Consider the following 72,089-nt stretch of genomic DNA (forward strand, 5'->3'; position numbering starts at 1 on the left):
AACAGGTGACCCTACCACCTGATCACCACTTCTGACCGGTGTTACAGCAACAGGTGACCCTACCACCTGATCATCACTTCTGACTGGTGTTACAACAACAGGTGACCCTACCACCTGATCACCACTTCTGGTCGGTGTTACAGCAACAGGTGACCCTACCACCTGATCACCACTTCTGACCGGTGTTACAGCAACAGGTGACACTACCACCTGATCACCACTTCTGACCGGTGTTACAGCAACAAGTGACACTACCACCTGATCACCACTTCTGGTCGGTGTTACAGCAACAGGTGACCCTACCACCTGATCACCACTTCTGACCGGTGTTACAGCAACAGGTGATCCTACCACCTGATCACTTCTGGCCGGTGTTACAGCAACAGCTGGCCCTACCACCTGATCACTTCTGGCCGGTGTTACAGCAACAGCTGGCCCTACCACGTGATCACTTCTGGCCGGTGTTACAGCAACAGCTGGCCCAACCACGTGATCACCACTTCTGGCCGGTGTTACAGCAACACCACCTGATCACCACTTCTGGCCGGTGTTACAGCAACAGGTGACCCTACCACGTGATCACCATTTCTGGACGTGACCATGCGTATCTAAATATAGACCTGTACCCACAGACCGGGAACCAGTTTGGCAAGGGGCTGGGTGAAACCAATGGCTGAAAAACATCCGGCAACATTTCATTGGATTTTTCTTTCCCTTTTGCCTTTGTTTTCACCACGACAGTTTTTAGTACGATGCTGTTTGAAGGGCCGTGACCTAACTGACAAGACTGGGGCTACAGGGCAGGAAGGTGGTCACCAGTAAGTTCGGACAGGGCAGGACGGTGGTCACCAGTCAGTTCGGACACCATCCTCTTAGGACTGCATTATTTGTGTTCAGTGAAATCAGTCAGACTACAAAGGTACTAACAAAATAGTTGTAACACTTCAGATTCCCTTCACACTGATTTCATTTCATACACCAAGGTTCAGCAGTGGGTGGGTCAATGCTGTCAGGCCATCGTCAGTCCAGGGAGTAGATCTGTACAGTGTGGATTTTCAGTCCCCTTGACACACAGTAAAAACAATTAGTGATCAGAATGGCGGTATCAAACATCGTTGTTTGTATTTTTCCATAATACCTTTCCCCCCAAGCTGTCCTCCAGTATCAGTGAACTTTCAAACCTCACCCGCCTTGAGATATACGTTTCATTTGTAGAAGTTTCCTTCTGAACTATTGGTGTTGTTCGGAGTTTTGTATCTACTGGGAATGATCAAATGTCTATAGAAGCATGTGTTCCTCTTGGGTTGAAGGACAAGCTCACAATGAAGGAGCTCTGCTGACTGGGGAGTGAAGTGGTGGAAGAAATAAATCATGAAAAGAAAGCAGTTCTGACGGTTTTGTCATTTGCTTTGTTTTTTCCCGTTTTGTTTTTTGTTTCTTTTTGTTTTTGTGGGTTTTTTTGTTTGTTTTGTTTTTGTTTTTTTATACAAAAACACACACACAAAAAAAAACTTCCATTGGTTCACTGTCTTGAAAAATAAGCGCACATCAATCATCTTTCCCTTTTTGGAGCACCACACTTAGTGAAAACAACACACTCACTGAAGCAATGGAAACTCATACGCAATGCCTAGCATTCTCTTTATCTCGAAGAAACCACTATCCCCCACTACCAATTTTTTTTCTCTCTTATTTAACGTGCATACCACAGGTTCTTGACGCCACACTGATTAAAACAACTTATATTAGTTCACTCACTGAAACAATGGAAGCTCCTACACAATACCTAACATTTTCTTTCTCTCAAACAAACACCAGCTCCCCCGACAAGAGATTATTTTCTCTCGGTTAACGCGCATACCACAGGTTCTTGACACCACACTGAGTAAAACAACCTATTTTTCACTCACTGGTAGAATGGCAACTTCTAACACACATGCTGAAAGTTTTTTTTCTTTTCTTTTCAACCAGACGTCGGAAAAGTGAAACCTATTTATTTTACAGTATTACAAGCAGATCACGTGGTTCCTGACGCCACACGGAGTTCAACAACCACTACTTCAGTGACAGAGGAAAGGAAGTTGATAACACACCACACGCCACAGGACAAGGACTTCCTTCTCACGTTTCACGAGCAGACCACGGGGTGCTTGAGTTCAACAACCAATCCTTCACTGACAGAAGAACGAAGTTAATAACACATCACGCACCAAAAGACAAAAAACTTCCGTGTCACGTTTCACGAGCACACCACGTGGTTCATGACGTCACACTGAGCGTGGTAAGGACGTCCATGTCATGTTTCACGAACACACCACGTGGTTCATGACGTTACACTAAGCGTGGTAAGGACGTCCTCGTCACGTTTCAAGAGCACACCACGTGGTTCATGACGTCACACTGAGCGTGGTAAGGACGTCCTCGTCACGTTTCACGAGCACACCACGTGGTTCATGACGTCACACTGAGCGTGGTAAGGACGCCCATGACGTCACACTGGGTGTGGGAAGGACTTGTCACGTTTCACGAGCAGACCACGTGGTTCATGACGTCACACTAAGCGTGGTAAGGAATTGTCACGTTTCACGAGCACACCACGTGGTTCATGACGTCACACTAAGCGTGGTAAGGACGTCCTCGTCACGTTTCAAAAGCACACCAAGTGGTTCATTACGTCACACTGGGCGTGGTAAGGACGTCACGTTTTACAAGCACACCACGTCACGTTTCACGAGCACACTACGGGATTCTTGACGCCACACTGGGCGTGGTAGAGCAGCTCGGGGTCCACCTTCTCCTCCAGACCCGGCACGATCTCCACCATCTTCTCCACCTTCTCGTAGCGCTGCAGGAAGACCGTGACGCCCACCACGGCCGCCATCTCTGAGATGAGGAAGCCGACACCTGCGGTGAAGAAGGACCATCCGTACTGGTAGCTGAAGCCCCCCTCCTCCTGCATGGTGCTGGTGCGGTACCCCACCTCGTCGTTCACTGCCGAGATGTACAGGATCATGCCCACCGCCAGGGCCAGGCCTGGGACACACACATCAACACACACACACACACACACACACACACACACATGCACGTACGCAATTAATTACACACACACACACACACACACACACACACACACACACACACACACACACATGCACACGCATAGTTAATTATACACGTAAGAGTGCACACAAAAACGCGCGCGCTCGCACGTGCACATGCACGCACACCATAATTATGAAATGATATTTAAAAAATACTTGCATACAATCACCTTTCAAATTCGAGCAAATTCTGTGTCACATTGTGTCTGAGTATTTATTACGTCAGTGATACTTTTGTTTGCTCTCCAGCAATGTGTATGCAGGAAAGAAAAAGGCATATAACTGTGAGTACGCGTTCGCGCCCGCGCGAATGTGATATATATATATATATAGAGAGAGAGAGAGAGAGAGAGAGAGAGAGAATGTGATATATATATATATATATATATATAGAGAGAGAGAGAGAGAGAGAGAGAGAGGTGTGTGTATGTGTGTGTGTGTGAAGGTCCCCTAATGATAAAAGCATCAATGACACCGCCTCCATTTTCTGCTGACTGAAGTCTGCCACTCCTGTGTTGCAGCATGTTCCATGACTTGGCAGAACTCTGCTGCTTGCCCTCCGCCTTCACCTCCCATGGCACAGGCCCGGGGTACTCCCAAAGCCACGGGCACGGGACCCTGAAGATGTCTCCGATTAGAGGCCACGTGGGAGGTACCCCGATTCCGAAAGCTTGGAAGCTCCGTGCTTCGTTCAGCAATGATGTGCTTTCTGCTGAGGGTGGGGGACGGCTGAGATCACTTCACTGACACGTTCTGTTGATGCCGACATTGTGCAGTTCGTGCAGAGAACGTCGCCTGTCACTGACAAGTTGTGTTGATGCACCCAGAGACATGAACACCCCTTTAGCACTGCCATAGCGCCCTACGTTGGGTAAAGTCTTGTTATTTTCTGCACCCGCAGAGACACAAACACACTTTTAGCACTGTCATAGTGCCCTACGTTGGCTAAAGTCAGTTATTCCCTGCACCCAGAGAAACGATCACCCCTTTAGCACTGTCGTATTGCCCTACGTTGGCTAAAGTCAGTTATTCCCTGCACCCAGAAACACACCTTTAGCACTGTCATAGTGCCCTACGTTGGCTAAAATCAGCTATGCCCTGCACCCACAGAGACACAAACACCCCTTTAGCACTGTCATTGTGTCCTACGTTGGCTAAAGTCAGTTATTCCCTGCACTCACAGGAACACGAACACCCTTCTAACACTGTCATAGTGTCCTACGTTGCCTAAAATCAGTTATGCCCTGCACCCAAAAAGACACAAACACCCTTCTAACACTGACATAGTGCCCAACGTTAGCTAAAGTCAGTTATGCCCTGCATCCACAGAGACACGAACACCCTTCTAACACCGTCCCAATGCCGTGTTTTCGCAAAAAAGTGAGTTATTCTCGTGATTTGCTATTCCTTGTCTTCCCAAAATATCATCAGTTGCTCCCCACATCAAGAACTGACAACTCCGCCCACAGGACGGGCCCAGGCAAGTGAAGTGCAGTCAGTTATGTCCCTGGGGGGACACAAGGAGGACACAGCGGGGACGTTCCGAGATGCAATTACTCCCTTAGCCTCGTGCAGTGTTTGCCGATGGGCCGTGTGTGCGGCGGCGGGGAGATGGATGTGATTATTTCCATTGATCACCGGGCTTTATGCGGACAGTGTGTGCGGGGAATGGGCGGTCAGCCTGTGACCAGAATCTGGCCGTAGGGTCCGGCGCCGTGTGATACAGCCGGGAGGATTTGTGGGACATATGATGTACCTGCCGTTCTGCTGCGTTGTGTTGTTGTGTTGTGTTGTGTTGTGTTAGGTTGTGGTGTGTTGCGTTGTGTTGTGTTGTGATGTGATGTATTGTGTTGTGGTGTGGTGTGTTGTGTTATGTTGTGGTGTGATGTGTTATGTTGTGGTATGGTATGGTGTGTTGTGTTGTGGTGTGTTATGTTGTGGTATGGTGTGGTGTATTGTGTTGTGGTGTGGTGTGTTGTGGTGTGGTGTGTTATGGTGTGGTGTGGTGTGGTGGGTGTGTTGTGGTGTGTTATGTTGTGGTGTGTTGTGGTGTGTTGTGGTCTGGTGTGGTGTGTTGTGTTGTGGTGTGGTGTGGTGTGGTGTGATGTGTTGCGTTACTTTGCCTTGCGCTACGCTGCGTTGTGTTGTGTTGTGTTGTGTTGTGTCGGGTTGTATCGCAATGTATAGTATTGAGATACGATACGATAAGATACGACACAATACAATGTATTGTATCTGTCAGATGCCTGGAGAAAGATCATAATTATGACCACTATACAGTGCTACCGAAACTTTAATACCTGCCAGTGCATTTGTTTCACTATCAAATTGGAAATTCCCCGCAGAATTTGCTAGGGCCAGCCATTTTGTTGCCGCCCGTCAAGGCTCAGATCACCCTTCAAGGCTCAGACCACCTTTCCAGGCCTAGACCACCTTTCAAGGCCTAGACCAGATCACCCTTCAAGGCTCAGACCGCCCTTCAAGGCTCAGGCCGCCCTTCAAGGCCGAGACTGGACCACCCTTCAAGGCTTAGACCGCCCTTCAAGGCTCAGACCGCCCTTCAAGGCCAAGACCGCCCTTCAAGGCTCAAGCTGCCCTTCAGGGCCCAGACCACCCTTCAAGGCACCCTTCAAGGCCTAGACCACCCTTCAAGGCTCAGACCACCCTTCAAGGCCTAGACCACCCTTCAAGGCACCCTTCAGGGTCCAGACCACCCTTCAAGGCTCAGACCACCCTTCAAGGCCTAGACCACCCTTAAAGGCTCAGACCACCATTCAAGGCCTAGATCACCCTTCAAGGCCTAGACCACCCTTCAAGGCTCAGACCACCCTTCAAGGCTCAAGGCTCAGACCACCCTTCAAGGCTCAGACCACCCTTCAAGACCACCCTTCAAGGCTCAGACTACCCTTCAAGGCTCAGACCACCCTTCAAGGCCCAGACCACCCTTCAAGGCCTGGTGGAGGGGGCAGAAAAAATCCGTTCTGTGTATAGGACTCGAACTCGAGGACACTGGCTTCCTAAGGGGGCGTTTTACCACGGTTCCACCGCTTCCTAAGGGGGCGTTTTACCACGGGGCCACCGCTTCCTAAGGGGGCGTTTTACTATGAGTCCACCGCTTCCTAAGGGGGCGTTTTACCACGGGGCCACCGCTTCTTAAGGGGGCGTTTTACCACGGGGCCACCGCTTCCTAAGGGGGCGTTTTACCACGACACTCCTGCTGATGAGTCTGCAACAAGCTCTCACCATGTCACATCGCTCTACAGCATGCCAACCTTTTGAAAATATCCGGGAATACCAATGATGTTGCATCTCTGTGTAGTCACCACGTCACACCTCTGTCTGTCTGTAAGGTAGGGGAATCCAACATGTTGTCACCACGTCACACCTCAGTCTGTCTGTAAGGTAGGGAAATCCCACACGTTGTCACCACGTCACACCTCAGTCTGTCTGTAAGGTAGGGAAATCCCACACGTTGTCACCACGTCACACCTCAGTCTGTCTGTAAGGTAGGGGAATCCCACACGTTGTCACTACGTCACACCTCTGTCTGTCCATAAGGTAGGTGAATCCCACACGTTGTCACCACGTCACACCTCTGTCTGTCTCAAAGGTAGGGGAATCCCACACGTTGTCACTACGTCACACCTCAGTCTGTCTGTAAGGTAGGGAAATCCCACATGTTGTCACTACATCACACCTCAGTCTGTCTGTAAGGTAGGGAAATCCCACACGTTGTCACCACGTCACACCTCAGTCTGTCTGTAAGGTAGGGAAATCCCACATGTTGTCACCACATCACACCTCAGTCTGTCTGTAAGGCAGGGAAATCCCACACATTGTCACCACGTCACATCTCAGTCTGTCTGTAAGGTAGGGGAATCCCACACGTTGTCACTACGTCACACCTCTGTCTGTCCGTAAGGTAAGTGAATCCCACACGTTTTCCTCACGTCACACCTCTGTCTGTCCGTAAGGTAGGGGAATGCCACACGTTGACATCACGGCCATGAATCCTGTCCTCTGACAAAACGACTGTCAGGACAAAATAGGTGAACTAGGCAGAACGTGTGGCGGTCATCCCCACGCCACGCTAACCACCACCTCGTTCGTGTTTTATGCCCGGCTTTCTGATAAATTCAAGCGATACATCCATTCTATAAACTGACCTCAACATACCACACGTAGCACAGAGTCTGGCTATTTGAGACCTGCTGCTCGAGATGTGATCATGGCAGTACACCCACACAGAAGACAGGCAGAACAACAACAACAAACAGAAAGGGTGAATCACACACACACACACACACACACACACACACACACACACACACACACACACACACACTGAGTACACAAACCCACTATAAAAGTCCACATCAATGGTCCCTCGAGTTGCCTGAAGCCAGTAATTCATGCGATATCAAGTTCCCTATTGTGGAAATAATCATATAACTCATTTAAAAAAAAAACACAAAAGGCGCACTAGTCCCCAGGTCTCAGAGCCTTGTAGGTTGTCCCGGTGAGTCCTCAAACATGAACCTAACTCAGAAAGTTCCTCCGGCACGCTATCAACTCGCGGGCATCATGATTAGTTTGACAACTACGTTGTCTGGCCAGACGCAGCGATTGACAAGATTGTTTCCATTGACCGCGTCAGTCGATACGACACTGCTGGATTGCAGTCTGCTGGATCGTCCTGATTTGGGTGTGGTTGTAACTGTGCTGCAGTGTGTTGTCTGACTGCACTGTGATGTTGTCTGACTGCACTGTGATGTTGTTTGTGGTTGTACTGTGTTGCATTGTGTTGTCTGACTGCACTGTGATGTTGTTTGTGGTTGTACTGTGCTGGATGTGTTGTTTGACTGCACTGTGATGTTGTCTGACTGCACTGTGATGTTGTTTGTGGTTGTACTGTGCTGGATTGTGTTGTCTGACTGCACTGTAATGTTATTTGTGATTGTACTGTGTTGCATTGTGTTGTTTGACTGCACTGTGATGTTGTTTGTGATTGTACTGTGTTGCATTGTGTTGTCTGACTGCACTGTGATGTCGTTTGTGGTTCAACTGTGTTGCATTGTGTTGTTTGACTGCACTGTGATGTTGTTTGTGGTTGTACTGTGTTGCATTGTGTTGTTTGACTGCACTGTGATGTTGTTTGTGGTTGTACTGTGTTGCATTGTGTTGTCTGACTGCACTGTGATGTTGTTTGTGGTTGTACTGTGCTGCATTGTGTTGTCTGACTGCACTGTGATGTTGTTTGTGGTTGTACTGTGTTGCATTGTGTTGTCTGACTGCACTGTGATGTTGTTTGTGGTTGTACTGTGTTGCATTGTGTTGTTTGACTGCACTGTGATGTTGCCTGTGGTTGTACTGTGCTGCAGTATGTTGTCTGACTGCACTGTGATGTTGCTGTGTGTTGTGTTGAGATCTATGGTGTCATGTTGCATTTTCAGACTTCAGACTGGATTTGCATTTGCTGAATGATATATGAGGTACATGTGTAAGTGTTGCATTGTCATATACTGTGTTCGTTTGTGTACCATCGCATCGTGTTTTGCATAATCTGCTGGATGACATACACAGTATAGATTCAACTTATTTTATATTTTCAGTGGGCAGACAAAACATCACTGAGTGGACAGTGAGGAACTTAGCCAAAACTCCGGCCCTATACCACGACCGCCAGAAATGGAGATGTTGGTGATGCGTTGAGCAGTGCAGCAACCCCACGACCAAACTAACCAGGTAGCGGGACCAGGTACTGTGGCAGTGCTTTGTAAGAGTAATGCTTTTGTCAGTTTGTATTGCACTGCATCCAGTATCCACTGTTTCTTCTTTACCATTGCTTTGCGTGTCGTCACACTGTATTGTGTTACCTTCTCAGACCAGTGAAAGACAGTGAAAGACCAGACAACAAGCAGAATATAAATGGCTGTTGTACAAAGTTTTTCCTGCAGGACTCGTGTTTTCTGAGCGGGAAATTTCCTTTTGCCGCACTTCACCAGTTGGTTTCATCTGAATGGTAAGGCTCTGAGAGGAGGGAGGCGGATGCTGACTGGAATTGATTATACAAGGGACTGGTTTGTTCCATTCTTGTGTCTGGTGAAGTCCGGAAAACCTAATGCTTTCTGGCCTCGTCCCGTTCTTTCTTCTTCAAACCCAACGTTAGCAGTGACAGGACTGTCCCTGGTCCGTGTGCTCAGCTCTTCAAACAAGGCGTGATGTGGAGCTTCAGGAAGCTGTAAACCTCTCCACTCTCAGCTTCTATTGACAACGGGGGATTTGTGTCCAGACTAGGAGGAGATGAGATGGACGAGAGTATTGTCATTGACCGGTTCAGTGTACAGCAGACAACGAGGGACTTGACAGTCTGTCTGGAGAATGCCCGCTACCGTCTTTTTTTCGGTCGATAGTTTGAAAAGTAGGTCGTTTTTGTAACGGGTTTGAATTGTATCGTATTGTTTTGTTTCCATTGTATAGTATTATATCCATTCCTGCCCTGCCCTTTCCTGTCCTGCCCTATCCTATCCTATCCAATCCTGCCATATCCTACCCTATCCTGTCCTGTCCTGCACTATCCTGTCCTGTCCTGCCCTATCCTATCCTGACATATCCTAATCTACCCTATCCTGACACATCCTATCCTATCTTATTCTGCCATATCCTAATCTGCCCTATCCTGACATACCTAATCTACCCTATCCTGACATATCCTATCCTATCCTGTCATATCCTAATATATCCTATCCTGCCATATCCTAATCTACCCTATCCTGACATATCCTATCCTATCCTGCCATATCCTAATCTACCCTATCCTGCCATATCCTATCCTATCCTGCCATATCCTAATCTACCCTATCCTGCTATTTCCTATCATATCCCGTATTGCCCTATTCTACCCTACCCTGTCCTGTCCTACCCTACCCTGCCCTACTCTACCCTGCCATGTCATATCCTATCCTGTCCTATCCAATCCCACTCTATCCTATCCTAAACATCAGTGGTCCCACTATCTACCAAAAAGCACAGTCCCGCGAGCTGTCTGAAGCCGATTTTTCCTGTGATGTTAAGTTCCTTGTCGTGGAAATAATCTTATCACCGATTCCATACACCCACGATGGGCGCCTTAGTCCCCAGACAGCCTGAGAGCCTTGCTGTTGGCCCCTGAGGAAGTCTCAAATAGACCACATGTTATCAACTCGCACGCGCCGCGCTTCGTTTGACAAGCGGGTATTTGTGGCCAGACGTGGAGACTGATAAAATTACTTCCATTGACCCCTGCGGTTAATTCAGGCTTGGGAGAGAATGAGCAGACTTAAAAGGGGACAGCATCTCTTCTTGCAATTGCATAGAATGGAGACTGGGGAAACTATCAATGAAGTGGTGTATGCGTTTTGTTCAGTTGTCTTCTCCTGACCTGACAGCTGCAGAGGATCGGCCTGGTTGACTGGCATTGTGTTGCTTTGTGTTCACCAACTGTATTCAATGCACTGTGTTGCTTTGAGCTCACCCACTGTATAGCAATGCACTGTGTTGCTCTGTGCTCACCCACTGTATACAATACACTGTGTTGCTTTGTGTTCACCCCCTGTATACAATGCACTGTGTTGCTCTGTGCTCACCCACTGTATACAATGCACTATGTTGCTCTGTGTTCACCCACTGTATACAATGCACTGTAATGCTCTGTGCTCACCCACTGTATACAATGCACTGTGCTGCTTTGTGTTCACCCACTGTATACAATGCACTGTAATGCTCTGTGCTCACCCACTGTATACAATGCACTATGTTGCTCTGTGCTCACCCACTGTATACAATGCACTGTGTTGCTTTGTGTTCACCCACTGTATACAATGCACTGTAATGCTCTGTGCTCACCACTGTATACAATGCACTGTGTTGCTCTGTGCTCACCCACTGTATTCATTGCACTGTGCTGCTCTGTGCTCACCCACTGTATACAATACACTGTGTTGTTTTGTGCTCACCCACTGTATACAATGCACTGTGTTGCTCTGTGCTCACCCACTGTATACAATGCACTGTGTTGCTTTGTGCTTACCACTGTATACAATGTACTGTGTTGCTTTGTGTTCACCCACTGTATACAATGCACTGTGTTGCTTTGTGTTCACCACTGTATACAATGCACTGTGTTGCTCTGTGCTCACCCACTGTATACAATGCCGTGCTTGCAGACTGTTTGCATCCCAGGGCACCTTAGCGCATTGCTTTAGCAGTGGGGCAGCATGCTGAGGAGCATAGCGACATGCTCCATGTTGGAATGGCTGGATGAAATAATTATGATGTAATATCTTTATTTCATTCAAAGTTGTACCCGTCAATGTCGGGTAGCAGTCCCCTGTGGGGATGCCGGGGGTCTTTCAGTATAAATAGTATCCCCGCCTTCTGGAAATTCTGTGCGAGAAATGTCCTCTTTTCTATCACTCTCTTTGTTTCTGCCTTTTTCTTCCTTCACTGTTGTCTCCTTTTTCTTCCTTCCCAGTCCCTTTCTTTTTTTCAAGCAAGCCTTGATACTTTTGTCTCTTTTCCACAGTCTGTGATGTACTATCTGTGCTCTTTTGCTCTGGTGATTAGGTAGTGAAATGTAAACACTGGGGTGGGCACTAAAGGCCCATTCTGCAGTGTTATTTGCCTATTTGGTATTTTTTGTTTGGCTTTGAAGTGTTGTTTTTTTTCCCCCTTTTTATGATTTTTTGTAATATGGGGATGATAAATTAAGCGGAATTGTTGGCGTCCTCAGCATGGCTTTGTCTTATTTGCCACGAGGAGTTAAATGGTTGGGATACTGTATCATGAACTGTGTTTTGTGGGTTTGTTTTAGTGTTTTTGTTTGTTTGTTTGTTTTTGTTTTTCTTTGTTTATCTTTTTTTTTTAAGATTAAAGCTTAGTGTTGACACGGTTGAGTATTTGTGTGGTTTGACAGTCCTGATATGGGCCAGTGCAGTCGGCTGGGCTGAAAACAACCAGAACAGCAATGTCGGGTAGAGGGTATGTAGTAGAGACACCGGGTAGCGGGTGGACTGAAAACAACCAGAACAACAATGTCGGGTAGAGGGTATGTGGTAAAGATACCGGGTAGCGGGTGGAATGGTGAAGGGGGCTGATTCAGTGCAACAGATGCCATGGTACGTGTGACGATTCCCTGGTGACCTTGACCTCAGTAATGTAATCCGTGGTGGTCGAGTACATGAGTTCAATCACATGAGTCGACAGTGGCTCAGTGGACCGTTGGCTGATTAACACTAATTACTGTAATGAAGAGAGTAGTCAGTCCCGAACCTTCCACTGATACCTCGCTCGGGTGCCGGAGAGCACGTCATCTGAACTGGGGGCCGATTTGTTGGTGCTTTGGGTGGAGTTGGTAAACAAAACGCCCTGTGTGTTCACATTACTCAGCCATTTGGATTGATACCTCAGCTTTGTGTTAAGGTCTTTGACATAACCGTCTTTAATATTCACTGGGTAAAGAATACGGTACATGTTTCATTCATCGGTTTGTATTATATTACATCAAATGCACGGATTTTCATTAATTAGTATTGTATCCTGCTGTGCTTCGAAGCCTCCCAAAACAATGGATGACTGTGAAAGATCCAACGAGAAGGTGGAGGTGATTTCGAGTTGTGAAAACGTCGTCCTCCCCTCCCTTGTTGGGTTCCAGTTTCATTTTGAGTTGGGTCATCTCATTTTGCAGTGCCTGTTCCGGCTTCATTATTCATTTGAGCTGTTTGGAAATACTTGGGCAGGCCACACAGCAGAAAGAAATGCTCCTTTCATGTGTTTGGTGGACCCTGGAAACATCATCTTTTCTTCTGATCCCATCACTTCTTCTCTAACCCCACCGTCATCACTCACAGCAAAGTCACATATCCGGCTACACCGACCCCCCGTCCCACGCCCCACCTCCCCCCAAACCCCCCATATGTCTCAGACAAAACAAGACTTGGACAATCAATTGATATAGAACAAAACTCTTTAGGCTATGTTTGGAACGACAACGAGGGAATTGTTTCCATACTTGGAGACGAGATGGCTGAAATTACTTCCATTGACCAGCTGTATGCAGGCAGACTACGTAGGGAATTATCCGGCTGTCTGGACAAAGTCGGCACAATGTCGGCTTCTGTTCGTCTTACCGGCTGGGAACTGCCTTTCGTTCCACAGTCCTCCATCACAGTCTCCTCTGTCCCTTCTCCTTTCCGCCGCCCCCCCTCCCCCTCCCCCTGTATCCACATACCTCTATGGAGTCCTCCCCTCCTCCTGTATCCACATACCTCTATGGAGTACTCCCCCTCCTCCTGTATCCACATACCTCTGTGGAGTCCCCCTTCCCCTTCCTCCTGTATCCACGTACCTCTGTGCAGTTCCCCCTCCTCCTGTATCCACATACCTCTATGCAGTTCCCCCTCCTCCTGTATCCACATACCTCTGTGGAGTTCCCCCTCCTCCTGTATCCACATACCTCTATGGAGTTCCCCCTCCTCCTGTATCCACATACCTCTGTCGAGTTCCCCCTCTCCCTGTATCCACATATCTCTGTGGAGTTCCCCCTCCCCCTGTATCCACATACCTCTGTGGAGTTCCCCCTCCTCCTGTATCCACATACCTCTGTGGAGTTCCCCCTCTCCCTGTATCTACATATCTCTGTGGAGTTCCCCCTCCCCCTGTATCCACATACCTCTGTGGAGTTCCCCCTCCTCCTGTATCCACATACCTCTGTGGAGTTCCCCCTCCCCCTGTATCCACATACCTCTATGGAGTTCCCCCTCCTGTATCCACATACCTCTGTGGAGTTCCCCCTCCTGTATCCACATACCTCTGTGGAGTTCCCCCTCCTGTATCCACATACCTCTGTGGAGTTCCCCCTCCTCCTGTATCCACATACCTCTGTGGAGTTCCCCCTCCTCCTGTATCCACATACCTCTGTGGAGTTCCCCCTCCTGTATCCACATACCTCTGTAGAGTTCCCCCTCCTGTATCTACATACCTCTGTGGAGTTCCCCCTCCTCCTGTATCCACATACCTCTATGGAGTTCCCCCTCCTGTATCTACATACCTCTGTGGAGTTCCCCCTCCTGTATCCACATACCTCTGTGGAGTTCCCCCTCCTGTATCCACATACCTCTGTGGAGTTCCCCCTCCTGTATCTACATACCTCTGTGGAGTTCCCCCTCCTGTATCCACATACCTCTGTGGAGTTCCCCCTCCTGTATCCACATACCTCTGTGGAGTTCCCCCTCCTGTATCCACATACCTCTATGGAGTTCCCCCTCCTGTATCCACATACCTCTATGGAGTTTCCCCTCATGTATCCACATACCTCTATGGAGTTCCTCCTCCTGTATCCACATACCTCTATGGAGTTCCCCCTCCTCCTGTATTCACATACCTCTGTGCAGTTCCCCCTCCTCCTGTATCCACATACCTCTGTGCAGTTCCCCCTCCTTCTGTATCCACATACCTCTGTGCAGTTCCCCCTCCTCCTGTATCCACATACCTCTGTGCAGTTCCCCCTCCTCCTGTATCCACATACCTCTGTGGAGTTCCCCCTCCTCCTGTATCTACATACCTCTGTGGAGTTCCCCCTCCTCCTGTATCTACATACCTCTGTGCAGTTCACCCTCCTCCTGTATCCACATACCTCTGTGGAGTTCCCCCTCCTCCTGTATCCACATACCTCTGTGGAGTTCCCCCTCCCCCTCCTCCTGTATCCACATACCTCTGTGGAGTTCCCCCTCCTGTATCCACATACCTCTGTGGAGTTCCCCCTCCTCCTGTATCCACATACCTCTGTGGAGTTCCCCCTCCTCCTGTATCAACATACCTCTGTGGAGTTCCCCCTCCTGTATCCACATACCTCTGTAGAGATCCCCCTCCTGTATCCACATACCTCTGTGGAGTTCCCCCTCCTCCTGTATCCACATACCTCTATGGAGTTCCCCCTCCTGTATCTACATACCTCTGTGGAGTTCCCCCTCCTGTATCCACATACCTCTGTGGAGTTCCCCCTCCTGTATCCACATACCTCTGTGGAGTTCCCCCTCCTGTATCTACATACCTCTGTGGAGTTCCCCCTCCTGTATCCACATACCTCTGTGGAGTTCCCCCTCCTGTATCCACATACCTCTGTGGAGTTCCCCCTCCTGTATCCACATACCTCTATGGAGTTCCCCCTCCTGTATCCACATACCTCTATGGAGTTTCCCCTCATGTATCCACTTACCTCTATGGAGTTCCTCCTCCTGTATCCACATACCTCTATGGAGTTCCCCCTCCTCCTGTATCCACATACCTCTGTGCAGTTCCCCCTCCTCCTGTATCCACATACCTCTGTGCAGTTCCCCCTCCTCCTGTATCCACATACCTCTGTGGAGTTCCCCCTCCTCCTGTATCTACATACCTCTGTGGAGTTCCCCCTCCTCCTGTATCTACATACCTCTGTGCAGTTCACCCTCCTCCTGTATCCACATACCTCTGTGGAGTTCCCCCTCCTCCTGTATCCACATACCTCTGTGGAGTTCCCCCTCCCCCTCCTCCTGTATCCACATACCTCTGTGGAGTTCCCCCTCCTCCTGTATCCACATACCTCTGTGGAGTACCCCCTCCTGTATCCACGTACCCCTGTGGAGTTCCCCGTCCCCCTGTATCCACATACCTCAGTGGAGTCGCAGCGCCCCCTATCCTCAGTCGCCCCAGAGCACCCCACAAGTTGATGTTCTGCTCACCGGGTTTAGCGCAGTGAAGAAAGGTACGCTGACACATACTTGACACCCTTGATGGACCCGTCTGTTTTCATTTCAGCAAAATATTCACATCCATTTTCCCAGTGTCTCCAGTCCCCGAATTTGTCAGTTTTCAGAGGGAAGACTCATACTCGGAAATAAATGTCTTTATTCCCAGAAACGTCCACACCATTGCTTGCGGTCCGGCTTATATTCGACCAGTGGCGTGTACAATACATGGTGTGCGTGCTACAAAATCAACATATCGAATGAGAAAATGATATCCAAGTGGGTTCTTCTTTTTATTTTCATTGTTTTTGCTGTTGTTGTTGCAACCTAAGATCTGTTTGAGATACGCTTACAAAATCTACTCACAAAAAGTCAAACAGTATTGTATAGTATTGCGTTGTATCACTTTTTGTCACAACAGATTTATCTGTGTGACAGCACGTCACTGCAGTGCAGCGACACCCAGATTTGTTTTTCCTGAATTTGCAAATGCATCTATTTTACTGCGAGCTACCGATGAACTGCTGCAGCCGTGCACAAACACGGACACATGTCATTTGGCCCAGTGGTAGTGGACGTATCATTGCAAGGAACAGAATGTAGCTAGCAACACCAGTGACCATGGACGTGTCATTGCAAGGAACAGAATGTAGCTAGCAACACCAGTAAGCATGGAGGTGTCATTGCAAGGAACAGAATGTAGCTAACAACGCCAGTGAGCATGGAGGTGTCATTGCAAGGAGGGAACAGAATGTAGCTAACAACACCATTGAGCATGGAGATGTCATTGCAAGGAAGGAACAGAATGTAGCTAACAACACCAGTGAGCATGGAGGTGTCATTGCAAGGAGGGAGCAGAATGTAGCTAACAACACCAGTGAGCGTGGAGATGTCATTGCAAGGAAGGAACAGAATGTAGCTAACAACATCAGTGACCATGGAGATGTCATTGCAAGGAGGGAACAGAATGTAGCTAACAACGCCAGTGAGCATGGAGGTGTCATTGCAAGGAAGGAACAGAATGTAGCTAACAACACCAGTCACCATGGAGGTGTCATTGCAAGGAACAGAATGTAGCTAACAACACCAGTGACCATGGAGGTGTCATTGGAAGGAGGAAACATAATGTAGCTAACAACACCAGTGACCATGGAGGTCTCATTGCAAGGAAGGAACACAATGTAGCTAACAACACCAGTGACCATGGAGGTCTCATTGCAAGGAAGGAACACAATGTAGCTTGTTAACAACACCAGTGACCATGGAGGTGTCATTGCAAGGATCAGAATGTAGCTATCAACACCAGTGACCATGGAGGTGTCATTGCAAGGAAGGAACAGAATGTAGCTATCAACACCAGTGACCATGGAGGTGTCATTGCAAGGAAGGAACACAATGTAGCTAGCAACACCAGTGACCATGGAGATGTCATTTCAAGGAATGAACAGAATGTATCTAGCAACACCAGTGAGCATGGAGGTCTCATTGCAAGGAAGGAACACAATGTAGCTAACAACACCAGTGAGCATGGAGGTGTCATTGCAAGGAGGGAACAGAATGTAGCTAACAACACCAGTGAGCATGGAGGTGTCATTGCAAGGAGGGAACAGAATGTAGCTAACAACACCAGTGAGCATGGAGGTGTCATTGCAAGGAGGGAACAGAATGTAGCAAACACACGAGGGGGACAGACCAGGCTGGAGCACCACCAACAGGAGCTGCCACAGGAGGCAGACAGTCAGCCCTGTCAGGCAGTAGTCAATGATTCCCTTCATCACCCTTTGTCATGCTTACCTGTTCATCTAGGACATTTCAATCGACAGCGTTGGCTTTTTTGTGTCTTCAACGGTCTTCGAGAAATAAAATAAATTATAATGCTTGAATATTATCGAAAACCAAAACTATGCATTGATCCTGTTGAAGTTGATAATAGATAGATAGACAACATGCATAGATAGATAGATAGATAGATAGATAGATAGATAGATAGATAGATAGATTAGTAAATGGGTGAATGGGTAAAACTTAACTAGTTGTCTAATTTCATATAAGTTGTCTTGTTTTATCTGAAGCGGTCGGGAGAAGTGGAAGTGGTGCCTCTCAGTATTGCTCACACTTAAATCGATGTTTATACTTTTGTTTGTTTGCTTGTTTGTTTTTGTTATTTTCTTTGTTATTTTTGTTTTGCCTCGTTTCCCTTCGATTTAGTGAAAGTGTCTGTTTACATTGCGATATTAAATCGTTTAAGTATGAGTTCTCCCATAAAGAAGCTTGCTTGCATGACCTGATGGATGGAACTACACCTATCTTCATCTTTCACATTTTGTCAGCAATATTGTCAGTGGTGATGAATTGAACTACACCTATCTTCATCTTTCACATTTTGTCAGCAATATTGTCAGTGGTGATGAATTGAACTACACCTATCTTCATCTTTCACATTTTGTCAGCAATATTGTCAGTGGTGATGAATTGAACTGCACCTATCTTCGTCTTTCACATTTTGTCAGCAATCTTGTCAGTGGTGATGAATTGAACTACACCTATCTTCATCTTTCACATTTTGTCAGCAATATTGTCAGTGGTGATGAATTGAACTACACCTATCTTCATCTTTCACATTTTGTCAGCCAATATTGTCAGTGGTGATGAACTGAACTACACCTATCTTCATTTTTCACATTTTGTCAGCAATATTGTCAGTGGTGATGAATTGAACTGCACCTATCTTCGTCTTTCACATTTTGTCAGCAATCTTTTCAGTGGTGATGAATTGAACTACACCTATCTTCATCTTTCACATTTTGTCAGCAATCTTGTCAGTGGTGATGAATTGAACTACACCTATCTTCATCTTTCACATTTTATCAGCAATCTTGTCAGTGGTAGTAAATGTGGTTTAAAGATCCACGGATCATTTAAGTGGTTTACGAAATAACGTAACGACATTTCTTCACCCATGTACGTGTGGTGTTTGCAGACCCTGCCTCTGTGTTTCATTCCTTCCACAGACACCCAGGACCGTGTTTCCAGGACATGCCCCCATCCTCCACCCAGCCTGGTGTCCACTGGACCCAGAACTGTCCACCAGTCACCCGTCCTCATTTCACGGTTTGCTGCACACCACCCTCCTTCTTTCCTGCTGGGAAGTGGGCGATGTCAGTGGTGCCGGCATCCTGTGGCCAAGGTGTGGAGGACTGGGTAACTGGCTTCATTCGCCGTTCATCTAGCAGGAAGATTAGGTCTCCACTATTCGTTGAGGGTTGAGGATGAGAGGGGCAGGGCGAGCAGGGAAGGAGGAGGGGGGAGCAGGAGAAGGAGAAAGGAGGAGGGAAGAGAGTAATCAGCATTGCCATGGGATTAGGTTACAGCGGTTGTGATGTCTGATTAGTTGTCGATATGTTCAGTAACGCGGAAGTGATTGCATTAGGTCAGCGGAATTCTGGATGAGTATGTATCGATAATGTTCAACAACGCGTTGGTCATCATAATAGGAAAGAGTGATTTCCGATATACTGCATTAGGCATTGCTGATTTCAACGACGGAGCGAATGTTTATGCGGACATGCTTACACGTTGGTCTGCGTGTGCTTGTACAGATATGACACTGCAGTTTTGTCAAGCTGGGAAATGGCAGTTACGGGCCGTGGGAACGTATAGCAAGTTCCCCGCCTTCCGTGTGATGTGCACTGAGCTCGTGTTGCAAAATGAATTCAGATTGACGAAACAATCACCGTCGAGATATTGACAGAACTGCTGGGTTCTTGAAATGTCGATGAATGTAAATGATTTATGCTCTTCTCCAAATAGTTTGCACACTCCACTTAATGATTAACACACTGTCCGATATATTCTACAAAATATACAAATGTATAGGTAATTACATTATTATCAGTATATCACTCTGCATGTCTCTATTTTTCTGTCTCTGCCCTCTCTCTCTCTCTCTCTCTCTCTCTCTCTCTCTCTCTCTCTCTCTCTAAAAGAAAGGATTTCATCAGCATGTTAACATCAGATCACAAGGAGATAAATATATATCAGAAGCTTTCAAGATTATACAAATATCACAACAAACACCTACAAACTGCGTGGTTAGATAGATTTGACTTTTTTCTGTAATAATTGGTGGAATCAGTTTCACTGATGATGAATGAACGGAATTGTTAACGTGTTGGGGTAACCTGTTGGATTCTACCATTTTTCTTGAAGGAAAGAATCTTGTTTTATATCAATATTTGCTATCACCATATCCATTCGTGTATTCTAACGTTTCGTTATGCGATGCAAAAATGTTGGCACATTCACCCATGTCATAAGGACCTCATGGCCAATGACATTAAAGTATCTCTGTCTCTGTCTCTGTCTCTCCCTTTGTCTCTCTCAAAAGTACCCAGAAAGAATGTTTCTCTACAAACAGTGTTCGTTAACACTCCGTGTTGTGCATAAAATCAGCTGTTAGAAGAGAGAGAGGGTGAGAGAGAGAGGGAAGGGGGAAAGAGGATGAGAGAGAGAGAGAAGGGAGAGACGAGTAAGAAGAGAGGGGAAGAATAGGAAGTTACAGTTTCAGTTTCTCAAGGAGGTGTTAATGCGTTTGGACAAATCCATACACGCTACGCCACATCTGCTAGGAAGATGCCTGACCAGCACAAAAACCCAAGGCGCTAATCAGGCCTTGAGTGCACGCATATATACTAATTAATTATATTGGTGTGTACCAATCAGAGTGGGTTTCTTCTACAAAATTGTGCCAGAGGACATGACTCATGATGACATGGGTTCTTTTACATAGTGCGCCTAGTGCGTGCTGCACACGGGACCTCGGTATATCTTCTCTTCTCGAAGCACAGTTTGATTTTCCAATCAAACGTGGGAGAAAGGGCGAGACAGGGATTCGAACCCAGACCCTCACGGACACTGCATTGGCATCTTTACCATTCCACCATCTTTCTCCCAAGAAGAAGAAGGAGGTGGAGGAGGGGGAGGAGGAGGAGGGGGGGGGGAGAGGAGGAGGAGGAGTGTTTGTTTTTAATCATGATGAAAAACCACTTCGAGAGGAAATCCATATTCTTAGCCCATAGATTCTGATTTTATGTTCTCTCTTGTGTTTGCATTCTTGTATATTGGTGATAGATTCAATATTGACTTTCGCTTCTTCCATTTTCTTGGGTCCAATTTTGCGCGCGCGCGTGTGTATGTGTTTGTGTTTGTGTTTGTGCGTGTGTGTGTGTGCATGTATGCATGTATGCACATACTCAGAGAGTGTGTGTGTGTGTGTGTGTGTGTGTGTGTGTGTGTGTGTCTCGCATACATACAAAACACATTAACAGCATTGGTAAAAAGCAATTTGAAACTCTGGCTGTGTTCTTCAAGAATTCAATGCAGTCTGCATATTATCGACCATGATATTCTGTCGTTGTTTAAAAACAGATTGTGTTCATGTTATACATGCATCATTTGAATCTTATTTAAAACAGATTGTGTTCATGTTATACATGTCATTTGAATCTTATTCACTTGTAGCCATACCATCCACAAAATTCCCGGTGGAATTTCTTTACTTCGTCCATAAAACATTCGCGATGAAAAAAAATCCTCTTTTTTTCCAGGCAGTATATCCTCATAACTGTGTCCCCATAAGTGTGCTTGTGTATGTAAACTTCGGCAGTTTTCTTTACTGCCCCTGTCCTGAAAGGGTCGTGGGTTGTTCAGTATATTTAGTTTGTCCCATGTGTTTTGATTTTTGTTGAATGAGACGGAATGGGATGTGAACTCGTTCATCGGCCACTCCGTCCTGACCTCACATGGCTGGCTGTTCTGTCCTCACATCGCCACACATAGCTGGCTGTTCTGTCCTCACATAGCTGGCTGTTCTGTCCACACATAGCTGGCTGTTCTGTCCACACATAGCCACACATAGCTGGCTGTTCTGTCCTCACATAGCTGGCTGTTCTGTCCTCACATAGCTGGCTGCTCTGTCCTCACATAGCCACACATAGCTGGCTGTTCTGTCCACACATAGCCACACATAGCTGGCTGCTCTGTCCTCACATAGCTGGCTGCTCTGTCCACACATAGCTGGCTGTTCTGTCCACACATAGCCACACATAGCTGGCTGTTCTGTCCTCACATAGCTGGCTGCTCTGTCCACACATAGCTGGCTGTTCTGTCCACACATAGCCACACATAGCTGGCTGCTCTGTCCACACATAGCTGGCTGTTCTGTCCACACATAGCCACACATAGCTGGCTGCTCTGTCCACACATAGCTGGCTGTTCTGTCCACACATAGCCACATATAGATGGCTGCTCTGACCAAACATAGCCACACATAGCTGGCTGCTCTGTCCACACATAGCCACACATAGCTGGCTGCTCTGTCCACACATAGCCACACATAGCTGGCTGCTCTGTCCACACATAGCCACACATAGCTGGCTGCTCTGTCCACACATAGCCACACATAGCTGGCTGCTCTGTCCACACATAGCTGGCTGCTCTGTCCTCACATAGCTGGCTGCTCTGACCACACATAGCCACACATAGCTGGCTGCTCTGTCCACACATAGCCACACATAGCTGGCTGCTCTGTCCACACATAGCCACACATAGCTGGCTGCTCTGTCCTCACATAGCTGGCTGCTCTGTCCACACATAGCTGGCTGCTCTGTCCTCACATAGCTGGCTGCTCTGTCCACACATAGCTGGCTGCTCTGTCCACACATAGCCACACATAGCTGGCTGCTCTGTCCACACATAGCCACACATAGCTGGCTGCTCTGTCCACACATAGCTGGCTGCTCTGTCCACACATAGCTGGCTGCTCTGTCCACACATAGCTGGCTGCTCTGACCACACATAGCTGGCTGCTCTGACCACACATAGCCACACATAGATGGCTGCTCTGTCCACACATAGCTGGCTGCTCTGACCACACATAACCTCACATAGCTGGCTGTTCTGTCCACACATAGCTGGCTGCTCTGTCCTCACATAGCCACACATAGCTGGCTGCTCTGTCCACACATAGCTAGCTGCTCTGTCTACACATAGCTGGCTGCTCTGTCCTCACATAGCCACACATAGCTGGCTGCTCTGTCCACACATAGCCACACATAGCTGGCTGCTCTGTCCTCACATAGCTGGCTGCTCTGACCACACATAGCCACACATAGATGGCTGCTCTGACCACACATAGCCACACATAGATGGCTGCTCTGACCACACATAGCCACACATAGCTGGCTGCTCTGACCACACATAGCTGGCTGCTCTGACCTCACATAGCTGGGGGGTGGGATGGGGGGTGTGAGTGTGTGTGTGTGCATGTGTGTGTGTGTGTGTGTGTGGAATGCAGGAATGTGGAACAGATGGATGAGATAAAATGATTTTCGTAATGATTATTCAGCCAATGTCCTGATAAAAGAAAATGAGAGAATGGTCAGTTGCTTGAACCAACATGATAAAAAATGATCTTTTCTTAAAGGTAGCAAGAGTGGGAAAACACGCCAAGTGAAATGTTTGGCATGAATTTATGTTTTAATTACACAGTAAAGCCATGATTTTTTGTGAGACACCTGCAGCTTATTCTCACCAGATTCAGATTTGGTATTTCTAATCTTAAGGTATATCGATAAAGTCATAAAACCGTAAATCATCAGAATTATTGTGCCATTTGAGTGATGAATCCAGCTGGGATGAAGTTCATTTCGTTTTGAAATATCCTGCCCTTACAGACCTTCGTGTTAAATTTATCCCCCCCCCCCCCCCCCCAAAAAAAACAAACAGCAAGAAACAAATACCCATGTTCATTTCAACTACGTTTGTTGATTCCATCAAATGATGAAGATGTGAGTGCAGTTTAGCACTGTATTCATACAACGCACTTCAGCTGAGAGAGACACTTGTATCCTAACTGCTGTGGTTACATAGTTATTGTGATGTATGTTAAATTCTGTTATCGTCCCCTGTTTTTGTTGGGCTATGGCCATAACTAAATCATCTCCGTGTGTGTGTGTGTGTGTGTGTGTGTGTGTGTGTGTGTGTGTGTGTGTGTGTGTGTGTGTGTGTGTGTGTGTGTGTGTGTGTGTGTGTGTGTGTGTGTGTGTGTGTGCTAATCAGTCACCCGTTGGTTGTTTTGGTTGCACAGTACAGACGTATCTAATACATTGTTCCACAGTATGTACAATCTATCATACTATCATATTTTTGTTTTATTCCTGTGGTGAGTTTAAGTATAACTGTATCCAATTCCACCACCACCCACTCCCCCCACACACACCCCCGCCCACCCCCGACCCCCCCGCCCCCCCATCCCCCTCGCACCCGACCCCCGTCCCACACCCGTTTTCAGTAGTTTTCAGTTAGTTTTGACACAGTTTTGTGGATGCTTTTTCTATTATTTCTTACTGGAAATTTTTCACTGGAATAGATTTTTTACTCTGAAATGGCCCTGAGTGGCCCGTGGGCCTGTAAACGAGAGGAAGGATAAGAGGTGCTGACAATCAGGCCAGGAAATATAGCACGCTGTCAGAGTCTGACAAACGTGTCGAGAAATAGGTAGCTACTTCAGGTCTCCCGCGGTAATCGAGCAAGAAGATTGGGTTTCGACCAGTTTTGTCGAGGGCTGAGAATAAGGAGAGGGTGAGGGGGAAGAAGAAGTGGTAGGACGATGGGGGACGGGGGTGGGGGCTGGGGGGCAAGTTGGGGTGATAGTTAAACACAACGAAGGGATGGGGTGGACCGTAAAAGTAGCTGAGATTCCAGATTCCATGTCTGTGTGTGTGTGTATTTTACTGTCGACAAGTGGAGATGATTCTGGGTGGATCACAGAAATGGGAAATTGGTCTGAGCGATGGACAGAGGATGTTCACACAGTGGTGTTAAATAGGTCACAGTTAGCTGTTAAACAGGTCACAGTTAGCGTTAAAATAGATCACAGTGGTTTAAAAGGTCCCCGTTAGCAGTAAAAATAGGTCACAGCGCTTAAATAGGTCACAGTTAGCGGTTAAAATAGGTCGCAGTTAGCGGCTGAATAGGTCACAGTTAGCGGCTGAATAGGTCACAGTTAGCGGTTGAATATGTCACAGTTAGCGGTTACTGGTTTCAGCAATAGGAGGAAGGGTTTTGAAAACTCAGTCATGTCTTCATCCTCAACTGGTGAATCAATCCCTCATGATACTCAGAATACAAAGTTAATCTTATTTTTCATTAACGAATGATAAACAGTCTTCTATTATTTTGTTGTTGGTGGTGCTTGTTTTTTTGTTTTGTTTTTTTCACTTTCATTTTCCATTTTGGACCAGCACCGTGATTTGCTATAAAGTGATATTTCGACACAAGAACAAATCTTCCCACAAAACGAAACCAGGATATTGTTTTTATGGAGAACTACATAAATGTGACAATGAATTAATCAATAAAATAACCAACAGTTTTTCCTAAATGAGATACCTATCATGTAAGTACTGAACTACCCATGTCATCAAAAGCCAGAAATCCAGCAGGGACCAGGCTGGTACTGGTGTTCCCACAGAGGAAAGCTGACCGTTAGTCCCTGGGAAACTTGTCTCGGGGCACAGAAAGCCAGCCACACTCCCATCAATCAAACAGGAATATCGCTTTCTGATCACTTCCCTCCACCAGGGCACACACTGAAGGGGAAAGTGTGTGTGTGTGGGGGGGGGGAGGTGTGGGGTTGGTGGTGGGGAGGGGTTGAGGGAGGGAGGGATTGAGGGGGGAACGGGACGCCAGTGTGGGAGCTGGGGGTGATGATGTTGGGGTGGGGGGGGGGGGAGGGGCGGAACGAGGAGGGTGAGAGCAATGGGAATTTCAAGACCTGCCACACAGCTGGGGTAAACTTTTTTAAAACCGGGATGATATCATTCTGATACCCATCAAAAAAGAAGCGAGGATGAAAGCCCGAAGCAAAATATCTGCTTGCTTCTTTATCTGCTTTATTTGGCTGGCATTGTTTGAATCTCATTTTTTAGCTTCTGATTGAAGGAGACTGGAGGTGCTGATGACAGTGTGTCAGTGATGTGGACCGTGTTCCTGGGAGAAGGACGATATGAGGGGTGTTGCTTTCCTAGGACCCCCCACCCTCCCTTTCTCTCTTTTACTATTTATCTTTTTCTCTTTCTCTTTCTTTCTTTTTTCTCAATCTCTCAGGAAAAGTAGACTGTGCGAAGAAATAAACATTTGGCAAGAAAAAATTTCGTGTGTGTGTGTGTGTGTGTGTGAGAGAGAGAGAGAGAGAGAGAGAGAGAGAGAGAGAGAGAGAGAGAGAGAGAGAGCTAGAGAAAGGCACAGGCAAATGGAGAGACATGTAGAGAGACACATAAATGGGGACAGATACAGAGAGTCAGAGAGATAGACAAACACAGATACAGATACACAGAGAGACAGACAGACAGTCAGACAGACAGACAGAGACGGAGAAATGCATGGTCTCTCTAGCAGTATGATGTATCTTCAGCCCAGTGCCCAAGAGCCAAAACAACAGTAGCAGAATATTGCCACCCACCAGCCTGTGTTCATTGACAAGCCCTGGCTCCATGGTCTGTCGGCTCCTTCACGCAGAAACTGATTGCACGTGGGTTTTTTTTGTTTTGTTCTTGTTTTTTTGTTGTTGTTTTTTGTTTTTTGTTTTGTTTTGTTTTGATTTTGTTTTTTTTGGGGGGTTGTTTTTTGTTTTTTGTTTATTTTGTTTAGTTTAGTTGCTGTTTTTTTCCGCGTGTATGTGCATATGTAGGAGCCTATGCAATGTGTGTGTGTGTGTGTGTGTGTGCGTGCGTGCGTGCGTGCGTGCGTGTGCGTGTGTGTGTGTGTGCGTGTGTGTGTGCGTGTGTGATTGCGCAGGCACATGATGTGCAGCTGCCTGAAGGCATATCTGAATGTGCAGGCACGTGCAGCGAAGAAGGCCGGCACAGCCAAAGATGTCTCCCAGAAAAAGGTGTCTGGTCACTTCAACAAGCTTTGGCACTCACACTGCCCCTGGGATCACTGCTGATGGCACCGTGAACCACATTAACGTGCTCCAGCAAAGTTTCTGCCGAGTTGGATGGAGTGATTTTCCACGATCGCCTCAGTGACGCAGGATGGGCTGATAGCTTGAGGAATCGAGGAATCGTTACTCAGAACGGAGATGGAGAAGGATAATGCTCAGCCCCCCTCCTCCCAAACCCCACCACCACTACCACCAGCTTCTCTTGTCAGTACAAGAGCATCTGATTGCTTCTTGAAACTGATAAAAGAGTTGCTGGTATTCTTCCTTCTTATTCTTCTTTTACAATACAATACATCTTTATTAATCCGATTTGAAACATGTGCATTCAAAGGCTCGTCACTCACACCACACAGTCTCTAATCCCGAAGTCAGTATAACATATGATATATGAACATGGCAAAAATTTAACTTTAATGCGAAAAGGTTGAATTAAGACGTGAAAGAGATAAAAACGTAGCAGCTTGATTTATAACACATAAAAGAAATTATAACATGCATTTTAAATATAAACTAAGAAACGCTATTTCCAACTAAGACACACTATAAGAGAATTATCATTTTGTTGTTATAAACTTTTCAGTGGTATTTTGTCTAATGAAAATATCACATTCGTGGACGCGACAAAAGAGATATGTTTCATTTTATCACATATATTAAGACACACTGATTCCAGAATAAGAAACCCTCGTCCAATTTATTAGAAATTCTTTAAGAATCGCAGGTACAGTGGGTATGCTCAAATCAGAATATTTTAACAAATATGTGAACATACACTTTTAAATACTCGGAAGACAACCATGCATTAAGAAGCAACCACTGTCTTTATCATATAAACACATGTTTCCACTCATAAAAAAGGAAACACACATACACATTCACCTCCACCCCATTCTCCCCAAACTTATTTTATTCAGTGATTCCTATCTTGAACACAACAGACTAAAATGCTACGTCCGTGTGTGTGACTCCCGAGAGAGAAATATATCATTTTCACTCTGTGTTTTTTTGTTTGTTTGATTTGTGTGTGTTTGATTTGTGAAAGAGAGAATTCAGTCAAGTATAGGCCATTGCCTCTGATGAAGTGGTGCAAACAACAAGTAACACGCTATCATGTTATCAGGACAAAAACTTAGTTTAGTGTTTGATAAAGACATCAGCTGATCGCAGTCTCAGTGCTTCATACTGACATAAACAAATTACGTATGGTATGTTAATGCCCAGAAGCCGCGAGTAATGCTAACCTGTGTTGACTTGGGAATTTCTAAGATTTATGCCATAATACTTTTTTTTTTTAAATCATGCAGGATAGTACAACTTATTATGAAATGTATTTTGATTTCTTTCTCCTTATTGTTTAGATTGCAAATCGAAAGAAGAGAGACACAGAGAGAGGACGAGGTAGATAGATAAATAGATATAGAGACAGACAGACAGAGAAAGAGACAGGCAGGCGGACAGACAAACAGACAGACAAACACAGAGAAAAAGAACCCACGGCAACAAAAATGATGTCGTCTGGCAAAATTCTGAAAAGGAAATCCACTCTGATAGGTACACAAATATATACGCATGCATTCAAGGCGTGAAAAGCGCGTTGGGTTATGCTGCTGGTCAGGCATCTGCATTTCAGGTGTGGTGTAGAGTATAAGGATTTGTCCGAACGCAGTGACGCTTCCTTGAGAAAGTGAAACAGAAAGTGAAAAAGGAAAGACGGAAGAATCAAGCCAGACACAGAAGGAGAGACAGAAGGGACAAGACAGACAGAACGTGATACAGAAGGGACAAGTCAGACACAGAAGGAGAGACAGAAGGGACAAAACAGACAGAACGTGAGACAGAAGGGACAAGACAGACACAGAACGTGAGACAGGAGGGACAAGCCAGACACAGAACGTGAGACAGAAGGGACAAGACAGACACAGAACGTGAGACAGAAGGGACAAGACAGACACAGAACGTGAGACATGAGGGACAAGACAGACAGAAGGTGAGACAGGAGGGACAAGACAGACACAGAACGTGAGACAGAAGGGACAAGACAGCCACAGAACGTGAGACAGAAGGGACAAGCCAGACACAGAACGTGAGACAGGAGGGACAAGACAGACACAGAACGTGAGACATGAGGGACAAGCCAGACACAGAACGTGAGACAGGAGGGACAAGCCAGACACAGAACGTGAGACATGAGGGACAAGACAGACAGAAGGTGATACAGGAGGGACAAGACAGACACAGAACGTGAGACAGAAGGGACAAGACAGACACAGAACGTGAGACAGAAGGGACAAGACAGACACAGAACGTGAGACATGAGGGACAAGACAGACAGAAGGTGAGACAGGAGGGACAAGACAGACACAGAACGTGAGACAGAAGGGACAAGACAGACACAGAACGTGAGACATGAGGGACAAGCCAGACACAGAAGGAGAGACAGAAGGGACAAGACAGACACAGAACGTGAGACATGAGGGACAAGACAGACAGAACGTGAGACAGAAGGGACAAGCCAGACACAGAACGTGAGACAGAAGGGACAAGCCAGACACAGAACGTGAGACATGAGGGACAAGACAGACACAGAACGTGAGACAGAAGGGACAAGCCAGACACAGAACGTGAGACATGAGGGACAAGACAGACACAGAACGTGAGACAGAAGGGACAAGACAGACACAGAACGTGAGACAGGAGGGACAAGACAGACACAGAACGTGAGACAGGAGGGACAAGCCAGACACAGAACGTGAGACATGAGGGACAAGCCAGACACAGAACGTGAGACAGAAGGGACAAGCCAGACACAGAACGTGAGACAGAAGGGACAAGACAGACACAGAACGTGAGACATGAGGGACAAGACAGACACAGAACGTGAGACATGAGGGACAAGACAGACACAGAACGTGAGACAGAAGTGACAAGCCAGACACAGAACGTGAGACATGAGGGACAAGCCAGACACAGAAGGTGAGACAGAAGGGACAAGACAGACACAGAACGTGAGACAGAAGGGACAAGACAGACACAGAACGTGAGACATGAGGGACAAGCCAGACACAGAAGGAGAGACAGAAGGGACAAGACAGACACAGAACGTGAGACAGAAGGGACAAGCCAGACACAGAACGTGAGACAGAAGGGACAAGACAGACACAGAACGTGAGACATGAGGGACAAGACAGACACAGAACGTGAGACAGAAGGGACAAGCCAGACACAGAACGTGAGACATGAGGGACAAGACAGACACAGAACGTGAGACAGAAGGGACAAGACAGACACAGAACGTGAGACAGAAGGGACAAGACAGACACAGAACGTGAGACAGAAGGGACAAGCCAGACACAGAAGGTGAGACAGAAGGGACAAGCCAGACACGCACCTGCCAGCACGAAGCAGATGGCCCCCACCAGCGTCCTGACGTCCTTCCGGACGTTGCCCATAAAGGTGAAGATGGTGCCCACCACGTTGACGATCAGGGCACTGACTGGCAGCGCCACGGACCTCCTGGCTGAGGCTAGGGAGGAGGAGAAGAGTGGAGGAAGAAGAAGAAGAGGGGAGGGGGAGAAGAGAGGAGAGGGAGGAGAAGAAGGGAGGAGGAGAAGAAGAAGGGAGGAGGAGAAGAAGAAGATGATGAAGAAGAGGGGAGGAGGAGAAGAGAGAAGGAGGAGAAGAGAGGAGGAGAAGGAGTAGAAGAAGAGAGGAGGAGGAGGAGAGAGGAGGAGGAGAGGAGAAGAAGGAAGGAGGAGGAGACGGAGGAGAGAGGAGGAGGAGAAGAGAGGCGAGGAGGAGGAGGAGAAAGAAGGAGGAGGAGGAGAAGAAGAGAGGAGGAGGAGGAGCAGAAGGAGGAGGAAAAGGAAAAGAATAGAGGAGTAGGAGAAGAAGAGAGGAGAAGGAGAAGAAGAGGAGGAGGAGAAAGGAGGAGGAGAAGAAGAAAAGAGGAGGAGGAGAAGAAGAAGAGAGGAGGAGGAGAATAGAGGAGGAGAAGAAGAGGAGGAGGAGGAGAAAGGAGGAGAAGAGGAAAGGAGGAGGAGAAGAGGAGAGGAGAAGGAGGAGAAGAGGGGAGTAAGAGAAGAGAGGAGGAGGAGGAGATGAGATGAGGAAGAGAAGAAGAGAGGAGGAGGAGAAGAGAGAAGGAGGAGGAGAATAGAGGAGAAGGAGGAGAAGAAGAGAGGAGGAGGAGGAGAAGAGTTATATGGTGATGAATCGTGAGCAGAGGCAAGTCAAATCGCTTAAATACACACTCAAATTCAGAACAATGAAAGATAAACATTTACGAATAGGCCTACATGCAGATGGAAAGCCATCGAACCTGTAGGCCTGGAAGATGGGGGAACGTTGTGTGGAGGGTGGGAGAGAGGGGAGGGAGGCTAGTTTGGAAAGAAGTTAGGTGTGAAGGATTGTGAAAAGCTTAATGCCGTGGTTTGAATAAGGTGAGCTGGCAATAAACAGGTATCACTTTTAGTGTCATCACCCAGTATGCTTTCGCTAACGCCATCATTAATGTCACGATCGTCGTTATCCTCTCTCTCTCTCTCTCTCTCTCTCTCTCTCTCTCTCTCTCTTGATAAATTTGGCTGTGTCTCAGGTCTCTATTTGAATTCAAGCAAAACTAGTGCTATTTGGTTAGGGAGCAAAAAGAATTCTAAGACGCGTTATATGGAACATTTAGGTATGGACTGGAATCCTACAAGATTCCGAATTTTAGGGATTTGGTTTACTAATGATTTAAAAGAATGTGTAACTATAAACTATTCAGAGAGATTAGCAGAAATAAGATATTTGTATAAGATATGGGTAAAACGCCAGTTAACGCCTCTAGGCAGAGTAGCAATTCTGAAATCTGTTATTCTTTCCAAACTGACTCATCTGTGGTTGCTTTTGCCAAACCCACCGGATACATTTTTTAATACATGTCAACATATTTGTTATAAGTTTGTTTGGAACAATAAACCAGATAAAATTAGCCGTAAAACTGCTCATAAAAGTGTAAAAAAATGGTGGCATCGGTCTTCCTGATGTTAAATTGTTTGCCTTATCTTTAAAGCTTTCCTGGATTCGTAAAGCTGAAAATTCAAATCACAAGTGGAAGCACCTCTTGTTGTGTAACTTCCCCCAATGGCCAGCTATTGATAAATACGGTCCAGAGTTTATCTTAAATTTTGCCAAATATAACCAGTTCTGGACAAATGTGTTTGAAAGTTATAAGATTTTCTTTTATAAATGTGAACCAAAAAACTCAGCGGAACTGCTTGCAGAGCCATTGTGTTATAATAATCGTGTTCAAATTGGTAAAAGGTGTATTATATCCAGACTGCTCAGTAATCATGATGTGTATTGTCTTGCACAGTTTTTTGATGATGATGGTAAAGTTTTTTCATATGTACGCTTCAAAGAAAAATATGATTTGCACATTGATTTCCTTACTTATGCTGGATATAAATCAACAATAAACGAATTAGTTAAAAAGCATAATATTCATGTGGATAGCAACAGACACACAAATACTTCGCTCTGCTTCAAACACTTGTTTTCTGTTTCTAAAGGCTCAAGACCATATTATGATGTGTTGATTGAAAATGATATGAAACCAAAATGTTGTGAGAAATGGGACTTAAAGCTTTTGATGCATCATAACTGGAAATCTTGTTTTATGCATGCACACAAGATAGTTGATGTAAACTGAAATGGTTTCAGCTGAAAATAATACACCGATGTTTATGTACAAAAATTGTTTTAAAAGAAATTGGTGTTACGGATAATAACAACTGTAGTTTTTGTAGAGAACACAAAGACAGTATTGATCATGCTTTTTGGAAATGTAATGATGTGCAAATGTTTTGGAACGCTTTAACGGACTTGATAAAAGAGAGATGTGTAAACGCAGGAAATTTAAAGTTAACAGAAGCACTTGTGCTATTTGGACATGATGTGACAATAACAACTGATGCTGTTTTGTGTTTTATAATATTGTTTGCAAAGTATTACTTATATTTATGTAAAATTGAAGACAGCTTTCCACAAATATCAGTTTTTTTGAACAAATTAAAAACTCGATATAGAATTGAAGAATATAATGCATATATTAACTTTAACCATACCATTTTCTCTGCCAGATGGCTGCCTTACAAATTATTGATCACAAATGATTAGTAACCTGTTCATGATTAACGAAAAATAACCACCCATATTTATTTTCTTTTTATTGATATTCATAAGAAATGATTGAGGTGTTCACTTTCCGTAAACGTGTTCTAAGATACTTGACAGTTTGTATTCCTTGACAGCTTGTGTAAGATCTTAAGAAATGAATGATAATACTCCATGATGATAACCAACCAGTGTATAATCCAGCTGCTTGGCTGTTTCTATCAAAGTATTTATGGTGTGTGTTTGTTTGTTTTTTGTTCTTTGTTTGTTTTTTCTTCTTTATAAATGTCCATTAAGATGCTGTTGTTGTTGTAAAATGTCAACCTACCAAAATGGAATTAAAAAAATGTTTAAAAAAAAACCCAAAAAACACTGTGGTTTGCTGTGATGACCTTCACGTTGTGGTGTGCATAGGTCGGGTATCTGCTCCTTTGTTGGAAGCAGATGTGGAGTAACTTATATGGATCAGTCCGCACGCCGTGAAACCTCCCTGAATCTGATGGCTGTACAGCAGTGGAGAACCCGACGTTTTTAGGAAGGGACTAGGGATTGAATGAAAAACAAGCTGGGATTTTTCGTTTTCATACAAGGAATATTTACAGAGAAGAACGTTCTTTATTCTTTGTCGCCATGAAAATCGTATGTAGTTCGATATATGTTAGAGGTGTTTTGTTTTTTTAAGTGCATATTAAAAGTGCATGTCAAAAGGTTTATGCCTGTCAAAAATTATTGAATTCAACATGGTCTCAGAATATGGTTTTCAAATAAAAGCTAGAGGACTTTATTCTCGGTTTTCTTTGAAACATTGTGATAGAATATGCTTTCTGTAGTTCTAATTCTTGATATTCAATGAAACATTGTGATAGAATATGATTTATGTAGTTCTAATTCTTGATATTCTATGAAACATTGAGATAGAATGTGCTTTCGGTACTTCTAGAATTTCCAAGTATTTCAGAATTCAGCATTCTCTCGGGATACATTTTCAGCAATTGTCCAGCAAGCCAACTTACCAACGATGGTGATGGAGGTGATGGTCATGTTCTCTCCGCGACTGCCTCCCACCTTGTAGTTGATCTCCATGCAGTCCGGTGCCACCCCAGGGACTGCAACATTGTGCACAGTGCCTTACCCTGCTGTGTTCGCTCCAACAAGGACAACAAGAACAAGAACAGCCAGACAGAGAGACATGAGGATAACAAGGACAGCCAGACAGAAAGACATGAGGACAAAAAGGACAGCCAGACAAATACATAATGATAACAAGATCAGCCAGGCAGAGAGACATGAGGACAACAAGGACAGAGAGACATGAGGACAACAAGGACGGAGACATGAGGACAACAAGAACAACAAAGACAGAAACATGAGGACAACAAGGACAACAAAGACAGAGACATGAGGACAAGGACATCCAGACAGAGAGACACGAGGACAGCAAGGACAGCCACGACAGAGAGACATGAGGACAAGGACAGCCCGACAGAGGGACGCAAGGGAGATAAGCTGGGTGTACTCACAGCCCTCCACCTCCATGCACACCCTCCACATGCCGGCCCACACCCGCACCCACGTGTCGTTCATGGGGATGGGGTTCTCCTCGCCCTCAGGCAGCGTCGACATAGGTAGCCGCTCCCGTGTGCGGAGCCAAGAGTCTGTAGCCACGGCCAGGGACAGCACCACCACGGAAGCCGAGGCGATGGCGAAGGAGGCGAAGGTGAGGCTGTAGGCCGAGCATTTCATGGTGCTGGTGGTGATAGGCTGGGGTCCTTGCATCACGCAGTGAGGGTGTGGGGAAAGTCTTGCTGCTGCTGTGGACTGGGTATGGCTGTCAAAGGTCAGCTCTGAACACAGGAGTTTGTGAGGACGGCTTCGTTCCCCTGCTGATGTACACACTGTACGCTGAAAGTCAGTTTGATTAAAAAATATATATATAATAATTAATGTAGTATTGTGAACTACAGTTTTCTGCAGGACTTGACAATTAAGAAGAAAGAAAGTCTGCATCAGAAAATGAATTAATTCTGGCAGACATCGCTGTTCTGTTGTACAATGTGTAAGATGATCTGAAAATCAGCCGACTGCACAGGATGTCTTAATGGCGAACAATTGTTGATTGTGTCCATCACAAGGCTGACGTCAGGCTGAAGACAGTACATCGTGCAGGTTGGAGAACTCATGGCAGTAACAGTTTGGAGTTTCCTTCACCGACCGGCCATGTGAGAAGATTCCGGCACCAGGTGCAGCCTGAGTATCTCACCCCCCTCCCTTTGTTCTTTCTATAGATTCAGGTACATTACCAGCCGACAGTTGGATCACGGTTTGAACAGGTTTTCAAATACCCAAGTATCCGATGGCCACAACCTCACGATAACTAAACACCATTTCCAAGGCTGGACACATGCCTGTCTCCTGACAGACACATTCACTTTTCAGTTACATCCAGCAGTTCCACTGAGTTGACCCAAGATCAGCCTGTGGATTGAGTGTTTGAAGTAAACATAGCCAAAGTTTAGTGGGACTGAATTCTTTTTTTAATGAGAAAAAGGGAAAATGAATTAAGCACAGCTGATATATTGAAATGTGTCATTGAACCAGACACAGTGTGACACGAAGTGTTTCAAATATCAAGTCCCACTCTTTGAGATGTGCTCTGGCATTCCCTTCACTGGTGCAGCACACCTCTGGAGGTCACAATCTCAGCATCTTATGAACACCATACTTCTGTTCTGAGGGGATGAAGACGGTGGTGAATTGATTGTTGCTCACATCTGCAAAAGAAACATTCATAGCTAGTCAATTTCAGGTCAACAAAGATGTGAAGTTTCTAATGAGGTCGTGCTTGAATGAACTATATCATTTGTTTGTTTATGTATCCCTTTCTTTTTTCCCCTCAAGGCCTGATAGTGCGTTGTGTTACGCTGCTGGTCAGTCTTCTGCTTAACAGATGTGGTGTAGCGTGTATGGGTTTGTCCGAACGCTGTGACGCCTCCTTGAGTAACTGAACTGACCTGAATTGAGTCCAATAAAGTATTACAACTGCCAACATTTGTTTTGATAGAATATGACAACAATAACAAGTTTCTTTCAAAAACCACATGTCACAGTCACTGTACGACTCAATTCCTTTTTTTTCAGTTCTTGTTTTTATATCCAGATGTCTAATTACCGTCGGTCGTTATGACCAATTTGTATTCCTATATAAATGAGCATAGTAGTAGTAATATAATGATAATTGTTTGAACGAGGGAACATTCTGTTTTGTAGCTGTGCATTTCAAGAGATGAGGCAAGGGGGTTTCCTTTCAAACAAACAGAGAAACAGACATACACAGAGAGGGGGAGAAACAGAGAGAGAGGGAGAGAGAGAGGGGGGGGAGAGCGGGAGAGAGAGCAAGAGAGAGAGGGAGAGAGAGATGGGAGAGAGAGAGTGGGAGAGAGAGATGGGGGAGCGGTGGGGGGTAGTCACAAGCAATCAACAGCAATCCCTCCTATTAATCTGCAGGTTAACTCGTTTCAAAGCGAGAGGAAGAGGAAGGAGAGTCGGGGGCTGGGAAAGGAGGCTGAGGGAACTATGAATATAGAAGGCTGTCTAAACAGAAATAGAATATTGCATGATGAGCATAGTATCAAAAGAATCATTCTCAGTCAGTGTTACCTCAGTAAAAGGCCTAGACTAGGTGAAATTACTTTGCATAGGAGAATGGATATGCAGTTGGAAGACGGGCCAACTGAGGAAAATAAATACCTTGTTTCATTATCATTGTACAGGTTGTCTTTCTATGGCTCAGAGGTGCAATCAGTCAATACTCGTCATCAGTCATTATGGATAGACTAGAGGTGCAATCAGTTAATACTGGTCATCAGTCATTATGGATAGACTAGAGGTGCAATCAGTTAATACTGGTCATCAGTCATTATGGATAGACTAGAGGTGCAATCAGTTAATACTGGTCATCAGTCATTATGGATAGACTAGAGGTGCAATCTGTCAATACTCGTCATCAGTCATTATGGACAGACTAGAGGTGCAATCTGTCAATACTCGTCATCAGTCATTATGGATAGACTAGAGGAGCAATCAGTTAATGCTGGTCATCAGTCATTATGGATAGACTAGAGGTGCAACCAGTTAATACTGGTCATCAGTCATTATGGATAGAATCAGAGGTGCAATCAGTTAATACTGGTCATCAGTCATTATGGATAGACTAGAGGTGCAATCAGTTAATACTGGTCATCAGTCATTATGGATAGACTCCGAGGTGCAATCAGTTAATACTGGTCTTCAGTCATTATGGACAGACTCAGAGGTGCAATCAGTTAATGCTGGTCATCAGTCATTATGGATAGACTAGAGGTGCAACCAGTTAATACTGGTCATCAGTCATTATGGATAGACTAGAGGTGCAACCAGTTAATACTGGTCATCAGTTATTATGGATAGACTAGAGGTGCAATCAGTTAATACTGGCCATCAGTCATTATGGACAGACTAGAGGTGCAATCAGTCAATACTCGTCATCAGTCATTATGGATAGACTAGAGGTGCAATCAGTCAATGCTGGTCATCAGTCAATACGGACAGACTAGAGGTACAACCAGTTAATATTGGTCATCAGTCATTATGGATAGACTCAGAGGTGCAACTAGTCAATACTGGTCATCAGTCAAAATGGACAGAAACAGAGGTGCAATCAGTTAATGCTGGTCATCAGTCAATATGGTTAATTCAGAAGAACAACCAGTCAATACTCGTCATGAGTCATTATGGATAAACCAGAGGTGCAGTCAATATTGGTCGACAGTCACTGTGGTGGCTTGATCGCTGTCTGTATGATCTTGCTCAGTGTTTTAGTCACAGTGTTCATCGTTCATCTTGTTCTAATTCGCAGGAATGCCATGTGTGATCGATTTTATTTTTGTATCAGTGTAAGTCAAAATAATATTTCATACGTCATAGGTAACGTATACCACGCGAAGCATGATAATGTGCAATAATGATTGGTTTGCAACAGGATATATATATATATGTGTGTGTGTGTGTGTGTGTGTGTGTGTGTGTGTGTGTGTCTGTCTGTCTGTCTGTGTCTGTGTGTGTGTGTGTGTGTGTGTGTGCGAAGAGAGAGAGGGGGGTATTTTCTGCTCTGTCGATGCTATAGGAAAGTTCATGGAAAGCTGTCAATGTTTTCCACACAAGTGATGTCCAGCCCCGATCTTTGATATGTCTGAGAACGGCCTGTAGGAGCGTGGTGGTCTGTGGACACATGGAAATTGTTCAACGTCCTGATTTGATTGGTACACAAACAGACCCAGCAAAACAGCACTGACGTGACGTTGTGTGTACTTAATGGACTACATTTACTGTTCATGTTTACCAGTTACTACTAAATGCCTCTGGCCTGCTGAAACGGAGTATGGCTGCCTATATTGCGGGGTAAAAACGGTCATACACGTAAAAGTCCACTCGACCTCGTGTACATACGAGTGAACGTGGGAGTTGCAGCCCATGAATAAAGAAGAAGTAGAAGAATGTCTCTGGCCTTTTTTACTGATACCTTCGTAGATACCATTAAATCATATTGTGGTCAAAACTATGTTACCCTTATTTTGCTTGCTAATTTCCACTCGCAACAAAGACTGCCCACCTGAACGTCTTTCCAATTAAGGAAAGATTACATTCAATCGGCGTTACCTCAGCAAAAGGGAAATATGTGTGAGTTCATTTCTCACAGCAGAACTGTGGACAGGCGAGCCGGCTGGGGAAAGTGAAGAACTCGATTTCATCACCATAGGGCCAGCCTCTTACTGGATCCCAGTGCTCTCGGCATGGGATCGGAAATGTGCGAAAGTTGGACAGAGTATGTCAGGACGGGAGAGGGGTTGAGGGGAGGGGGGGGGGGGAGGTGGAGTGCATGTGTGTGGAAGGTGGGAGGGGGAGTGTTGAGGGCGTGGTGGGTTACGGGGAAGATGAGGGTGCCGGAAGGGTTGTGGTGAGGGTGCCGGACTGAACTAAGGTCCACCAACAAAATGCACCTCAGAGGCAGTGCAGGCTGGAACAGCAAGTTCTGCTCAGCTTCCAGTTCAAACTTCATTATCCCCATCCCCCGCCCCCCAACTCCTCTCCAAGTTCTGAATCTTGGAATGTTCCGTTACCGATGGACAGCTAAAGAAGATTAGGACAGAGAGGGGAGGAGTGAAGAGGAACAAGATGAATATTTCATGTCAAGACTTTGCAACTGATAACAAATGCATAATGGCGAAACCAGATTTTCTTGCGTTGCACGACTTTAAATATGCATTTTGTTAACATGGCAAAGAAGAGAGAACAGCACACGGGTAAATACATCACTGGTATATCATCAGACAGGGCTAGAGGATGGGTGGTGGCCTAGACAAGGGAGCCGGCGAGGGTCAGGGTTCAATTACCATGGAGACGAGGATTAAGATGTGCTCCCTTCTTCACTGCAACCTTGAATGGTTGTTAGGGTGTCAGGAATGTGTCTTTGTGTGTTTTTAATATGATAGGAAACCAACAACAGACTGTAGTATGCTGCGTGTACTTATCGTAAGTAAATGAACCCATGGTAACAAACGACCTGTTTTTTGTAAAATAAAAAAAAATAAAAAAATTCCGGAAGGGAAAAGCATGTACGCACAGTCAGGATTTTTTTTTAAGCGCAACACTGCAATATTCTCTCTCCACGCGAAAAAGAGGAAGCTGTTGTACCGAAATGAAACACTTCATATGACAGAAACAAATATCCATGCAAGAGAACAAAGAATAGGATCAGTGTCATAAATGCAACACGAAAGCATGCTCAGTTGAAAAAAATAGTTGAAAAAATTAACTGCATGTGTATTTGTCAGTCCCATGTTCAGTTCAGTACATGGGACATTATAAAGATGTGCTGATATCATTAGAGAAATGCATGGCCGCGTAAAAACATACAGTGGCCTTGCTGAACTATCCTCCAAGGAACTGTTGAGTGATGGGGACACAGGGGAAGACAGACAAACGATGGACTGAGAACACTGCAGAATGGACAGACAAACGATGGACTGAGAACACTGCAGAATGGACAGACAAACGATGGACTGAGAACACTACAGAATGGACAAACGATGGACTGAGAACACTGCAGAATGGACAGACAAACGATGGACTGAGAACACTGCAGAATGGACAGACAAACGATGGACTGAGAACACTGCAGAATGGACAAACGATGGACTGAGAACACTGCAGAATGGACAGACAAACGATGGACTGAGAACACTGCAGAATGGACAAACGATGGACTGACAACACTACAGAATGAACAGGATGGACTGACAACACTGCAGAATGGACAAACGATGCACTGACAACACTGCAGAATGGACAAACGATGGACTGAGAACACTACAGAATGGACAAACGATGGACTGACAACACTGCAGAATGGACAAACGATGGACTGAGAGAACACTACAGAATGAACAGGATGGACTGACAACACTACAGAATGAACAAACGATGGACTGACAACACTGCAGAATGGACAGACAAACGATGGACTGAGAACACTGCAGAATGGACAAACGATGGACTGACAACACTACAGAATGAACAGGATGGACTGACAACACTGCAGAATGGACAGGATGGACTGACAACACTGCAGAATGGACAGGATGGACTGACAACACTGCAGAATGGACAGGATGGACTGACAACACTACAGAATGGACAGGATGGACTGACAACACTACAGAATGGACAGACAGACGATGGACTGACAACACTACAGAATGGACAGACAGACGATGGACTGACAACACTACAGAATGGACAGACAAACGATGGACTGACAACACTGCAGAATGAACAGGAAAAACATGCAAAAACCCAGACTTTGACGCTCAGCCGACAGACCTGGAGGAATGAAAGAACGAACGAAAGAACGAAACAAAGAACGAATGTACGAGATCATTGAAAGAGCGAAGTGGAATAAGCATGCATATGCATCTTTAAACCCAGCGCTCAGGACAAAGAGAAAGTGAAATGAAAATATTCACAAAAATAACAAAACGTTGTATAAATACAGCCATGCCATTCAGACACACTTAGATACATACATAAAAGAAGAAAAACACTGTTGGAGTCATTCTGGGACGTCTAAAATAACACTACCACTACCCAACCTAACAACTTCTGCAGAAAAACGCATTTAAAACAGGAATCTGATGAAAGGTGCAATGCGGCGCCCAATAACTCTTCACAGAGTTCATGTAAGATAGATAAAGAAAGATCTGTTGTTAAATGATTCTCTGGGCACGATATAAATGCCAGTGTTTGAAACTGTTAAAATGTTAAGGCAGCACCTGACGTTTGATCAGGAATTCAGGAATACGTGAAGACAAGGACCGGCATGTGTTATGTGCGGGGTAGAGAGAAAAGAGATGTCAAAGCTGCCACAACAGCTCTTGCATCTTCTCTGCCTGACGTATTCTCCCAGCATTCATCAGTCCCTGTTTCTGTGTGGACAGCCAGGGTGGCTGCAGAAGACACAATGTTCCCATGTGTATTGCGTGACTTACATTATATATGTCCTTCCCTCTGTCTGGGCCCGGTGTAACAGTCTTAATGTACCCACCGCTGGCTTTCACCCCGGGTCATTCCGGGCCGGCCTCCAGTGATACCCCGGGTCATTTATGGTTAGTGGAGATCATTCAGTCCCTCCCAGTTCTGTGGTTCAAACTACCTCCATGCTACGTGTTTTATTGATAAGGCTGTTGGAAAATAGGAGGAGTTGTTCTGGGCTTTACTGACCCTCTTCTAAAGTCTCGTAAAACCTTTTCTTCTCCCCCCCCCCCCACCCCCTTGCCCCCCAACACCTTCTCTCTCTCAGACAGACAGACTGAAAGAAAGAAAGAACTGAAAACAGAGCAAAGAAACAGAGAATACAAAACGTATTACATGAAGCACACACACACACACACACACACACACACACAGAGAGAGAGAGAGAGAGAGCGAGAGCGAGAGAGAGTTATTATGTCAAATCATTTTGTGAAGAGAGGTTGTGACAGACTCAATATGTCTGGATGTCAAGTAAATAATGGGCAAGATATTAAACGCCTCACCACCAGTCTGTCTCCCTCCGTCTGTCTGTCTGTCTTTCTATCTGTCTGCCTCTCTCTGTCTCTCTTTGTCTGTCTCTGTCTCTCTGCCCCTGTCTCTCTCTTTATCTCTCTCTCTGTCTCCGTCTCTCTCTCTCTCTGTCTCTGTTTCTCACTCCCTCTGTCTGTCTCTCTGTCTGTCTCTCTGTCTCTGTCTGTCTCCCTCTGTGTGTGTGTCTGTGTGTGTGTGTGTGTGTGTGTGTCTGTCTGTCTGTCTGTCTGTCTGTCTCTTATACATTACACATGTATTGAGTGTAACAACATTTATATGCGTGTATGTTTGTGTGTCTCTTAGAACAACGGCAGAAGTGTAAGTCGGACAAAGTGCTACTATCTTCACAGTTGGAAAATAAAGATTCATTCATTCATTCATTCATTCATTCTGTCTGTCTGTCTGTCTGTCTCTCTCTCTCTCTCTCTCTCTCTCTCTCTCTCTCTCTCTCTCTCTCTTCTGTTATTACCGCTCTTGCTCCAGCTGCAATTAGCACTACTACCTTTACTGCTACTGAAACTACTGCTGTTGCTGCTGCAACTACTAATGCTGATACTACTACTACTACTACTACTAATACTACTTTAATGTTTTTGAATTCCTGCATCTTCCAAATTCAGATTACATAAATCCATACCGTTAACCTCATTGAGCAGTGTCAACCGCCCATCAATAGGCCAATCCAAAAAAAATCAATCAATTACAAGTACAGTCAACCACCAATCAATCAACCACCAATCAATCAATCAATCAATCAATCATACACAGCAAATGAGTGAACTAAAACTTTGTGGTGGAAATTAAATCCTTAGCGCAAGCACACACACACAAAAAAAGAAATAGACAAAATGATGAAATAAGATGAAACACAAAAGCATAGAAGAAAATAAACACGGAAGACATGAAGCAGGTATTCTCTGTAATCTGATCAAAACTGTTCAAAAGAACATCCCCTCATCAATCACTCAGATGTCCACAGCGGAGCTCTCTGTCTGTCTGTCTGTCTGTCTGTCTGTCTGTCTGTCTGTCTGTCTCTCTCTCTCTCTCTCTCTCTCTCTCTCTCTCTCTCGTTCTCTGTCTATTCTTAAATAAAGTTATTCTTTAATAGCATGTTTGCGTTTGTGTGTGCAATTTTCATGGTCCTTTCCATGATTTGTAATGAATGCGATGCTTTGAATTTTTTCCCTTTCTTGTTTGATTTATATGATGTTATTTACATTTTTCAATACTTTTCTTTCCTTCCTTTATCCCTTTTTTCATCCAGTTTTCTCCTTTTGAGGGCTGGATGAAAAAAAAAGTATTGTTGCTTATTCTATTACCCTCTGAAATAAAATTAATTCAAAATTAAATTCTCTCTCTCCCTGTGTGTGTGTGTGTGTGTGTGTGTGTGTGTGTGTGTGTGTGTGTGTGTGTGTGTGTGTGTCTCATTTTGTTTCTGTCTCTCTATGTATCTCTATCAATGTCTCTGTATCTCTCATTTTTCTCGACTCTCTCTTTTTGTCTCTGTCTCTCTATGTATCTCTCTTTTTTGTTTCTGTCTCTCTATGTATCTCTCTTTTTGTCTCTGTCTCTCTGTGTATCTCTATCTATGTCTCTATTTTTCTCATTTTTCTTGAATCTCTCTTTTTGTCTGTCTCTCTCTCTATGTATCTCTCTTTTTGCTTCTGTCCCTCTATGTATCTCTCTTTTTGTCTCTGTCCCTCTATGAATCTCTCTTTTGTCTCTGTCTCTCATTTTTCTTGTATCTCTCTTTTTTCTCTGTCTCTCTGTGTATCTCTCATTTTGTCTTTTGACAGACAGACAGTTCATATGGGGCTACGGCCTGAGATGAATAAATTATCTGAAATATCATTTTGTCTCTGTCTCTCTATGTATTTCTCTTTATGTCTCTGCCTCTCTCATTTTTCTTGTATCTCTCTTTTTTCTCTGTCTCTGTTTCTCTCCTTCTTTCACTCTCTCTCTCTCTTAGTCTCTATCTTTCTCCGTCTCTCTGTCTCAATCTCTGTTTCTCTGTCTCTGTCTGTCGCTCACTGTCTCTATCTCTGTCCGTCTGTCTGTCTGTCTCTTTCTCTCCATCATAAATGTTTAAGGACATGTCCATATGTTTGTCAGTCCTGCCTATCTATAGGTGTGTATGTATGTATGTGTTTGTCTGTGTGCCTGAGTGCATCGTTTTCATGTTATTATTCGGATTTCTTTAGACTGTGTCAATTTAATTCTCTCCACCCTCTCTCTCTCTCTCTCTCTCTCTCTCTCTCTCTCTCTCTGAGAGGCGATGTCTCACTGTAGAAGGTTGGTGAAGCGTGCCATTGTTGATGTGAAGCCACATGTGACACAATGCTGTGGAATCACGTGGTCATTGTTGCTGTGAAGCCACATGTGACACAATGCTGTGGAATCACAAGGCCATTGTTGCTGTGAAGCCACATGTGACACAATGCTGTGGAATCACGTGGTCATTGTTGCTGTGAAGTCACATGTGACACAATGCTGTGGAATCACAAGGCCACTGTTGCTGTGAAGCCATATGTGACACAATGCTGTGGAATCACTAGGCCATTGTTGATGTGAAGCCACATGTGACACAATGCTGTGGAATCACAAGGCCATTGTTGCTGTGAAGCCACATGTGACACAATGCTGTGGAATCACGTGGTCATTGTTGCTGTGAAGTCACATGTGACACAATGCTGTGGAATCACGAGGCCATTGTTGCTGTGAAGCCACATGTGACACAATGCTGTGGAATCACAAGGCCATTATTGCTGTGAAGTCACATGTGACACAATGCTGTGGAATCACGAGTCCATTGTTGCTGTGAAGCCACATGTGACACAATGCTGTGGAATCACGAGGCCATTGTTGCTGTGAAGTCACATGTGACACAATGCTGTGGAATCACGAGTCCATTGTTGCTGTGAAGTCACATGTGACACAAAGCTGTGGAATCATGAGGCGAGACAAACTGGACACAGCAATCTGTTGTGCTGGGCATGTATTGATTTTTATACTGTCACGGTCGTACAGTTGCCTTGTGAAGTTTTACTCTCATGATAATCTCCACATCCGCTCGGGCGACTGGGCCGCGCATGCGTGTGTGTGTGTGTGTCTGTGTGTGCGTGCGTGTCGGGGGGGGTGGCTTGAGGGGTTACGTGTGTGTGTGTGAGTGTGTGTGTGTGAGTGTACGTGTGTGGGGAGGGAGGGTGCTATGTGTGTGTGTGTGTGTGTGTTGGGGGGGTTGTACGTGTGTGTGTGTGTGTGTGTGTGTGTGTGTGTGTGTGTGTGTGTGTGTGTGTGTGTGTGTGTGTGTGTGTGTGTGTGTTGTTCAGTTGAATGCCTATTCACATAGTGTGACTTTAAAGGAAAAACAAACATCCCAGTACAAAGGAGCCAGAACCCAAAACAAAAATAAACTGAAGTATCGTCAATATCTTAAAACGATTACTCCGGAAAGCTGGGTAAAAAGGGGGCTTTAAAGCTTCACAGCGAGAGAGAGAGAGAGAGGGAGAGAGAGAGGGTGTGTGTGTGTGTGTGTGTGTGTGTGTGTGTGTGTGTGTGTGTGTGTGTGTGTGTTAAACGCAATAATAATGATGATGATAACAACAATAACAACAACAACAAGGAGGAGGATTATCACGATTATTATCATCATCATTATAAGAGAGAATCGCGTTGAGAGTGGTGAAAGGGCCAACAGCTAAACTGAGCATGATTCACCATTATCATCATCATCATCATCATCATCTTCTTCTTCTTCTTCTTCTAATCATAATCATCAAATTAGTAGTAGTAGTAGTAGTAGTAGCTGCAGCAACAGAAGTAGAAGTAGTAGTAGTAGTGCCATGTGGGATGGAGGGAAAAACTGAGATTGGGGAAACTGTCACAGCAATCCAACGCTGTGCCAACAAAGCACAGCATGAACGGACGATACAATGTACATGTAGACAGGTCATGTTTCGACAATATCTGCCTTCTTAACACACACACTCACACACACACACACACATACACGCACGCACACACGCACGCACACACACACACACACACACACACACACACACACACACACACACACACACACACACACACACACATGGTTCGGTTCTTGATGATGGAAAAGCAGCTTTTGTAAATTTCAGTTACTTCGAAACAAATCTGAATCTTTGAACTCCAGTTGGTATCCACCTTTGATTGATCATGTTTTTGTGTCAGTGGGCATGCTTTATATTGTTAAAGAGATGCTGCAAACTGTTATAATTCACTGTCAGTCGAGTCCTTCGTAGCTCTTCCTTTTCCACCATTCTGTTACTACAGTCATCCCACCCCCTCTTCCCATGCACCACCCTTCCCCATCCCCCAGGCGCACTTGCACACATACGCACGGTTTTTGTTGTTGTTGTTGTTTGTTTGTTTGCTTTTTAGGGAGTGGGGGTGTCTAAAAATTGAAAAGACGTTAAACTGAAGAAAGAACACACACACACACACACACACACACACACACACACACACACACACACACACACACACACACACACACACACACAACGACAACGACGACGAAACCTCGTACAAGACACAGAGAATTTTTTTTTTTTAATTACAGCCATAAAAGCACAGCACCAAGTGTGACCGACTGTTGTACAAGCAGCAAAAACTGTGACTGAAGTACTCCTGTTCGGGGCAGAAAACGACCTGCACAGTGTAAATCGTGGCTCAACGTTGATGTAGATTCCACACATGACAACCTGCAGCCACAAGTCACAGTTACATACACGGACTATCTCCTGTGGATCTCAACCTCTCACTCCCCCTCTCCCCGTTCTCTATTTCTGTACGGATTGTGGTCCACGAGTTATTTCCTCTTGCTCACCAGGGGCGGTCATTACGAAGTGACTCCCCAAAGAGTTCGCCTCCTTGGATCGAAAGCTAATTATAGCCCTGCAGGAGGGAGTAAGATAGTCCGCCTTCTGGAACTGTGAAGGGTTAGTGGGTGCCAGAATAGACACCAGCGGATATTGGAGAGAAAGGAAAAGAGAGAGAGGGGGGAGGCAGGAAGAGAGAGAGACACAGAGACAGAGAAACAGAGAGACAAAGAGAGCTGGCAGACAAAGTTTGCGATGAAGAGGGGGAGGTTAGTGTGTGGAAGAGAAAGCACGTGCAGATAATCGAGAAAGGAGAGAGAGGGGGGGGGGCTGATACGACATGACAGAGAAAAAGAGTGAGAGAAAGAAAACACGCGAACACTCTTTCACACTCTCTCTTTCAAACACACACACACACACACACACACACACACTTTCTCTCTCCCTCTGTCTCTCTGCTTACTCTCTGTCTCTCTCTCTCTGTCTCTCTGTCTCTGCCTTTGTCTCTCACACACACACACACACACACACACACACTTCCTCACTGATTTTAGACGATATTGTGAAAAATCGTTGAATGAACGCTCTAGTGACAAATAACGATATCCAGATCCAGTGTATTGTATTGGCACACCCTACGTTCTTCACTAAAGCTGTGTAGTAAACATAAACCACTGGCACTACCAGTGGGATTCATGGCCTTTTACTTTTGACACAACGGTCCGTGTATCGTCGGCTTGGGTATGACTGGACATTGTTTTAACAGTGGAAGAATCATCTTGGGTATGACTGGACATTGTTTTAACAGTGGAAGAATCATCTTGGGTATGACTGGACATTGTTTTAACAGTGGAAAAATCATCTTGGGTATGACTGGACATTGTTTTAACAGTGGAAGAATCATCTTGAGTATGACTGGTCATTGTTTTAACAGTGGAAGAATCATCTTGGGTATGACTGGTCATTGTTTTGACAGTGGAAGAATCATAATGGGTATGACTGGTCATTGTTTTAACAGTGGAAGAATCATAATGGGTATGACTGGACATTGTTTTAACAGTGGAAAATCATCTTGGGTATGACTGGACATTGTTTTAACAGTGGAAGAATCATCTTGGGTATGACTGGTCATTGTTTTAACAGTGGAAGAATCATCTTGGGTATGACTGGACATTGTTTTAACAGTGGAAGAATCATAATGGGTATGACTGGTCATTGTTTTAACAGTGGAAGAATCATCTTGGGTATGACTGGACATTGTTTTAACAGTGGAAAAATCATCTTGGGTATGACTGGACATCGTTTTAACAGTGGAAGAATCATAATGGGTATGACTGGACATTGTTTTAACAGTGGAAGAATCATAATGGGTATGACTGGACATTGTTTTAACAGTGGAAGAATCATCTTGGGTATGACTGGACATTGTTTTAACAGTGGAAGAATCATCTTGGGTATGACTGGTCATTGTTTTAACAGTGGAAGAATCATAATGGGTATGACTGGACATTGTTTTAACAGTGGAAGAATCATCTTGGGTATGACTGGACATTGTTTTAACAGTGGAAGAATCATCTTGGGTATGACTGGTCATTGTTTTAACAGTGGAAGAATCATCTTGGGTATGACTGGTCATTGTTTTAACAGTGGAAGAATCATAATGGGTATGACTGGTCATTGTTTTAACAGTGGAAGAATCATCTTGGGTATGACTGGACATTGTTTTAACAGTGGAAAAATCATCTTGGGTATGACTGGACATTGTTTTAACAGTGGAAGAATCATAATGGGTATGACTGGACATTGTTTTAACAGTGGAAGAATCATAATGGGTATGACTGGACATTGTTTTAACAGTGGAAGAATCATCTTGGGTATGACTGGACATTGTTTTAACAGTGGAAGAATCATCTTGGGTATGACTGGTCATTGTTTTAACAGTGGAAGAATCATCTTGGGTATGACTGGACATTGTTTTAACAGTGGAAGAATCATCTTGGGTATGACTGGACATTGTTTGGAAGAATCATCTTTGACGCGTCTTAAGACAGCGACCAGTTAATTGAAATTGCGTACATACATGTTCGGGTTAATTTCCTCTCTCTCTCTCTCTCTCTCAAAGGAAATTACTTTTTCCTTTAATAGGAAAAATGAAAATGAAAATTGGTACGACTAGGAATGTCGTTTGAAAGAAAAGGTTAATGTGTGCAGCTTTTAGGAAATACCGTTGTACCGCAGATGACAGGGATAGGAACCCGTACTGTACAGACAGAACAGAATATATGAAATTACTAGTTAGGAAGAAGGCACAACACTACAATGATTGATATACTACTCGCTTCTATTGACTGTCACAGAACTTTCTGGGAAACCATGCACAAAACAACGCCAGAGAGAAAGTACATTAGAAATCAGATTTCTGTAGAACAATGGTATGATCACTTCAGAGCATTGTTAGAGAAAGATGATGCAGAGGAAATGTTCGAAGACAATAATGACGATGATGGAGAAGATGAATGTTTAGTTAATCGATCTATATCTGAGGAAGAAGTGCTGTTGACTATTCGTAGACTAAAACCAAGAAAAGCTGCAGATCCAGATGGCATAATCGGAGAACTGTTACAAAACGCATCCACACAAATAGCTGCATTCTTTGTAAAAGTTTCCATGTTATTTTCGATATCTTTATTTTCCCGGATGATTGGATGGAATCTATAATTTTACTATTATGTAAAAAAGGGGCTTAAATATAATAGGAAAAACAATCGCCACAGTCATAGATAGTAAGTGTTCCGAATTAAATCGTATTTCCGGATCATTAACGGTTTATTTTGTTGAGGCTACTTCCGGAGTCCGGAAATGCGATAACCCTTTGGCGGAACTTAGGCTATGCTTGGTAAGAAAACGGCATGACATCATTTTACTTGTTCGCAATTTCTAGAAAAGAAATACAAATTCTGGACAGAACACATACAGTGACACTAACTACACCATCGACGTGTTTACTGCATATGAATATTCTAAAGTGGATACTGAATTAACAGGAATGAAGGAATGAACATTAAAAAAAAATTGATTCAAGCGTTTCTTTCAGTTTCGGACGAGTTCGTGCAGTGTGCCGTGGTCGAGTGATGTCAGATGCGGCGTATCGTTGGGGATTAGACGACTTGTTTCTGAACAGAACATTCATGATTCGATCTTGCTAGCAGGCCTGTTCTTTTTTCTTTTCTTTTTTTCCTTCTTCTTCTTTTTTTCAAAGTTTATTGATATTTAATACAGGACCCATTTTAACGATTTTTAAATATCTTTTTCTCCTTCATGGTTCCTTTACTGGATCTAGCGTGTGTCACAAGTGAGTCTTGAAGGCCTTGCCTCTCTTGTTTCTTAATCTTCCCCACATTGATGTCTGTTGTTCGCGTTCTGGGCCCCTGCACTGATGAAGACATTGCCCCATCAAGCAACAGCCACAAGTATACCACGACCCACATTGCACAACGTGAATCTAGTCTGAGTCTCTGTTTTTGTTTCTTTTACTCCATCCTTCCCTTTCTTTTTTCTTCCTCTTTTATTCTAGCCTTTCTTTCCTTCCCGTCAGCCTGTCAGCTTTGTTTTTCCGTTCTTTCTTTCCTTCTCTTTCCGCGCAGTGTCTGCTGTGGCCCACACCCTGCATTCCGTGCCGTGCTGCCAAGTGTCCGTGGAGTTCTCGCCCCTTCCCAGGAAGAGGTGGAACCCGGCTTATCAGCAAACAGGTACCCCCCCTGTCTGTCCCTGTAGGCTGCTATCTGTCGGCTGTGGGAGGAAGGAAGGGGAAGGGGCGAATGGAAATAGACGTTTCCTGATTGTCCGGACTAGATAAGGACGGTGTCTGGACATCGCTTTTCCCGTGACAGTCAGTGAAGCCCCCCTGACCCCCGTGTGTCAGTATCAGAGATACAGAGAGAGAGAGACAGACAGAGATAGACAGAGACAGAGAGAGAGGGACACACACACACACACACACACACACACACACACACACACACACACACACACACACACACACACACACGCTTACACACACACTTACACACACAAGAACACAAACGAGACATCATATTACTTTCCCATTTAACATATCTGACTAAGGCAAACGCCAGAAGCAGCCGGGGCAGTTTTGGTGGTGGGAATTGTCCGGCAGGAAGCTGTCACCAGGGGGGTGAGGCCGGGGAGAGGTGGAAGGGGGTAAAGATGTAGGTGATGGTGGAAGCAAAGAATGGCCTAGCTTAAAGTGACCCGCAGACACACTGGACCTGTCCATGCACACACTTCCTGAGACAGTCATGACAAACCCACAGTGTCCCTGGGGACATGTTGAGCGGGGGAGGGGGGGGGGGCGGGGGATGAAGGGGGGAGGGAGGGGGAGGAGGGGGGAAGGTAGTGGGTGCAGTTTTGGGCTTGGACACTGGGGACAAATCATGTGGGGATGAGAGATGAGGAGGAGAAGGGGAGGGGTGGGCGGGAGCATGAGGATGGGGAATGGGGTGAAGGATGAGGGGGATGAAGGGGGGGGGGGGCGAGAGAGGAGGGGCGTGGCTGTGACCCAGGCCAGTCATTGATCTCCCTCTAACGTTCGTGCCAACTGGATCCCAAACTGAACACTTCTCTGGCACCGGACCAACACTCAGGCCGTGGGAGCGGTGGGTGGAGGGGGTGGGCTGGGGGTTGTGGTTACAGGGTAGGGAAGGGAAGGGGAGAGCGGGCAAAGAGAGAGAGAGAGGGGGGAGGGCAAAGAGTGAGACAGACAGACAGACAGAGAAGAGAGAGAGAGAGAATACGAGAATACGACTGGTTTATTCAACTGACAAATGCACTGACCCTTGTGAAGGGGAGTGTACAGATATCTTTTTTTCTCTAAAACATACCATGTCAGCGCGGTTTCTCTTACTTTAAACGCTTTATGCAAATAAAGACACATATTTCGGACAGTATCAGCATCTGTAGATGACATCAATAACTTCAATCTAAAGCCTTTGAGTCATTAGTATATTTGGGCAATATATGTACTTCTATCAGATTCTAGAAATAAAGAACACAAAAGAAAATGCATTTCATCTTCTTTAGTAACTTTACAAAGAGGACATAACAAATCATGATCTGTGTGATGCCTGTACCGATAAGCATGAAGCATGAACATTTATATCAAATATTCCAAAACGAAACCTGGTCATTATGGTCTTTAAATGTCTATATTCATCAATAGATAGGTCTCCATACAATGTAAAGGGTTACTAAAAGTGCGATATGCATTAAATCTGCCACTAGTTTGTCCATATTCATTCCAATTTTGCCATCTACAATCAATTAATCGTTTTTTTAAACTCTTAAAAATGATGAACAGACTCAACACCATGATTTGTCAAATCAAATCAAAAGCTCAAACTGGCAAAGACATTTCATTACCTCTGTCACCCACGTTATTTTTCCTCGAACATCTAACTCACAAAGCATTACGTAAGCTTTCATTGGCAGTCTGACCGTTTCCATATGTGTTAACCTTAACCAATAACGAATGCAATTAACAGCGGAGTTTATTATGATTGGATATCTATTAATTTCTCCATAGACTAAATCATTATGTTTACGCCTATCTGCGCCAAGAAACTTCTTTAAAGCAAATAAATGAGCGTTTTGATGATGTTCAGCTGCACTATGCTGTCCCCAAATTTCATAACCATATTGCATTATAGGCTGTACCTGAGAATCAAACAACTTTAGAAAGAGCTTGGGTGATTTTTGTTATCAAAAGCATAAAAAATAAAACCTCTGCATCACCACTATGAGAGCTTTCTTTGCTTTGCTTGCTAAATCTATGCACGCAGTTGTAAAACTAAGCTTGGTTGAAATGTAAATCCCCAAGTTTTGTTTTTATAAATGCTTACAACTGGCTATACATAACCACCATGTGTCCAACCTTCTATGCTACGTACATATCCCCCATTCCTTAAAGCAATTATATTTGTCCCAATGAAGAGGAAGCACGCATTAAACCATTTAACTCTGTCCGAAGTCCTATCACTGTCTCGGAAAAACAACAACATCACCTGCCAATAAAAGAATAAACAATTCAAAAACATGTGATAAGAATGTCACCCTATATCTTCCCTTTTCTATTCTCTCCAAGGCAAGTTCATTTATAAACAAAGGGAAAAGGACCGGGTTACAAATACCTCCTTGTTTCACACCTGCAGAACTTTTATATACGGAGACAGTTTGGCTCCACATCCCACTTTCGTTTTAACATAATCATACATACTTTTTATACATCAAAATAATTTCCCTTTCACACCAATTTTCAAAAGTATGGGCCAAAGTAAATTTCTTTCAATCGAGTCAATTTTTTCAAAATCTACAAATGCAACATTTAACTTTCAGTTTAAACTGAGCTGTTTCTGTACACACGCTAACAATGTATTCAAATGGTCAATAGTAGAGTAACCTTTTTTGAAACCAGATTGCCATTCACCTGTAAAGTTATTTCTTCTATCCATGTTTGGAGTCTTCTGTTTATAACACCACTTTAAATCTTACTACTTGTGTAGGGGGGACAGGGTATGAGGGGTGTGGGTGTGTAGGGGACAGGGAATGAGGGGTGTGGATGTGTAGGGGGACAGAGGATGAGGGGGGTGGGTGTGTAGGGGGACAGGGAATGAGGGGTGTGGGTGTGTAGGGGGGGAGGGTAAGCGGTGTGGGTGTCTTGGAGGATAGGGTAAGTGGTGAGGGTGTGTAGGGGGGAGGGTAAGCGGTGTGGGTGTGGAGGGGTGTGGGTGTGTAGGGGGGGGGTAAGCGGTGTGGGTGTGTGTGTGGGGGGGAGGGTAAGCGGTGTGGGTGTCTTGGGGGAGAGGGTAAGCGGTGTGGGTGTGAAGGGGGGAAGGGTAAGTGGTGTGGGTGTGGGGGGGGGATAAGTGGTGTGGGTGTGTGTGGGGGGGGGCAGGGTAAGCGGTGTGGGTGTGTAGGTGGGGGTGAGCGGTGTGGGTGTGTTGGGGGGTGGGGGGTAAGCGGTGTGGGTGTGTTGGGGGTGGGGGGAGGGTAAGCGGTGTGGGTGTGTAGGGGGAGAGGGTAAGCGGTGTGGGTGTGTTAGGGGTGGGGTGGAGGGTAAGGGGTGTGGGGGTGTTGGGGGGAGGAGGGTAAGCGGTGTGGGTGTGTTGGGGGGAGGGTAAGTGGTGTGGGTGTGTTGGGGGAGAGGGTAAGGGGTGTGAGTGTGTAGGGGGGAGGGTAAGCGGTGTGGGCGTGTAGGGGGGAAGGAGGGTAAGCGGTGTGGATATTAGGGGGGGTAAGCCGTGTGGGTGTGTAGGTGGGGGGGGGTAAGCGGTGTGGGTGTGTAGGGGGTAAGCGGTGTGGGTGTGAATGGGGGGCAGGGTAAGCGGTGTGGATGTGTAGTGGGGTAAGCGGTGTGGGTGTGTAGGTGGGGGGGTAAGCAGTGTGGGTGTGTAGGGGGGGTAAGCGGTGTGGGTGTGAAGGGGGTAAGGGGTGTGTAGGGGGTAAGCGGTGTGGGTGTGAATGGGGCGAGGGTAAGCGGTGTGGGTGTGTTGGGGGGGGGATAAGCGGTGTGTGTGTGTAGGGGGCCCGGGGGGAGGGTAAGCGGTGTGGGTGTGTTGGGAGGGGGGCAGGGTAAGCGGTGTGGGTGTGTAGGTGGGGGTGAGTGGTGTGGGTATGTTGAGGGTGGGGGAGGGTAAGCGGTGTGGGTGTGTAGGGGGAGAGGGTAAGCGGTGTGGGTGTGTTGGGGGTGGGGTGGAGGGTAAGGGGTGTGAGTGTGTAGGGGACAGAGAATGAGCGGCGCGGGAGCCGTGTGCAGAATGATGGGCACCTAAAAACTGCGGTCTTTCTGACGGCAGTGCTAAGTGCCAGGCCAGAGGGATGGCGTGTGTGGAAGTGGCCAACCACTGCTGCAGCTCTGCGTCAGATGAGGTTTGCGGCAGGACGTGATGCACTCAGGACTCGGATGGCCTGCCCTCTCTGGCATTAATCACACGGAAATTCCTTGTCCCGCTTTTTTCCTTCCGCGCATTTAACACCACTCTCGTCGTTTGTCCCTGCCTCTCTGTGTCTGTCTGTCCGCGTCTGTCTATCTGTCTGTCTCTTTCCGTGTCTGTCTGTCACTGCCTGTCTGTCTCTTTCTGTCTGTTTTTCTGTCTTTTTTTTTTTTTTTGTCTCTCTGTGTCTGTCTGTCTGTTAGTCTTTCTCTTTGCCCCCACCCCACCCCCCCGCCCCCTTCCCCCACCCGCTTGATAACATTTTCCTTCTTCAGATCGATTGTTATACAGTTTGATGTCCGATAAATGTGCAGCCTCATAAGAAATAGCCACTTTGTAATCATTTTAGAAAAGATGGAAAGCATGTGTGTGTCTGTGTGTGTTTGTGTATGTTTGCTCGCGCACACGTGCGTAAACGTGTGTGTGTGAGTGCGCCCACGCGCGCGTCGGGGCTTGTGTGTGTATGTGTATGTATATATATATATATATATATATATATATGTGTGTGTGTGTGTGTGTGTGTGTGTGTGTGTGTGTGTGTGTGTGTGTGTGTGTGCATGCGCTGTCTGGGAGCGCTGTGTGGAAATGTTGGGCGGCTTGGGAGTCATCTGATGGGGGTCTCTACCCGTGTGTGTGGCGGGTGTGGCTGGGTGTCGCGAGACTGTAAGCACACCGTTTTATGCTTCTGTCCAAGAAATGCATGTATGTCATTGTTAGTGTGTGTGTGTGTGTGTTTGTGTTTGTGTGTGTGTGTGTGTGTGTGTGCGTTGTGTGTTGTGTGTGTGTGTGTTGTGTATGTACATATGTGTGTGTGTGTGTGTGTGTGTGTGTGTGTGTGTGTGTGTGTGTGTGTGTGTGTGTGTGTGTGTGTGTGTGTGTGTGCGTGGTTTGGTTTGGTTTGTGTTTGTTTTAGATTGTTGTTTGCTAGGTTGGGGTGCTTTTATTTTCAAGGTAAAGGTGAACACATTTTCCTCAGCTGGTGAGAGTGCGCGTCAAGCAGCATCATGGAAAAAGAATACAATTCATATATTGATTTCTAAAGAACATATGTATCAACACGTTCCCTCCAAAACATAATACACCAAATGCATAGTCATGATAAACATAATGAATAAACGCACATACATGCATGCACATAAAATACATATACATATACATTTACATACACGCTTACTCATACATTAACATATACCTGTACTTCAGGTGTAAAAAAAATAATCATTAAACCTTTACTTATGTCGTGCATTTTGATCATTGACCACATTTTAATGGGTTATTGTTTTCAGCACGTTTTATATATTATACACACCATTTTCTAGCGAAAACCGTGTTTAACATCTCCACTGATGCACATGTATTTCTCCTTAATCGTTATTCCTGATATCATTCAGAAATGGTCTACACATGGTTTGATTTTATTTGTTCTGTATTCACCGACAAAATATTTTGTAAAAACAATGATAGAGTTGAATATTTCATCTGTTTTTATGATGTCATCATTTCCAAAGTGTACTATTCTATGTTTAACTACAAACTGGAGCAATTATTACATGTTTCTTTCAAAACTTTCTCCAGGTCCCTCCAAAACAGTTGAGAACCTGCAAAGCCATGGATCATGTTGTACAGAATGTGTCTCATTTTTACAGAAAGTGTACATGTTACTGGTTGGTACACCCATTTTCTTCAGATTTTTGTTTGTAACTAAAATGTTATGACAAATTCTGTTTATTTGAAACCATCTTAGTTCTCTCTCTCTCTCTCTCTCTCTCTCTCTCTCTCTCTCTCTCTCTCTCTCTCTCTCTCTCTCTCTCTCTCTCTCTCTCTTCGTTTCCTTTTTTTGTTTTTTGTTTGTTTGTTTTAATGGTGGTTTCCCAATCAACGATAAGGTCTCATTTTTGCTCCCACGTAATAAAACAATTTATATTGTATATAAAAAGTGGTTCAAGAAGTGTGTCAGATAAAAATTTTCGAGTCTTTCTAAATGCAGAATGTTAATTGTAGTGCTTTCAGTTTTCCATTGCATGTTTTATCGCTAAGATTGATATAATGTGTGATAAAATATATTTTTTTAATCGAACGTATCAATCCCACATATACTAAATGATTTATATCAATATTACATTTGCTGGCCCATCTTTGTGCACCGTTTCAGTGGTAGTACTCCGCCGCTCAAACCGAGTGCTCCATACACGATCACCCGTGTTTATTTGTCGCAGTCCCAGCGTCGGCAGTCCACAAGGAACCATCAATGTAAGATCACCAAGAGACCACACACCAGAGGAGACCGTGCACTGCTGCTGAGTCACTTCAGCGGTGTTCAGTAGTGCCTGTTCTGATTTAACCTAATAAAGACACCACCCTCTAAGCCCCCTACAAACGACAGTAATGGTTTAGTCGCGGAGCCAGACTGAGCGAGTGTCTCCTCCAGTCGAGCCCGCCACCACGTCCCTCCAACGGCAGTTTCAGTTTCAGTAGCTCAAGGAGGCGTCACTGCGTTCGGACAAAACCATATACGCTACACCACATCTGCCAAGCAGATGCCTGACCAGCAGCGTAACCCAACGCGCTTAGTCAGGCCTTGGGAAAAAAAAAAAAAAAAAAAAAAAAAAAAAAAAAAAAAACAAACACACACAACCACACACACAAAACAAAAACAAAAAAACAAAAAAAACAACAAAAAAACAAACAAAAAAAAAAAAACGGGGGAATAAATAATAGATAAGCTTGCATAAATAAATAAATAAATAAATAAATAAATAATAATTATAATATAGAAAAAGGTAGTAGTAATAATATTAGTAATACTAATAAAATGATAATAATAAAACATAAATAAATAAATAAATAAGACAACAATGGTGATAAATAAGCAAATAAATGTAAAAAATGAAGACACACATTCACACATACACCCACACATGCATAACAGAAATGCACCAGACATGCAGTTTCACATATATGAAAGCACAGTCAAATACATATAAACGTACATGAGCTCCAACACACACACACACACACGCATTACCGTGCACCTCCTCTACCCCCCTCCTCCACACACTTATTTCTAGTCTAAGTATCGCAGCTTCCACGGCACACACACACACACACAAACACAAACACACACTCACAGAGATGAACACTTACTTGTACAAGCACATATGAAAGCACAGTCAAATACATATAAACGTACATGAGCTCCAACACACACACACACACACACACACACATTACCTTGCACCTCCTCTACCCCCTCCTCCACACATTCATTTCTAGTCTACGTATCGCAGCTTCCACGGCACACACACACACACACAAACACACACTCACAGAGATGAACACTTACTTGTACAAGCACACACACATACGCCCATATCTCCCACCCAACGGCAGTCCCCCATGAATCCACCGCCACTGAAGGCCTTGACAAAACTCACACCAAGCGCGGAATATCGGAACTGAGGTCACCATGAAAGCAGGGAATTAAAAGGCCGCATGATTTGGGACTTTTTTATATTGATGATGAAGAAGGAGGAGGAGGATGACGATGATGATGATGACGATGCTGCTGTGGAGGTTTATTTTGGTTTGGGACTACGTGACGAGGCTTGCTGTCAGAATGATACCCCGGCGTCAACCGTGCACGAGCGACACAAACACTTGCAGTGTTAGTCAGGAAATTAGAACAACACACCTAAAGATGCATCCGTGAAGTGGATGATACTCGACTGTGTGATCCCAGTCCCATTCAAGCCGTTAGCACATTCAGCTCTGGGTAGGAGCCGCCACAAGGTCGAAAAACCCACTTCCGCTGGGAATCGAAATTTCGTCCTCCCCGCCGTCAGTCCGCGACGATAACCACTTCGCCACGGCGTCTGGTGACTCTTTCTGTATTTTCTTTGTGTCTAAATTGAAACACACCACACACACACTTGCACACACAGAAACACACATACACAGATAGGCAGACAAACAGACAGAAACACAGACATGCTAAACACACACACACACACACACACACACACACACACACTTACACATACATACACACACACGCGCGCACACACACACACACACACACACACACATACACACACACGCGCGCGCATGCGCACACACACGCGCACATACACACACGCGCGCGCGCGCGCACGCACTTTTTCAATGACATGCTTTCCCAAGTATGACGTTGAGAAAATAAATTAAATCAACCCCTCGAATGCTTCTGAAGTTAATTTCATGGTATTTAATTATAAACTCATAATTTTGTGCAGCTTTTTTGCTTTGGATTCGCGTTGATTTCTTTCTTCGCACATTAAATTGCTTTATATGTCACCAGATCAAAATGCGCTTTGGTTGGTTGGTTGGCCACAATAGGCAGAGAGAAAGAGACAGACAGACAGAGACAGAGAGAGAGAGGTTACATGAAATTAAAAAAACAAAAGTCAGGGGTTTTTTCTCACTCTCATTTGTGATGTGTCTTTTGGTTTCACTCTCGTAACAAAGACTGTGAGGCTGACCGTCCTCAGAGCCAGCCAAGACGAAGACAGTGTGTGACCAAAGAACCTGTGAAATAAGCAACAAAACGACGTGCAAGATAAATGGTGGATACAGTCCGATGTCATTCACACGGGAGGTCGGGAGTTGTTTCTCATGTATTACTCATGGTGTTTTTATTAGAGAAAGCATTGCTAAAGGGGCCTCAACCTAAACCCCGATGCATAAACTTTTGGGAAGACGCAGCTGATTCCATATGCGAGATAACTGACTGAAACACACACACACATGCACAATTCTCCCTGTGTGTGCGTGTGTGTGCATGCATGCATGCGCGCGCGCGCATGTGTGTGTGTGTGTGTGTGTGTGTGAAGATTTTCATGTTATATATGAATATTTGCAATGAAACATAGAAAGTTTTTGTTTAGACTTTTATTACTTGAATCCGTTTTTGTTTTTGTTTTTTTGTTTGTATTTTTTTCTTTTTAAAAAATATTTTATCAATACTTTATTTATCTGTTTATTTATTTATTTATTCATCTATTCATAAACAGACATTCATTTTCGGAGTTCGTGATGTAAGAAGTTATCAGCTTATCAATTTTATACTTAATAAAACATTTATCATTGTCATCGCCATTGTTATTTTCATTGTTTCTCTCTGTTTGTCTGTCTCTGTTTCTCCCCGCACGCCACACACACACACACACACACGCGCGCGCGCGCACATGCCTTTCCTTTTAAGGACCTTCTTCACACTTTACCTCCAAGTCCCCAGCCCCCTTTCCGAGCCAGAATGAATCTAACTTCACGAAGGTCTTGACAAGTCCGCGGGGAGTAAAGGAGTTAGCAGGCGTCCTTGTGTGGTTTCCTTTTGGCCCAGTGATGGACGGGACGTGCAACACAATTTCCACGGTGATCCTTTGGACCAGGCAAGTTGTCAAGACACAGGGCTCTCTCGCAGGCGGGAAAAAAACAACAGGCTTAGCCAAGATGCCTAAGTTTACTTGAAGTGGTGGTTTCTCTCACTTTGTCTGGCTCTGGTATTCTGCACAGGCTATATGGAAACGAAAGCCAAAATAAACAACCCAGTCTTCATACCTACCCTGACCTAACAGTGCCAAACCTGGACTCTGGACAAAGCCTCCATCGCATACTACACAACTCGTGAGATGAGATGACTCCGTCCAGCAGTAAGCAAACGCAGAAGGGTCCGGGTTAGAAATGACGACATTAGAAAGCTGCATGGCACCACGATGTGAAGCAGTAAACGGTACACCAACGCTAAGAGTGGCTGGGTCACCTAACAAGAATGCCGTCAACCAGCCAGCCCTGTCAGCCCACAACACCACCATGGGGGCTTCAGAGTCAGAGGAAGACCACGTCTGCCATGGACTGGTGGAGTTTGAGACACACCCCATGCCCACAGCGTGACAGCAGGCCTCCCGTCTTGCTGTAGATCGTCAACTTCATATCCCTGCAACACTTCCTGCTAGAAGCGTTGAAACAAAGAAGTGGAAAACATTAAGTTTCATGCACTGGTCACTTTCATTCAGAATCTGAAGAAACCTTGGTAGATATGTGTTTCATGGTTGTTGTTTTTCTCGGTTGATCCTTCATCTGTTAGCAGAGTGAAAAGGTGAAAGGCGTGCATTATCACAAACAGGATATTTTTTACGTTGTTTATACTGATACAGAATGGAGGAATCATCAATGCTAGTCCCGTTTGAGTAAATGCTCTCACGTGAGATATAAAATGTGAAAGAAACCAAACGTGTTTAAGAACATACCCTTGAAATAACGGCCATAGATTTATTGAAACGTTCTGACCAGAATCGAAAATTATCTCTACTCTTCATAATGAAGGATAAAAAAGATGTATTTTAAAAAATCCACAAGTCCACAGATTAATGGACACATTAATGGAGTCGTCAGGTAGCGAAGTGTTTTAGCTTTTGAACTAACGGTGACAGTTTTCTGAATACCGAAGTGAAAAGAGGTTCCTATTTGTCTATGACTAAACAGGAATTAAGTTAAATGACCAGAGAAAACTCTTGTGATTTAGGAAATCCAATAAAAAAAAAAGGATGAAACATCTTAACTGACAGGACGAGTGAAAGCTGATTGAGAGAAGACAGGAAGACAAACACAGAGAGAGAGAAAAAAAACAAAAACGAACGAACGAATGAACGAAATTTCATTTTATCAGGGTAATGAGATAAGCAAATACATGTGCTTTTTTCAACCCAGCCCTGGGCATAAATGTTTGTCAAGAATCTAAAAAATAACAAAAACAAAAAAACAGAGGGAGACAGATAGACAGACAGAGAAAAGCGGAGACAAACAGACAGAGGCAGACAGAGAGTGTGAATATGTTTATTTTTCCGTGACAAGTCCAGAGAGACCTGGTGAATGTGACATTGCCTGTTCATGTCTGTTCATACACAGTTTACAACCACTTGCATGTGACAGTGTGTTTGCGTGCACACACACACACACACACACACACACACACATATATATATATATATATATATATATATATATATATATATAAACACACACACACACGCACGCACGCACGCACACACCATCTCTAACTACCGGGTTTTTGTCTGAAAAACGACCTTCTCTTTTCCCTACGAATTCATCAGCCCTTTTTCTTTGTCATGACCCAAGTGAATGGACATCGTGAAGCACGTGACAGGTCGGCAGGGAAAGGGAGTTACCAGCCGTCCCTGCAAGGTCTTCTCTGGCCCAGTGACGAAAAGCACGTGCAAACCAATTTCCAGGATGATCCTTTCAAAACAGGCAGATGTTAATACACAGGGCTGTTTGGCTGATGGGGGAAAAACAACAGACCTGGCCACAATGCCGATGGAACGCGCCACAAAGTTCTGCATGTGTTAGTGCATAATGTAGGTCAGTGGAATAAGTCCAGTTTATGCTTGCAATATATCTGATTGGGTGGATATTGAAACTTTCCGAATGGACACGAAATTAAAGAATAGTGAATGTCAGTCAGAGAAAAGAGAACAAGCTAAAATGTTAGAAACTGAACACGATAGATGGCATTTGCATGAGAAAAAATGAATTTATCGAAATGATCAAACTAGCATCAGACAACAGAGCTGTTGTTTCTGCTGGCCAAAGGACAGGTTTAAATCCACAGATTCACACAAAAGCATTTTCGAAACAAAGATTTAATCAAAACGATGGATCTGTAAAGAAGGGAAACCAACAGCATCTAATTTGCCGCCGACAAAGCAAGAAGTGAACGAAATTTCCAGAGAAAATGTCCCAAGCAGAGAGTGCCGTGAATACGATGCAGACATGTTAGTTTGACTTGTCCCGATGATCAGAAAGGGGAGGGTGAATTGGGAGACAGAAATACATATGGGGAGGGAGGGACAGAAAGACAGATGGTGAGGATGGGGAGGGAGGGACAGAAATACAGATGGGTAGGGAGAGACAGAAAGACAGATGGTGAGGAGAGGGAGGGAGAGACAGATGGTGAGGATGGGGAGGGAAGGACAGATGGTGAGGATGGGGAGGGAGGGACAGAAATACAGATGGTGAGGATGGGGAGGGAGGGACAGATGGTGATGAGAGGGAGGGAGGGACAGAAATACAGATGGTGAGGATGGGGAGGGAGGGACAGATGGTGAGGATGGGGAGGGAGAGACAGAAATACAGATGGTGAGGAGGGGGAGGGAGGGACAGATGGGGAGGGGGAGACAGAAATATAGATGGTGAGGATGGGGATGGAGAGACAGAAAGACAGATGATGAGGATGGGGAGGGAGAGACAGATGGTGAGGAGGGGGAGACAGAAAGACAGATGGTGAGGATGGGGAGGGAGGGACAGATGGTGAGGAGGGGGAGGGAGGAACAGAAAGACAGATGGAGAGGAGGGGGAGGGAGGGACAAATACAGATGGTGAGGATGGGGAGGGAGAGACAGATGATGAGGATGGGGAGGGAGAGACAGAAATACAGATGGTGAGGAGGGGGAGGGAGGGACAGATGGTGAGGATGGGGAGGGAGAGACAGAAATACAGATGGGGAGGGAGAGACAGAAAGACAGATGGTGAGGAAGGGAAGGGAGAGACAGAAAGACAGATGATGAGGATGGAAAGGGAGAGACAGAAATGCAGATGGTGAGGAGGGGGAGGGAGGGACAGATGGTGAGGATGGGGAGGGGGAGACAGAAATACAGATGGTGAGGAGGGGGAGGGAGAGACAGATGGTGAGGATGGGGAGGGAGAGACAGAAAGACAGATGATGAGGATGGGGAGGGAGGAACAGAAATACAGATGTTGAGGAGGGGGAGGGAGGGACAGATGGTGAGGATGGGGAGGGAGGGACAGAAAGAAATATGGGGAGGATGGGGAAGGAGAGACAGAAATACAGATGGTGAGGAGGGGGAGGGAGGGACAAAAATACAGATGGTGAGGAGGGGGGAGACAGATGGTGAGGAGGGGGAGGGAGAGACAAAGAGACAAACACCCAGGAGAGAGAGAGGGAGAGAGAGAGCAGTATGCTCTCTCTCTCTCTCTCTCTCTCTCTCTCTCTCTCTTTCCCCTCCCTTACCCCCCTCCTACAAACACGCTCACGTGTTCACGCCTGTTGTAATTTATTTTGAAAGACACTCAGACAGAAGAAGCAACCGTAAGTTTGCCAGATGTCCCAGATGGGTACTTCAGTGCAGACACTGAACTTCGCTATGTTTTCTGCTGGTGGCAAGACTCTGGTGCTTTAGGTCTTCGGCACGGCGCCGGAGACACATCATAAAGTTAGAGACCATATTTCTCTCGATCTAATGTATATGCATGTGTGTGTGTGTGTGTTAGCACGCGCGCACAGATGTGTGTGTGTGTGTGTGTGTGTGTTCACACCCACCTGATGTAGCTCATTCTGAAAGACAGTCAGAGAGATCAAGGAAGTGTGAGTCCAGGAAGTGTGAGTCCAGGAGATGCCCCAAATTGGTACTCGCTACACATGCCGTACATGTTTCAGATGGCATGCCTGATGCTGAGTGGCACTATCCCATTAGTGCTGATGACTGCCCATAGCTCTCTGCTGACTGTCTGCCCTAAAAACGTCTGCCAGAGGAGAGACCATAAAGTGCGAGACACCATCCATACTGGGCACTATCTGATCCTTCTCTCTGTCTGCTCTGTTTGTCTGTCTCTCTGTCTGTCTGTCTCTGTGAGTCTGTCGCTCTGTTTCTGTCTCTGATTGTATTGTGTTGTATTGTATTGTATTGTATTGTATGACTCTTTGGTCATAACGTATTTTTCAGTGGGGCCAGCCACATCTTGTTCAGTTTGCAAGTGCATTACAAAGCGGATGTTTCTACGCGTTTGTGACAGGGACAACTCTTTTGTTGCCGTGTGTTCTTTTACATGCGCTAAGTACATGCTACACACGAGGCCTCTCTCTCTCTCTACTACTACTACTACTACTACTACTACTACTACTACTACTACTACTGGTCTACAGACGCAACTAAATAACCTGAAAAATTCAGCTACTAACTTGCAATTAAAAGTTAATTTGGATAAAAGTAATATAATTCTTTTCAGGAAAGGTGGTTATTTGGCAGCAAGGGAAAGGTAGGTATATGATGGTGCTGTCATGCCAGTTGTTAATGCTTACAAATATCTTGGAATTGTTTTTTCTACACGTTTGAGTTTTGTAGCTGCATGTAGGGATCTTTCAAGCAGGGCAAAAAATGCATTGTTACATGTTATGAAGAAATTATTTGTACTGAATAACAATTCTCTGGATATCTTTATTAAGATTTTTGATACCCAGATACAACCCATAGTACAATATGGCTCAGAATTATGGGGCTTAGATACGAATGCTACTTTACAATGTGAATCTGTTCACTTATTTGGACTTAAAAGGTTTCTATGAGTTGAAATGAGAACACCAAACGATTTAGTATACGGTGAGACGAATAGATATCCAATAAATATAAATTCTGCTGTGAGATGTGTTCGATACTGGTTGAAACTATTAAAAATGAACGAAGATAGACTACCACGGAAATCCTATAATATGTTGTATGATTTAGATGTTAGAGGAAAAAGAAACTGGGCTTCAAATATACGAACTTGTCTATGTGAATTGGGATTTGGATATGTATGGGAATATCAAGGAGTCGGTAATGAGAATATGTTTTTAAAATCTTTTCGTCAACGTTTAATAGACTGTAGATGGCAAAACTGGGAAAGTCATATCCAATCCAGTGATCGATTTTGTTTCTATAGAGCTTATACTTCTACACATTTAGTTAAAAATTCTCATCTCATCTATCCCTTGACCCGTGGGTGGGTCGTTGGGGCACCATGGATGACTGCCTGGTCAGCTCGCGCCACCTGCTTCGGTCCTCAGCGGCCCTTTGAGTTGTGGCAATTGGCAGGCCCGTCCACTCTTTGATGTTGTCCTCCCACCGCTTTCTCTGTCTGCCTCTCTTCCTCCTTCCTTGTACGGTACCCTGCAGGATGGTCTTGGCTAGGCCGTCTGATCGTGTGACGTGTCCATACCAGCGGAGCTTGCGTTCCTTCACTGTGGTTAGCAGGTCTTTGAATGGGCCAATGGCGTTTTGGACTCTTCTTTTCACTTCCTCATTTGTGATGTGGTCTTTGTATGTAATGTTCAGGATCTTGCGGAAGCATCTCATTTCCAGGGCCTGGATTCTTCTCTGGAGTTCTGCAGTGAGGGTCCAGGATTCGCAAGCGTATAGAAATATTGAGAAGATGAGGGAGCGCATTAGTCTGATTTTGGACGAGAGGGAGATCTTTTTGTCCTTCCATATAGTCTTCAATCGACTCAGTGCGGCAGTAGTCTGCGCGATTCTGGACAGGACCTCTGGTTTCGAACCCTCGTCTGACACAATGGCACCCAAGTATTTGAAGGAGGAGACTTCTTTCAGTTTTTCACCGTTTACGTGCAAGTTGGACGTTACGCCTTGGCTGTTGTTGGTCATAACCTTGGTCTTCTCGGCACTGATCTCCATGCCGTAGGCTGATCTGTTGCTTAATATTGACAAACACTTACGATTCATATTAACACGATTTAGATTTGGTATTTCTGAAATCAATTTGCACAGGTATCGCTATAAAAATGTTAATCATTTAGAGAACCTGTGCCCTTTGTGCAAAGAGTCAACGGAAGATGAAGTTCATTTTGTTCTGAAGTGTCCTGTATTGCATAATATTCGTGTAAAGTTTTTTTTCAAAGAAATATTATGAACGTCCTTGTTTGTTTGAATTTTGTCTATTGATGGCATCATCTGACGACGGTGTTATAAGAAATCTCGCATTGTACTTATATAAAGCTTTTAAGTTAAGAGAAATCGTATTGTCCTAATTTCTATAGTTTAACTGTGTAAGCAGTTGAATGCTTATTGCCAGTTACGGTAATGTATGCATATCTTGTTATCGCCCCTCATTCATATGGGGCTATGGCCTTATGAATAAATCATCTGCGTCTGCGTCTGTGTGTGTGTGTGTGTGTGTGTGTGTGTGTGTGTGCTACTCTTTGTCACTGTCTCAGGTCAATCTACACACACACACACACACACACACACACACACACACACTTATGTGCGTGTGTGTGTGCATGTGTAAGTGTGTGCATGTGCACGTGTGTGTGTGGACATGTGTACAGACCAGTACTCACACAGTCATGTAACATGATACATATAAATGATCAGCGATCCTAGCCAGCAGATGGAGAGATGGGCGGAACACTACTCCGACCTCTACTCCACAGAAAACATGGTGTCCAACTCAGCCCTCGAGCCAACTGAGGACGAACTTAGCAAGGCCATTAACAGAAGACATCAGGCAAGGCACCTGGCAGTGACGGAATTCCCCCAGATCTCATTAAACACTGCAAGACTACTCTTCTGCATCCTCTGCACAGTCCTCTGTCAGTGCTGGAATGAGGGAGCTGTACCGCAGGACATGAGGGACGCCAAGATTATCACCCTCTACAAAAACAAGGGCGAAAGGAGCGACTGCAACAACTACAGAGGCATCTCACTTCTCAGCATTGTAGGCAAAGTCTACGCTCGGGTCCTCCTAATTCGCCTGCAGAAACTGGCCGAACGCATTTACCCGGAATCACAGTGCGGTTTCCGAGCAGAGAGATCCATGGTAGACATGATCTTCTCCCTTCGCCAAATCCAGAAGTGCAGAGAGCAGAGGATGCCCCTATATGTCGCATTCATTGACCTCACCAAGGCCTTTGACCTAGTCAGCAGATACGGCCTTTTCAGGGCTCTTCGAAAGATCGGCTGCCCCCAAAAACTGCACAGCTTGATTGAGTCCTTCCACTCCAACATGAAAGGGACGGTGCAGTTTAATGGTAAACTCTCCAAGTCCTTCGACGTACGCAGCGGTGTCAAACAAGGCTGTGTCCTCGCCTCCACCCTATTTGGAATCTTCTTTGCTCGTCTCCTGAGACATGCGTTCAACACAGCGCAAGAAGGGATCTACCTGTGGACCAGATCAGATGGCAGGCTCTTCAATCTCGCCCGCCTTAGAGCAAGGACAGAAGTCCGCGAAGCCCTCATCAGAGACGCTCTTTGCAGACGATGCCGCAGTTGTGACCCACACCCAGCGGGACTTGCAGTCACTAATGGACCGCTTCTCCCAGTCTCAAGAAGACAAAAATTAATGTCCTAGGCCAAGACACGCCGCGCCGCGCGCCATCTCCACCAGCCATCACCATTGATGACTACGAGCTTGAAGCCATCCATCAATTCACTTACCTTGGGTCCACCATCACCGACAACCTCTCCCTTGACACCGAGATCGACAAGAGGATCGGGAAGGCAGCCACAACGCTAGCCCGCCTCACACAAAGAGTGTGGACAAATCCCAAGCTGACCACGAAGACAAGATGGCTGTATACAACGCCTGCGTCCTCAGCACCTTGCTGTATGGCAGTGAGGCGTGGACCACGCATGCTCGTCAGGAGAAAAGGCTCAATACCTTCCACATGAGAAGCCTACGGCGCATACTCGGCATCTCCTGGCAAGACAAGGTGACAAACACCGAAGTCCTGACTCGCGCTGGCCTCCCGAGTATGTATACCATGCTGAGACAGCGTCGGCTGCGCTGGCTGGGCTACGTTCGCCGCATGGAAGATGGTCGCATCCCAAAAGACATCCTTTATAGAGAGCTCGCCACGGGGCAGAGAAGCATCGGCTGCCCACAGCTGAGATACAAAGACGTTTGCAAACGTGACATGAAGGCACTTGAGATCAACACTGAGTCCTGGGAGGACCTTGCAGGTGACCGCAACAGATGGAGAAGCACTCTCAAGAATCAGCTACGGATTGGTGAGGACAAACTGTCAGCTGCTGCTGCAGAAAAGCGAGCTCGCAGAAAAGGGACGGCAGCCGACAGACCAGCATCAGCTTACACATGTGATCGCTGCGACAGAGACTGTCTCTCTCGCATCGGTCTCTACAGTCACAGGCAACGCTTCTTGGTCCAAGCAGACAGCCCAATTAGACATTAGGTCGGATATACTCTATCCATGGTCAGCCATGACCGAAGGAGGCCTACTACTACTACTACTACTACTTCATTCCACTCCAATCTACTCCATTTCACCCTCCTCTACTCCACTCCATTCTACTCTCTCTACTCTGCTCTCCTAACCCCACTCAAATCTACTCCGATCCAATCCACTCCACTCCACACAGCTCCACAGTCAGCTCTGTACATCAGGCCTGGGCACACATTCTGCTTTGTACATCAGGGCTGGGCACACATTCTGCTCTGCACATCAGGGCTGGGCACACAGTCAGCTCTGTACACCAGGGCTGGGCACACAGCTCTGTACATCAGGGCTGGGTACACAGTCAGCTCTGTACATCAGGGCTGGGCACACAGTCAGCTCTGTACACCAGGGCTGGGCACACAGCCAGCTCTGTACACCAGGGCTGGGCACACAGGCAGCTCTGTACATCAGGGCTGGGCACACAGTCAGCTCTGTACACCAGGGCTGGGCACACAGTCAGCTCTGTACATCAGGACTGGGCACACAGTCAGCTCTGTACATCAGGACTGGGCACACAGCTCTGTACACCAGGGCTGGGCACACAGCTCTGTACACCAGGGCTGGGCACACAGTCAGCTCTGTACATCAGGACTGGGCACACAGTCAGCTCTGTACATCAGGGCTGTGCACACAGGCAGCTCTGTACACCAGGGCTGGGCACACAGCTCTGTACACCAGGGCTGTGCACACAGGCAGCTCTGTACACCAGGGCTGTGCACACAGGCAGCTCTGTACACCAGGGCTGGGCACACAGGCAGTTCGCAGAAGCTCCCCACCCCATCCCACATCCCTTCAGCGAAACTCTCCATTTGCTCATTTTCCCACATGTGCCGTCAACCAAATCAAATCGTTCTCGGCTTGTGATGGCCAGGTAATCGATACATACAAAGAATTGTGGACAGAGAGGACACTTCTTGGGTCGCAGGAGTCTCTCTCTTTCCTCCTTCAACATAAACATCTCCTGACCCCCTGGTTGTGTGCTGTGTAAACATTGCACTGGCTCTGCTGTTGACGTTTTTGTCATTTGGGACAATGTCACCGTGTTTTATTCGTTTTTAAAGACTGGATTTCTTTTGTGTTAAGGAAATGAGTGTTTTGTTATAGGGATATGTTTTTGTTTTTTGACATCTGTCTCTGTTCCTGTTTCTGTCTTTTTGTCTCCCTTTCTGCCTCTCTCTCTCTCTCTCTCTCTCTCTCTCTCTCTCTCTCTCTCTCTCTCTCCTGTGTGCGTGTGTGTGTGTGTGTGTGTGTGTGTGTGTGTGTGTGTGAGAGAGAGAGAGTGAGTCTGTGTGTCTGTTTCTGTCTCGTACTTTCATATGCAATCTAAATCCACATCAGTCCTGCGTTGTACACTTCCAGTCTTCCCATTCCATCCCACAGCCACGGACTGAAACCCCAGCCTCTTCCTAGGCTGGAACCAGTGTGACCCCGACCCACCCAGAGGTCAGTCCGCAACGCTGACCACTTCGCCACGACGGCTGGTCAGTCCGTCCTGTTAGATAACCACGTTCAAGTGTGCGCCAGCCTTATAACCTGTCCGTCAGTCCTGTTAGATAACCACGTTCAAGTGTGTGCCAGCCTTATAACCTGTCCTGTCAGTCCTGTTAGATAACCACGTTCAAGTATGTGCCAGCCTTATAACCTGTCCTGTCAGCCCTGTTAGATATCCACGTTCAAGTGTGTGCCAGCCTTATAACCTGTCCTGTCAGTCCTGTTAGATAACCACGTTCAAGTATGTGCCAGCCTTATAACCTGTCCTGTCAGCCCTGTTAGATATCCACGTTCAAGTGTGCGCCAGCCTTATAACCTGTCCTGTCAGTCCTGTTAGATAACCACGTTCAAGTGTGTACCAGCCTTATAACCTGTCCTGTCAGCCCTGTTAGATATCCCCGTTCAAGTGTGTACCAGCCTTATAACCTGTCCTGTCAGTCCTGTTAGATATCCACGTTCAAGTGTGCGCCAGCATTATAACCTGTCCTGTCAGCCCTGTTAGATATCCACGTTCATTGTGTGTGCCAGCATTAAAACCTGTCCTGTCAGTCCTGTTAGATAACCACGTTCAAGAGTGTGCCAGCCTTATAACCTGTCCTGTCAGTCCTGTTAGATATCCACGTTCAAGTGTGCGCCAGCATTAAAACCTGTCCTGTCAGCCCTGTTAGATATCCACGTTCAAGTGTGCGCCAGCATTATAACCTGTCCTGTCAGTCCTGTTAGATAACCACGTTCAAGTGTGTGCCAGCCTTATAACCTGCCCTGCCAGTCCTGTTATGTAACCACGTCACAAGTGTAATCAGCCTGACTACTGTCCACTTTTCTATCAGCCAGTAAACAAAAGTACCTCTGGACGATGACTCAGCGTACAAAACTTTTTTTTTCTTATTTTCCTTTTTCAAGGACTAGACGTGTCAGAAGGCAGACTGAGTATTTCGAACAGCTCAAGTCGATGTATGTGTAGGACCATGTATTCAAGGTCAGATGGTGGTGGTGTAATGCGTGTCAAGTCGATGTATGTGTAGGACCATGCATTCAAGGTCAGATGGTGGTGGTGTAATGCGTGTCAAGTCGATGTGTCTGTAGGACCTTGTATTGAAGTAAACATCGTGGAGTGATGGCCTAGAGGTAACACGTTCGCCTAAGAAGCGAGAGAATATGAGCGCACTGGTTCGAATCCCGGCACAGTCGCAAGTATTTTCTCCCCCTCCACTGAGACCTTGAGTGGTGGTCTGGACGCTAGTCATTCGGATGAGATGATAAACCGAGGTCCCGAGAGCAGCATGCACTTAGCGCACGTAAAAGAACCCACGACAACAAAAGGGTTGTCCCTGGCAAATCAGTGTAGCGACGCGCTCTCCCTGAGGAGAGCAGCCCGAATTTCACACAGAGAAATCTATTGTGACAAAAAGAAATACAACAGTGGTGCTGTAATGCGTGTCTAGCCAAAGTAAGTGTATGT

The 72,089-nt window shown here is 45.4% G+C and overlaps 1 protein-coding gene across 1 annotated transcript; it reads right to left on the bottom strand.

Annotated features, from left to right (window-relative positions):
• Positions 1-2,431: 2,431 nt before the first annotated feature.
• Positions 2,432-34,787, bottom strand: LOC143298411 (voltage-dependent calcium channel gamma-5 subunit-like). Its single transcript, XM_076611610.1, has 5 exons — positions 34,547-34,787; positions 34,040-34,132; positions 30,259-30,393; positions 2,744-3,033; positions 2,432-2,464 (listed from the first exon to the last, which is right to left on the bottom strand). The coding sequence occupies exons 1-5, from the start codon at positions 34,767-34,769 to the stop codon at positions 2,432-2,434; spliced, it is 774 nt and encodes a 257-aa protein (XP_076467725.1). The 5' UTR covers positions 34,770-34,787.
• Positions 34,788-72,089: the final 37,302 nt, after the last annotated feature.

Source organism: Babylonia areolata, chromosome 1 (assembly GCF_041734735.1).
Source record: "Babylonia areolata isolate BAREFJ2019XMU chromosome 1, ASM4173473v1, whole genome shotgun sequence".
Lineage (NCBI taxonomy): Eukaryota > Metazoa > Mollusca > Gastropoda > Neogastropoda > Buccinidae > Babylonia > Babylonia areolata.

Bases quoted from the DNA above. Each gene is read 5' to 3' on its own strand.
- LOC143298411 (XM_076611610.1), bottom strand. From the start codon at position 34,769: ATGAAATGCTCGGCCTACAGCCTCACCTTCGCCTCCTTCGCCATCGCC. The intron at 34,133-34,546 runs GTGAGTACACCC...ACAATGTTGCAG, and splicing joins GTGCATGGAGGTGGAGGGCT to TCCCTGGGGTGGCACCGGAC. The intron at 3,034-30,258 runs GTGCGTGTCTGG...TGTGTGTCCCAG, and splicing joins CATCTGCTTCGTGCTGGCAG to GCCTGGCCCTGGCGGTGGGC.